We start from the raw sequence: 65,997 nt of genomic DNA, 5'->3' as shown, positions 1-65,997 counted from the left end.
TGGCCGGAAAACTTAGATTGGATATTCGAGGAGGTGGGTTAGGATTCGAGGGCCATGGATGTGGGGGTTGGAAAGACGAGGTGAAGGAGAGTATGGTGTGAAATTTTGGGGGCCATCGGAGCATCGCCGCCGGCGGCAGCGATTTCCGGCCGGCGGCGCTAGGGCGGAGGACGGCGGAGATGGGAGGAGGACGGTGGGGTAACGCCGGCGTTACAGGGAGTACGAGGAAGATGGGTTATATTTTGGGTTTTGTATGATTTTTCGGACAGTTTTATTTAAATTCAAGAATCAATCGTGGCCATTGGATTAGAGGGGATGGATGGCCTGGATTAAACGACGTCAAAACGACGTCGTTTTGCATATGGGGCAATTGGACCGGGCAGGGCGTTTGGGCCAGTGGTTTGGTCCGGTTTTGAATGACTTTTGGGCCTGGTTGATTTAATACTTGGGCTCCGAATTTATTGACAATGGCCCAATTCAGGGCAGCCCTCTTATTATATTTTGTTTGTTTTCTTGTATTTATTTATTTTGCTTTTTGTATTTTATTTTGTATTTTTGTATTTATTTATTTTCTGATTTTATAAAATGCTAAAATAAAACTAAAAACAAATTGACTCTAACAATTATATTTCCTAATTAAATCCTAAAGAGAAATGCAAACTAATACCAAAAAATGCAAAATGGACCCTTTTTGTTATTTTCTTAACATTTTGTTCTAAAACAAATTAATACTAAAATATGAAATAAAATCCTAAATGCAAAAATGCATATTTTTGTATTTTCATATGAATTAAAATGCACAAATAAAAATGCAACAATTACCAAAAAAATGCCACAAAATTCACAAAAAATTATAAAATACTAAAGAAATTGTTTTGTTTGAAATTTTGGGAATTATTGCTTAGGGCAAAAATCACGTGCTCACAAGAGCAAATTCGCCCAGTTATATTTTTAAGTTTTCAGAATCAAAACATACGGCTTTAACTCAAAATTCACACGAGCTCTCTTCTTCCCCAAGCTCTAGGAGTCCATTGAAGCCCCCATTCTTCAAGACCACTTGGGTTAGTAAATCCCCACTTATTTCCTTCATTTTTCTTCATTAATTAGTGAATTCCTAAGCTTAAATCCCATGGATTGGGGAGAAAATTGGGGGAAATGGGTAGAATTAGGTTTTTTCAATTTTCATTAATTTAGACCTTGTTTTGGGGTCGGATTTGGAAACAAATTGTATATTCAGGCTCGTGGGGGAATGGGTGACATGAAATTGGTTCGAACCTCGTGTTTTGACCAAGCGGGCCCGGGGTCGATTTTGGAATTTTTGAAGAAAGGTTGGGAATCTATATTTAGGCATTGGGTTTGATTTGTTTAGCTATTATTGATATTATAAAGTCGTTATTTCATAGATTTGATTGAGTTGGAGCCGAATTCGAGAGGGAAGGCGGTCGTTGTGGATTGATTTAGCTGTGGAAGTTGAGTAAGTGTTTGGTCTAACTTCGGCTTGAGGGAATAAGAGTAGAGTCTTATTAGCTACTTGCTAATTGTCGAGTACGATGTATAGGCATGGTGACGAGTATCTATACATTGGTGTCTAGCATGACCATGGGTCCTATATTGTGATTTCCATGACTTCGTTGTATTATTCATGCCTTGGTGATTATTTCTATTTGTTGTGCAATGATGTGGAAAGAATCGTGAATTATGGATATTGAGGAGCGTTGGCTCCAGTTGTATAGCGAATTGCGAAAGTATAAGTGATAATTGAACCTCTAGAGCATCGGCTCGAGTTGTGATGAAGTAAAAGTGAGGAGAGAAAAGATCATTACGTTGTCCCTTGGCGGGCCATTTTCGAATTGTGGTTCCCTTGTACTGTGTTCTTAGTTGACATTACGGACGCTTAGGTTAATGCTTCCCGGTGTTGAGTGATGACTATAGTTATTGCTGAGGTAGTTAAATGTTGTCATAGGTTGGTTATAGCTGAGGTAGTTAAGTGTTGTAATAGGTTGGTTATAGCTGAGGTAGTTAGGTGTAGCAACAAGTTTGATTATAGTTGTGGTAGTTAGATGTTTTAACAGGATTGATCATAGTTGTGGTACATAGGTGTCGTAACTGGATTGATTATAGTTGTGGCAGTTAGATGTTGCAACAGGATCGGTTATAGCTGCGGTAGTTAGATGTTGGGACCAGTGCGGTTATTGATGTTTCTCCCTTGCCGGGATATTTGATTTGACATTTTGTTCCCTTGCCGGGAAGTTATTATGTTGTTGTTCCCTTGCCGGGAAGTTATACATTGTTGTTCCCCAGCCGGGATTATTTTGTTATATTGTGATTGATGAAATGGGAGCGTGTGGTACGGCTACCACGTAGTATTATAAAATGGGATCGTGTGGTACGCCTACCACGTGATATTTGAGGATCGGGTTGCACGCCGCAACAATGATATTTGAGGATCGGGTTGCACGCCGCAACAATGATATATATATGGATCGGGTCGCACGCCGCAACAATGACATATATGGATCGGGTTGCACGCCGCAACAATGATATATATATGGATCGGGTTGCACGCCGCAACAATGACATATATGGATCGGGTTGCACGCCGCAACAATGATATACGTGGGTCGGGTTGCACGCCGCAACAGTGTTGTTATATATTAGGATCGGTTTGCGCGCCGCAATAGTTGTTGATTCAAGTGTGTTTATTTTGGATATTCGTTTCTTGGTTCGCTGTAAATTCTTGGGCTGCTTCTATCTTTATATTGAGGTTTCCTATTTGTAACTGTTGCCTCCCCACAGCATGTCCCTCCCTTCCTTATTGACTGTTTATTTCCTGTATTTCTTTCCGTTGTATATATATATAGTTGAACTGCACAGGTTTATCTGGTAGTCTGGTCCTAGCCTCGTCACTACTTCGCCGAGGTTAGGCTAGGCACTTACCAGCACATGGGGTCGGTTGTGCTGATACTACACTCTGTGCTCTTTTGCACAGATCCAGGTATTGGACAACATCAGTAGTTGGAGGGCTTCCTTCAGTCCACCCGGAGACCCAAGGTAGACCTGCAGGCGTTCGCGGGCCCTGGCGTCTCCCTCTATCTTCATTCACTGTTTCATTATCTTTTGTTCAGAGACAGTTTATTGTATTTTTCTTCAGACCTTGTATGTAGTAAATCTTAGATAGTCTGTGACACTGTGACACCAGTTCTTGGGTAGAGGCTTATGCTGTACTTCTGCATTTTTATTCAGTTTCTTTAATTTAAGACTTCCGCTTAATTATTAAATTCCATCGTTTGCATTCGATTGATGTTATTTGTTAAAAGAGGTAATGCGTTAGTGAAAAAGGTAATTAAGGTTTGGCTTGTCTAGCTCCCACTAGTAGCCGCCATCACGACTCCCGAGGGTGGGAATTCCGGGTCGTGACACGTTGCCGATCATCTCGTGATCTTTCGAGTCGAGGTCAGAGTCAATTCGTCGCCAATAAACTCAGCCCGTTCATCGTCCTGTTCGACCAGGCATCTGGCCTTTCCCCTGGTCAGCATGGGAAACTTCGTGGGCTGGGTCGAAAGATGAAGCCTCCCCACGCCCGGGACGAGCGGGACCATCATTAGCACCATTCACGACTCCTCATCCTCTTTAAGTCGAAGGAAGCAACAACATCAAATCCCTCTAAGCTAGGCACATTTGAGGCTGTCCCTATACCTCCCTTGGCCAATGTTGCCACGGTAACTTGCAACGCGACCTCGGGAGAGACTTCCGACAAGTCAACCGCCACCGATATATCGTCTCCCCCATCTACGACTTTCCTCTTCCTAGGCCTCAGGTCCACATTGCACGGAGAAACTTCCTCATCTTCAATATAATGAGGAGCCAAAGGAAGAACGGTCATAACGGTTGAAATAGGGGAAGGAGTAGAGGAAGCAACACCCCTCCTTCTCCTAAAATAGGACATCAATGCCAGGTTCTTTTTAGCAACCTCCTTGACGTGGCCTAGAAAGAAACATAAAGATGAGCACAATAAAATGGGTGAGTACAAATATAACGCCATCCAAAGAACAAGGTTACCTTTCGGAGGGGGAGTCGGTTTGTATCTCTGCCAAAAGCTCTACCAATCATGAATCCCCACAGTGCAAGGAAGGACTTGCCTAACCCAGTCGGTGAGGTGCGTCACTAACTAGAGGCTCCGAGCAGTAGCTACAAAAACAAGAAGAGTTAATTCATAAAGTTAAAACACACAGTCGCATGACAAAACGCAGACAAGGAAAATCACTTGCGGGCATGGTTCCAAGCCTTAGGAAAGTATGCGACGTGGGCCACAACAAACTCTATTTTGACGTAAAAGAAGTCGAGCCAAAATTGTTGACTAACCTTGTCATCCATCTTGACGACGAGGGATTTGCTTCCACGGTGGTGAATATTCAACATTGTACCGCGATAAAAGGTTAGCATAAACAAGTGCACAATATGTCGAAGAGTGATCTCAACATCGGCCGATTCGGCGAATTTTGACAACATCTTGGCCACCTTGTAGACCAAGGGCGCAAGTTGGGCCGGGCAGACCCGGTAGTAGCGGCAGAATTCCTCCACCAAAGGCGGAAGAGGAAGAGAGTAGCTGATGGTGAAGGGGTAGGCATAAAGGGCGCACTACCCTGGACGATGGGTATACACTTCGTCCTTGCCCGTGGCTACGATCTTTGCTTGGTCAGGGATGCCAAACTTAGCCTTGAACTCCATTAAATGCTTGTCCGTTAGAGAGGACCGGATAACCTCAGCCATCGCCTCCAGCTGTCGTTGCAAGTACTGTTTCGCGTCGGGGTTACGAGGAATAATCTCTTCCACTAAGGGAAGAGCCTCCACTTCAATGGTGGAGATGGCGCATCCTCCACGAACAGAGGCCACGACAGCCAGTGAAGTATCTTGAATCTCCTCATTTACATCAGAAGGCAAGTTAGACATGGTTACAAGATTCGGGAAATTTAAAGAAGGGAAAGGTTTGAAAAAATGGAAGAAGGATTTAGAAGCAATGAGCATAGAAAGGAAGTTTAGGAAGATGATGAAAGAAATTTCGGGAATAAAATTGAAAGAAAGATTCAGAATCAGTGATCACCCCTCTTTTATAATGAAGGAACCTTGGGATTCGAGGAGACTCGTCATGATTACCGCTGCAGGCAAAATAGCAGAACCAACCTGTGAGCTGCACGTGCCCTGACGCAATGCATCGGGAACCGATGTCATCATGATGATTGACGTCACGTCTCGTCCACATCAGGTTCTCTCCAAAGGTCACTCGGGAAAATCATGACAATATGAGTTTAAAATACGTGACCCATGAAACACTACGTCATCCATCTCTGACGACAACCACGGCCTATATTATCCACTTATCAAGTCTCTCCCAGAGGACGACCTCGACAAGCGGAGGGACTAACTGTATGGGCAAAAAGCTTCATTTCATGCGTTTGACCTGGTCAACAGTGATAAAGCCTTTGAAGAGTGTGACGCGTCAATGTTGCGACATATCGACCTGACCCCAAAAGGGCGAGGTCATGTGAAGAAGACGAATTATCGTCGAGGTGGTTTAATGGAAGACGAGGACGAGGACGAGGACGAGCATTTGTCTTCGGCGCACAGTAACTGCTAGTTTAATCAAAAGTATTTGGTTAAAGTATTACCTTGTTACATATAAAGTTTGAAGTTATAATAGATTTGATTAATTTAAATATTTAAATAAATCAACTCCAAAACTTTATTCGTAGTAACTACTGAAATACTGCTAAGTTATTATTAAAAACATCTGAATCTTAACCCAAAGACTGTGTCTATAAAGCCTCTACTGATAAACTAACGCACTGCTCAGGACATGGCCAGTTCTCTAAGTAAACAAAGAGATAGCTAAATAAAGATGACTCTAAGGAATACTCTACGAACCAAAATGGAGCTCACCAATAGTACTGGAAGTGAGGGAAGTCCTAACCCGTAGCCTGCTCGCCGGCAAAATCGGTTCCTACGTTGTACCGCAGACCATCCATTGTACTCAGTGAGTCTCAACGACAGGGGACGAAACTTTAATAACATATACATTACGAGCAAAGATTCTAAATGCATGTAAAACATAAATCTTATAAGAACAATTCTAAAATAATTGCATAATAGCAGTTTATGAACATTCTAAAAGAAATTCTTTTCTTTTTCTTTCTTAAAAAAAATACTTCACTTTATTCTTTGGGAGTTCCAACTATCCTGACCTATTTCTGTCTTAGTCACTGTGTGATCGGCACGGGTTCGATCCCAACCTGATCGAATAGGCCAATCCACGAGGTGTCACTCGCTTCATGGTCCTCAGCGCTCATGTATGATACCTTAGCATGGCCAAGTAAATTCTCAGTAACGAGACCCTCGGCTCGTGTGCTCACTACTTTGGTACAAGTAGTTTCAGGAAGTCAACGCCTTGGTTAGGACCCTCGGCCGGGACGATGACCCCTTCTTAGAATAAAGGATACTCCCAAAAATCTTTTCTTTCTAAAACTTCTTCTTGTGACTTTTCAAGTCTAAATCTTTTCTTTTTGGAACATCATGTACATGCTCATGCCGGTATCCTTAAATGTAAAGCATGACATAAAAATAAAATAAACATCTAAAAGTATTTCTAAAGATTCTTGCTTCTTCATAAATTTTCAACATAAAAATAGCATATAAGAATAACACAAAAATCTGAAAATTTATGCACATATATAAATCATCTAAACTTTTGCTAGAACAGTTCTAAGTTAATAGGTACTCACTCGCTCCAATTAAGTAAATATAAACTCTTTTAAGCAATTCATCAAACACATTGTATGCGTGCTTTGGTGAGTTAAACCACTTTAGTAAAGGGTTATATCAACTCACCTCAAAACTTCTCGAGCCAATACGTAGGCCCCAGTCCAATTTACACCAGTCAAACAATCGATTCTACAACAACCAGTGTATTTTAATCAATTTTAAAGTTTCACACCTAAACATGAAATTTATTGTTGATATAGAGAAAGAAGGGAATTAACTATTCAATTCTTACCTATTACTACTGTAGGGTAATTGACCATAGGGAATTTTATATACCTGAGTTCAAGAATTAGTGATTTGTAAGGAACCCTCGATTTTTTGTTGCCTGCGTGAGTTTCATGGCTCTCTGTTTCATGAGTTTGTTCTGTTTTTGTCTAAGGCTTTTGCCTTCTAATCCTTTTCATGAATAATAGAACCTTGTTCTGTTTTCTTAAGGCTTGAAGCCTTTTGTTCCATCAGCCTTTTTATGGGCTTTAGGCCCCTTTTTCCTCTCTTTTTTATTTTTTTTAACTTAACTAATAATTAATGATACCCACTTTTAATAATTAATGATATTAAATTATAAATATTTCCCTAATTGTATATCCAATTATTTAAGTGTGTGTGTGTGTGCGTGTGTGTGTGTGTGTGTGTGTGTGTGTGTGTGTATATATATATATATATATATATATATATATATATATATATATATATATATATATATATATATATATAGGCAAGAAATAATAATAATAATAATAATAATAATAATTTAATTTTATAATTAGCGTGTCTAGAAACTTTTATAAATTTGAGGAGTGTTATATTTGTGACCCATGTACTTTTATAGATATGAAGGGATGTAGTTCTAGAAAGGGATCGAATATTTTTTTGTAAAAAACATCATTGACATTCTCTGTGAAGATTCTCTCTTTATTGAATATATATATACAAGGCCTACTTTACACTTCTTTTTCTTTTGTCTTTCTCTCCCGTTCCAAGAAGAATCGGAATATTCAACTGCTTATTATCATCCATTATTGTCAGAAAACTTATTGGAAAATCTCACCCTTGTCAGGTAAACTTGTCTCATTTATTACTTAAACGCCATTTATTATCATTTATTGTTATCTTTTACGTTTTCAAGCCTTTATTGCTCCATTATTGTTCTAGGATATTCTTACCTAATAGCACACATTTAATATCCGCCAGAAAAGCACTAGATCTGCTATTGAATATTAATATTGACTTTGATTTACCCCTTTTTCTATATCTAATAGTATAAATATCTAGATCTAATTTCTGGGTTATACAAAATGTTCATCAGTATACAGAATCAAATAATTTAGGATTTACAATTCTTTGACGTAAGATAATTATGTATAAAATTAGAATGGTAGTGTACCCCAAAACAAAAATTGGTATAATAATGTATCTCCTCCTAGAAATATAAAAGCTAACATGAGCAGTTATTGAAGAATGTGTACATTCAAAGAATGGAAGTTTTATTTGATGAGGAGAAACATTTACAGATTGTATAGCCCCCACCTTAAAATAAAAATCAACATATATATATATATACTTCAAAACTCAAGTATAACTTGATGTAAAGGAATGCCTATACATGAATTAATCAGTTTGAACTTTGAATCTCCCTTTGCCATTTACCTATCTTCATTCTTCTGCAGTAGATCAATAAATCCCTGCAGTAATGCAACTTCTCAGAAAAATAATTTTGTTTAGCTGATGCTTACGGAGTCAGTTGGAATCGATTTGGAAACGTCCAGATGGTTCAGTCGACAAGTCCCCAGAAGGAATTCTGGGAGTTCTTCTGGTGTATTACCCTGGAAAAAAATCATATTTTTGCATAAACTGGCCTTTTCATGCATGCAGTATCGGCATTAACTTCAGAAATGCTCTTTTAGAAGTATGAATAGCAGTGTTGTACAATAATTTAAGTAGAAAGACAGTGGTTTTTACCTGTATCAGAAATGCCATTTCAATAACAAGATTGTTTAAGTAACCAAGAACAAGACTGACCACACCCCTTGCAACTGTTGATGATCCAACATCAATGCCAAGCTGAAAATTCAACACAAATTTTCAATACTTGATATGAGAGCATAAAACGCAATAGAGTTTTGCAGTACTCTACCTCTAAATAATTTTTCCCCCGGAAATAATGCACTTCCAATGCTTGACCGACCAAGCAAGCTTTCTTACCAACGCTCTGCTTCACTATCCAGGATCCCTATGTACGATAAGGAAAAATTTAATATGATTGTATGTTCAAGTAACGAAAGTTGAAGTGGATTAATGAAGTTCAGAATGTTAAAATGTTGCTTCACACCAAAAGAACCAACCTTGGAGATGTATGGTATGAGCTTAAACCTTGAATTCCTAAAAGAATCATCTCCATTGACAAAACGCTCGAGTAAGGGTGTTTCTTCCAAAGGAGATCTCAACATGTAATATAGAGCAAGATTATAAGTGGTTGCTCCTGGAACCTGACCCATTTAACAAATACCAATCAGTAAAATTAACTGAATTCTAAGTCTATGATGATTATATATACATATATAAGCAGCATGCAGTAATCACCTGGATGTTGATGATAAAAAAGAACTCCGGCCTACCCTGAGCAGCATATCTCTAAACATTGTCAACAAAAAGTTTGAGATATGCAGTCTCTATAAGTGGAACTCGAAACATGCATATATTGACTGGTTTTATTTTTTCAAGAACAACAAAGTACCTGAACTATGCTTCCTGGGCGACCGGCAAGGTCATCTTCACGCCTGTCAGATCTTAACCAATCGGCTGCAACCATTTGCATTAAGGTACTCTTTGCCTTAACCTAATAGAGAAGGATAAACTTATCAGAATTCAATAACAAGGAAAGAATGTGAACCACAACACTCAATCAGGTATTCAGGCAATGCTTCAATCCTAAGTATTACAATTATTACAATCACCATCAGATGATAAGTAAGGTGAAACTGGAGAAGCATTTAATCTTTCAACTCTTTCCGGTTCTATCAGAGCTTCTCTAATTTTGTTGTTGAGAGTAGGGATCATAGCATGCAGAAGCATATAGTAGTGGATACTTTCACTAGGTCGTTCTTAATAAAAGAGACAACCTTTTCCTGGTCTGCCAGGTAGCTTTCAGCGCGAATCAAAAATGATGATGGATCCGCAGCAGCCCAACTGCAAGGCATATTAAAACTTTGATCTTTTGGAAGAGTTGCTCCATAGCACAATGACACACTCTCTTCCCGAGCCATTTCTTGCAAGTCCATATAACCTTTTTTCTGAACTGCAACATTTGAAAATGTAAATAAGACATATTAACTACGTCAGAGTAACAATTATAATGTATTGGTTATTTCCAGCTCATAACTGTCTTTTAGTCAAACAACACTAACCTGCAAGATCATGTAATTTTTTCACAATATTTGCAGTGGTCAATTTTGTGTGGTACGAGTCCTGCATATTACAACATGAAAGAACCTTGTTATGAAAAAACTTGATACTTTACATATATTGGTAGGCTTAAACAAGGGAAGACGCAAATTAATTGGACAATTAACCATTTAAAATATAATTCAATAAAATCCAGTAGAAGGTCCTTTCCAAATTTTGGGAAGTTCTTCGTGAAGAAGGATATAATGATGACAAATGACTTGATACTCAACCACTTCTACAAACTAATAAAAAAGCTATTTAAAAATTTAGAGACCAGAGGGTACCATACAACCCACTTCTGGACTTGCATTGGAGGTCCAAGCATGGTCTGAGTGTTCGTCATCTGACGGTTCAGGAACATCATAAAACTCATCAGCCGCATCATCCAATCCCGTGAGATTTGAGGATGCTGGATTTTTTCCATCATTTGTCACTTTGTCATCCTCGATCATTTTATAATCAACTTCTGTTTTGATCTCTTCCTTTTCACTAACGGGCAGATCAATATCCCTTGTTAGCGCAGTTGGTGACAATTCCGAGAAGTAGTTCCCTTCCTTTGCTCTGAACATCTCTCTTAGTGCTGCAAAGCAAAAGAGCACAGACCAGTCATTTCAGGTGAAAACATGCACCAAGGAGAAGTAGAATGATAAAATGAAATAAAATGTCCATTTCTTATCTGTGCATAGAAGAATACCAGCAATTCTCTCGAGGACGCGGATGGTTATGGATACTGAGGCCCCTTTCTTCAAATAAGGTTTCCAGAACTTCCAATCAATAGCAAGCATGTGCTTTACAATAGATGGTTTACCATGTTTGGTTGGAGTTATAACATGTCCACCACCTGACAATTCCCAAAAAGGAAAACAGAAAAAAAGAATGTTTAAGAATAGAGGTGTAAGGGAAATCGTGCCTGCCTTCATTGAAATATATAGTCTTAACAGAAAAGGCAATCAAGATCAGATTAAAGGACAAAAAATTGAAATGAAAGTATTACAAGGACATTATTACTAGGAATGTATGGAAGGGGATTTCAGAATGCAGGTTAAGGCTGCATATAATAGACCCTTGTGGTTCGGCCCTTCCCCGGTCCCCGCGCATAGCGGGAGCTTATTGCACCGGGCTTTCCTTTTTACAAGAATGTGACGCTCAAGATTTGAACTTGTGGCCTAAAGCAATTTTGAACCCCCTTTTCCATTACACTAGAAAAAGGGATTCAACAGTTTATATATAACAAAAAAATTCATATTTGCGCCATTTTTGTAGTAAATTTTTCCGAAGGAGGAGATTCATGAACCACTTAGCTCTGCCCCTGGTTGTGGGCATGTGAAAGTAGGACGGAAATAGCAAACTACTAAATGACTTAGTATTCACTCATTCTTCTTTTATGTAGAGAGTGCGCTTTAGCTTCAGTAGGAAATTCATGTCTTTCTTTCATCCTTTTTATCTAGGGTCTTATCCGAATGACTTATATTTCATATACCTTTTTTTACTTTGTCAGTAAGATCACAATGTTTGGAAAACTTTTAAACCGTTCTTTTCTCTCTATTGATTGTTCCAGATAAGGAAATATGCCAGACAATCACAGCTATTATCTCGTCCACGCTTGTAAACTGTGGACAAATACTCAGAATGCTCTGCTACAATGCTTATTTAACTGACAAATGATTTGGAAAAAAAAACTGACAAATGCGAAAATGAACTAGTGTGAATGCTGCTGACACCCTGTACTCAAGGAATGTTAACCTTTCCATAAAATAAGAACATTCAACTAGAGAAGCAAATTAAATGGAGCTAAATTAATATTTCAAGTGCAGATTAAAAGTTCAAAGTTAAAGCATACATTACTTTTAATGCAGGCACGGACATATCCATTTTGTGGCGGACACTTGCTGTGGATGACAGAATGATAGAGAATAACTGCATATACACAGAGTAAAACTCAGCATATGGAAATAAAATTGACATGTTTATATTCATTTCTTTGATTACCATATGTGCCATCATCCTCTCTTCTCCAGTAACGCCGTAGGAGCAAATCTCTTCTTTTTGATCCCCTGCAAAATGAGAGTTAATACAAGCTTACATTGTGAGGTCAAATTGGTAAGAGTTATGAGCCTCACCACGGCAGCCAATGGTTGTATAGTTGAATGTGTACTATATCTGTATGACCATCGAGGTGCTCAACCACACAGCCTCTGTAGAAAGAGAAGTCCCATCTGCAAAAAAAGTATTCAAAGTCTTCCTTTTCAAATTGCAAATACATGAACAAATATCCTAAAGGATACATAACATCATTCAACTCCATTAAGGTAGTCTATATTAGTCATCATAAAAGAAACCAGATAGAAGCTCAAGATTGTTAGTGGTACATGTATATGCCGAATAATTGGAAGAAGAGTTAGAAATCTTACTCTGATCTTGAGGGACCAAGACACATGAGTGTGCGGAAAATGGCTTCAGATGTTCCTTCAATCACACCCACCGCCATTACTGCTGGAGAACCATCCCGATGCTGAGATGCAAAACCATTTGTTATACCAAGGAAAATATCTATTTGAAATCAGGAAACTCAGACACAACAGATATAATTAGCACACACCTTCCCATTCGGACCTTTGTCCTTCCCTTCTTTAAATAGCCGCAAGCCTGTTGGGAAAAATAACATAGACATCTAGAATTTCTGTCTGAAGCAATATGAAGACTCTGCTTCTTCTTTTGGATATAGTATAAAAGAATAATCCCTACCATTTTGACAGCCAAATATCTTCCATGGAGAAGGAGCAAGAACATCAGATGTCATTGCACCCACATGCATAGAAGATGCAGCAGTCGAATCGATGGAGCTCTTATGGGCCATCCTCTTTGAAACGCTCAACCTGTAAAAAACGTAGGATACAATTCATTTCTATAAGTTACTGAGAGCATAACAAAACCCTGCTCCACCTCGATAAAGCCACCCAGACCTAAAGTAGAACAAACAATTTTGGTTGCTGTAAAGAATTTGAGCATCCAATTCAAACCAATGTTTAGTGGGTGGAATAGCTTATTTTCTTCATCAAGAACCTCTAGTTGTTCTATTCAATCACTGAAGGGCGTTGTATTTCATTAACATATGGATTAGATTTAACAGAAACACTGATATACCCTGTTAAAACTTTGAGCATCCACTGCCAACCCAAAAGCAACTGAAAATGGGTGGCATGGACTAGGCAACATAAGTTCCTTGCCTTAACCTGGGGCACGATATTTTATAAAACTATGAGTATCCCATATCGTCGTTTTTGTATATACCAACTGTACTTATGGATTTTCTTTTGGAATAATGCATGTCTGTATGCAAATGTTATTAGTCTTTTACTGAACTCTAATTAGAGAAAGAAGGAAATACGAGGGACAGTAAGCATAAGGAGCATTGGTTTGGAGAATGAGTTGTTGTCTCATTATATGATCTTTTACCGAACTATGAGAATTTGATTTTCTAATTGTTAGAATGTCTCACATTGGTTGAGAGAATGAGTTGTTGTCTCATTATATGGTTTTGGATAATCTTCACCTCATTCATGAGATAACTTTCGTGGTTGAGTTAGGCACAAGATCTATTTTCTTAACATGGTATCAGAGCTAGACCAATTCCTGTTATTGTGTTTCCTAGTGTTGGACTCACATGTTGTGTTATCTATGCTTCATATATACAGTCTGAGCATGCGTATGGTGTTAGAGTGTTCCACGTTAATTGAAAGAATGATTTTTTGTCACCTTATATGGTGTTGCATAATCCTTATCTAACTTTTGAGGTTGAGTTAGGCCCCATATTCTTTCTTAAGAATAGTTGTCTGAACTAGCTCGGTGTTTCCTCTATTTCTAGTATGCTAGCTGTCTATACAAGAATAAGATTTTCTGGTCAGTTATATGGTAAGTTAAGTTAAAATGAGAGAGATGCCACTCTCCCAGTCACGAAGATCTGAATCTGGTTACAAAAAGAGGAACAGCATATGAACATCAAATGAAGCTTTAGAAGTAGAAATTTGAGCATTTAAAAAATCAATTGTTAACCTGAATGGTTGCCATTTTCTTCTTGAAGGAGCATGTAAGCTTCTTTCCGGGTTGAGTGCAGCATCCTTTAAACAATGTATCCATCTGGCAGCCTCTTCTGGACTGGATGCTCCGAACTACATAAAAAAAGTGAAAAGAGAGGCTTGTATTCGAGTGTTTTATCCTGAAAGAATAAATTCACTCTGTAAAAGGAGCATACCTTGAGCTGATCATTGTGATCAGAGGTGTTATACAAGGTGAAAATGAAGAAAACCTGCAACGAGAAACTGATCATTTAATAAGAAGAAAAAAAACAAAAGAAGGTGGACCCTTGATTTATCTTTCAAAATATGATACGTTTTAAAATTTTAGCACATACTTTTCTATGAAAGCTCTCTCTTCCATTGTCCGTGACACGGATGCAAGAGTCAATTATTGCACTTCTTATTGGTTCCTGACATACAAACCAGATCAATTAGTTATTGGAAATTTTGATATCATAGGAAATGTCATATATATATATGTAGTTAGCTTCTCACACAAATGCAATCTAAAAGGCCAAACAAATGTAAGTCCTGGCAAGAAGCCACAAAAGAAGAACATGTAGATAGGAGGAATCAGTTTCTGCAACATGGAAAGTAAGTGTAATATTCTCTTTACTGAGTTTGCGCATTCGAAATGTAGGCATTGTTGAACTAGTCTCCTATTATTATGCAGTTTAAACAAAGAAACTGCAGTCCGGCAAGAACTTGAGGTGCTTAAAATTTCTGTATGATATTATCCTTATATCAAACTTTTATCTCAAAAACGTTAGTGTTTAGTGGTGTACTACTACCTTTAAGACAATACACTTGAAGCATGATTTGTAAAAGGTAGAGTATATTCTTCCACTTCTTTTATTGAATCTTAGCGCAGGCTACTACACATCAAAAGCAACAAAACTATGGAAATTCCCGTGGAAGAATTCTAAACTTTGTGTTACTATAGAAGAATCACAAAGCCCATCTAGAAAACTAATCCACCAAAGAAAAGAACTACAACATAATCCTACTTCAACTAACCAGCTCTTTTCCTTTTTAAAACAGTTAAAACTGTCAATGTCATCCACAATTAAATAGCTCCCAACGTGAAAAACTTGTATTGAACATTGGAAGCCAGAGTTCAAGAATAACAGAAAAGAACAAGTGAAAAAACAAAATTTAAGGAGCCAAAATCAATAACCCCCCACACACACATACACACACAGCAAAAGCATATTGACATAAGAAAAACTCAAATTAACAGAAAAATGATCAAAAGAGGGATCCATATATAATTCAAATAACACCATTCAAATGCTCCTTACTAAGAAACATGTTGAAAGTGAAAGGGAACAACAACAACAACAACCACCCAGTGGAATCCCACAAATGGGGTCTGGGGAGGGTAGTGTATGCGCAGACCTTAGGGAGGCTGTTTCCGATAGACTCTCGGCTAAAAGAGTTATTATATTGCATGAATTAAAAGAGTTATTGCATGAAAGGGAAAAAGGAAATGAATTAAAAGAGTTATTGCATGAAATAAAGAAAGTAGAACGTACCTCTTTTGGTGAAGTGGGAATGGATTTGAAGCTCTTGAGACAGTTGTCTTGAAGAATGAAGTATCTTTTACGTGAATATTGCAGTCCAAACCTGTTTAACCTCATCAGGTAAAGCCACCCCTCCATTTTCCCTTCTCTTTCTTCCAATCCCATTTCACCTCAATAACAACCTCCGTTCAACAACTCACAAATATTTTCAAATATTTTTCATTCATATGAAATTCAATGAATCATACATATATATGTACGATTACATCATTGAAATATATTCGTGTGAGGACTATATGCATACATGCAAATTTAAAAAAAAAAAAAAAAAATTTAAATGGGAAGGGTGAGAAGGGGATGAAATTAATGATTCCCTGATCCCAAAAAAAGGAATCAGAGAACCAATCTTTTTTTTTTTTTGTTTAATTATTCTTTTGCATAATGCCGGAGTTCTTTTGTGTGACTCTCCCGGCAAACTGCCAATTGGTTTTAATTCCCTTTTCTTTTTCTTTCTGAGTTTCTCTTCTCTGTTTCTCCTCTCCTCCCCGCTTTGAAAATAAACTGTTTTTGATGTTTATAGGGGAAGAGGAAGTTGATAGTTCTGTCTATTTACTCTTTTATCCTCTCTACTTCTTTCAAATATATTTTATCTTTCCTTTTTTTTTTTTCCTTTGCGAAAAGAAATTTACATTTTGAGATTTTGAAATAACTAACCACTTGAACTCCGAAATTTACTCCCTCTCCTTGAAATTAGGAATTTACAACAATGAGATATGATACCCCACCAATCATTTTCAACGTGATTTTGTTAACCACAAAATCGTATGTAAAATTTTCTATATGTTTCTTTCAGCTATTTTACAGGAATTTTCTCAAAATATTAATAATTTATATTATACCTCAACGAAAAATTTGTTGTACTTCATAAATCATGATCATGTATGTAATAACCATTTTGTGACTACAAGTACAATACTTCTTTAGAGGCTACGGGTTTGATCGAACTTAGTGTATTTGTCTCATACCTCGTATATCTATTAAGAATCTAATAAATATAAATATTATATTTTGAATCGAGTAACTCAAATGATCATTCAGTGGCACCTCGATCCATAAACTTCAAAACTTGGATCCCGCCTATGAATATATAGAGCTTATGTAGTTGTCATTCTACATTTCAGAAAGACGAAATTATAGAAATATATATTCTAATGGAGGCAAACTATTTTTTAACATTTCTATCTTGCTATACTTGTTATCGGTACCCCTTTCATATTCTCTGTTGCTATCTTCGATTTAGTTTTCTAATTATTTGTCTTGTTATTACTTGATATCTGGGCTTCCTTTACCTTCTTTAGCCGAGGATCTATCGAAAAAAGTCTCCCTGCCATTCCAGGGTAAGGTTGCGCACATCCTACCCTCCCCAGACACCACTTGTGGGATTATACTGGGTGGTTGTTGCTTTGTTGTTTTGCTATTCGTACTGGCTATTTATTAGGAGGCGGGCTAGGGGGCGAAAAAGGGTTCATCGTAGAATCTCCTTCGACAAAAATTGCACTGCTAAGTCAATATTATTTTCTCCGTATATATAATAGACGTTGAATTTTCTTGATTTCTCCATGTGTTTATTTTCTTATATTTTGAATCCTCTTAGTGAAAATTTTGGCTCTGTCACTAATGTCGAGTTATTAGATGAATAGTTTTAAAAGATAAATAATAAAACTAATAACTAATGTCGAGTTATTAGATGAATAGTATCAAAAGATAAATAATAAAACTAATAAAGCTGTTGTAAATGATACTAGTTAATTAGAAGCTTAAGGATATTTTGGTAAACGCATAACATCATTTTCCTGAAGGGGTTGTATTCCATTACCTACTGGTTATTGATCACTATTAATTTATGTCTTGCTAAGATAGATATTGATTAAAGTAGTTGGATTATTATAATTATAACTTGAAATGATTACTTGCTTAAGATGTCTTATTAATGATAATGCGAATAAATGTAGTTAATACTGGAAAAGGAATAACCAGGGGCGGCAGTGGCTTTAGGCCCTAAACAATAAAGGCCCCAAAATTGATCATCTATAAAATATAAACTATTATATATTTATTATAAGTGAAAAACAAATTTTTGTGATTATATGTTGCCAGTTTTTATTAACCACTATTTTCAAAGTTTATACTAAGTAATGTTTTAAAAGATCATTAATGTAATTACGATTGGAATTAGCAGGCAGTTAAATTTGTTGCTACTTCCTATTTAATTTTGTCTAATGTATTTGAACTTTAATTATTCTTGTTTATAACTTCGGTGTTGCAAGATATTTTTTTCAATTCTTTGTGTGTCTTCTTAAATATGTTCAAGCTCAAGCTAACTAGATTACTAAATAATTAGATTAGAAAAGTGTATTGTCTTATAGCTTATTTCCTCCTAAAAGTTTGGGCAAACATTTCAACTTCTTAAAAAGGTACTTTTTAGAAAAAAAATATTTTTGCCGTTGAAAAAGCTTGGTCAAACAGACTATTAACTTTGAATATCTTTTAAAGCATAATAATCTATTTTTGGAACTGACAGCTTGTTTGGATGGTTGTTACCCATCGTTTTATAATGTATTATATTGTATTGTATTGTAACGTATCGTTTTATGAATATAATGTTTGGATAGATTGTAATTATTTTTTATTGTTAAATACAATTTTGCTGTTTCGTTTGACTGTGTCGTACTGTACTGTATCTGATAAGTTTACTAAAATAATCTCAATTATTTAAATATTAAATTTATCAAGAATTATGCATAAAAACAATGCAAAAACTATTGAAAGATAAGTATCATCAAGTTCTACGGGGATGCTTGTTAGTATGTTAATGGGGTGTTAAATATCCAAAATTTTCTTCTTTTCTGGGTTTGATTAGTGATTAGAATGGCGTTTTATCCTTGTAATACCAATTAAAAATAAAAATAACAGCCGGGGATAAAAATACAAAGAAACGGCTGCTTCTATTTTACATGAAGAAATGGGTGCTGAATAACTCACTTATTAGCAATTAACAAATTATTGGTGTTAAGATCACATTAGGAGAAAAAACGAAACAAAAGAAGCTAAGGCAAACCTATACCTTTTATGTTGGAGTTGGAAGCGGCAGAATATTTGGGAAAAAAAGGAAGAAGACAAAGTAGGTTATAGGTTGGAAATTTGGAGTTAAAATAAAATAAAAAGATAAATGGTAAATAGGATTATGGGAGTAATAAGTTAGGGCATAATTGGAAAGAAAAATAGGAAACAATCCCACCACACCAAATCGGTTGTTTCAAAAATTGAACTTTTCAATGTTTCGGAACAATGGATTTAACAATACAATACCACCAATTTTAATGAAACAATCATATTGTTTTTTGACAAAAATACAATGTGATACAATAGGTAACAACCATCCAAACAAGCTATAAAAAGTGATAGAAAAACGATATAAGTAGAAATGATATATGTGAAGTCTTAATTATGCTTTTTAAATATGTTTATTGCTTATAGAATAATTTAAATACGTTTTCTAATAGTTGCCTTAATTAAAAATATTTATACTAAAATCAAGTAAGATTTAACTTAAGATCAACAATATCTCATGAGAATTACAGACGTCTAATCATATTGTCAAGTGAAAAAACATTGATTCTCCAATAATTAACTTCCTTGCATATTAGGAAGCTTTAAGAATAAACATCAAATAAAATATATAAAAAATTTACTAAAACAGTTTAGGGCCTCTTTTTTGTTTCGGCTTTAGGCCATATATTCGATTGAGCCGCCAGTGGGAATAACTTTGTAATATTTTGAGAATCTTTCTTAAGAGGTTTAACAATATTATTAAAGACTGCCTATGTTTTATATTTTGAGTCACATTATTTCCTTTTTAATCTATCCTAAAAAAAATGATATATTTCTTACTAGAAAATAATTTAACTTTAAATTTATTTTAACCTTAGAAACAAGCTTTACACATAAATGTCACGACATGTTTAAAATCATAAATTATTAAAAAAATCTTTTTTTCTAAATTTCTTGTCTAATTAAACACTGCTATAGAAATAAAATGCAAAAAGTAAGTTTTGTTAAGAAGAGTTTTTAATTGCCAAATGGGATAAAGGGGAGGACCAGGATGATTGTCTAGTTTGGTTAAATTAAGTCTTTTTGTGCTGCGGAGGCAATTAGTCCAAGTGGATGATTCCCATTCTTAATTCTTCGTTTTTTCCAATGATTTCTTAACACCAAACTTGTGCTTATCTGGCTCTCTACAACCCCATCCCCACCTAACCACAAGGAGCCAATTCCATAAGCAAGGTTTTTGCAAGTTGTTAAGTAAGTCGCAAGAAATTGTTTTTGAGGTACGCATGAAAACCACTTCATCATAAATGGTGGCACTAAGAAATTCAGTAAAAAAAAAAAAAATCGAATAAAAAAGTTTTCACAAGGATAATTAGCAATGGTGGTTTGAGTTTTACAAATTATTCACAAGTTATTCATATTATATCGGTGGTTAGACCGGCTATGATGTATGGGGCTGAGTGTTGGCCTGTTAGAACTCACATATTTAGAAAATGAAAGTAGCAGAAATGAGGATGTTGAGGTGGATGTCGGGCACACTAGGATGGATAAGATTAGGAATGATGTTATTTGGGAGAAGGTGCACGTGGCTCCCACTGAGGACAAGATGCGGGAAGCGAGGCTAAGATGGTTTGGGCATGTTCAGAGGAGAAGCCCAGATGCTCCGGTAAGGAGGTGTGCGCGGCTGGTTGTGGAGAGCACAAGAAGAGGTAGAGGCGGCCTAAGAAGTGATGGGGAGAGGTGATCAGGCAGGATATGGCGAGGCTTCAGATTTCCGAGGACATGACACTTGATAGGAAGATGTTAAACTCGTGTATTAGGGTTGTAGGTTAGGAGGTAGTTGAGTCTTGCCTTACTTCGTGCCATTATGGCTAGGGGTGTCAATGGTTCGGTTCGGCCGGTTATTTTATAAATTTTATGCCATACCAAGTTTTCGGTTATTCTATTATTGTCACGACCCCGGTTCGCCCTCCGTGAACCATCGTGACGGCACCTAGTCTCTACGACTAGGTAAGCTTAACAATGCGGAAGAAATAATTTAAAAAAAAAATGAAATAGTAAAATAGAACAGTGTTTAAGATGCCGCCTGGCACATAACAGTACAAAATCTCAACCTAACACTCCCAAAATTCGGAACCCCATGAATCACAAGCTAAGAGATACATAAGAAGCTCTAACTCCGAAAATGTCTAACAAAAGGAAAACTACTGAAGGGCTATACTTATTACAGAAAGATAGAAAAAGACTCCTTGGTCTGCGGACGCAGCAGATATACCTCGAAGTCTCTACAGCAGCGCCTCACCTCAAGGATGGTAAGACTGAGTGGAAGTACCTGGATCTGCATAACAAAAATGTGCAGAAGAGTAGCATGAGCACACCACATCGGTGCCCAGTAAGTCTCAAGACTAACCTCGATGGGGTAGCAACGAGGAACAGTCAAGACACCTAACGGTCCAATAAACTGTACAATTATAGGAACAACAGAACATGATGTATATATAAAGACTACACGAAATGGTTAACAATACTACAATCACAATAAGGGAAGAAAAACAGCAAGTAACAACGGAAATACCAAAATAATGACGTAGAAGAGCGAATGAAAACACAAACCCAAATCCTAAAGTCACAATACAGTAAATGTAAGCAATAACTCGGGCCTTACGACAGTGTTCACATCAGGTCTTATCCAACAATTTCCATGAAGTACCAAATCTCGGACAATTTACAGCTCACGAGCCCCAGTACCTGAAATCTAACACTTGGCATCCTGTGCCCCCATCAACCTCATTGTCATGCTAACAACTCACTTGCTAACTAGAGCCACACTCACATATATAACAAGTAAATGAGGGTGTACATCTATACTCAGCAAAATCAGGAGGACTTCACATCCAATAAGAGGGTTCAACTACGTGTATGCTTGTGCAAGTGCTTTAACATAGTTCCTAACAGCTAATAAGCGTAAGGAAAAGAACGGACAACACGTAAGATGTTTCCTCACAATTTCCACGAGATAAAGCTCATACAGGTAAGCGTACTACAACNNCTCTATCCTCCTAGCAATGCTCACCACCTGCTGATAAGAAATATCCATCTCCAACTCACGAGCCATGCTAGACCTGATGCTGGGAATAAGCCCCTCAATAAACCGGCGAACCCTCTCGCGAACAGTAGAAACCAAGGCTGGGGCATGTCTAGCCAAGCTGGTGTAACGGACAACATACTCCGAGACAGTCATAGTACCCTGGCACAAATGCTCAAACTCTACGCGCCATGCACCCCTGAGGCTCTGAGGAACAAATTTCTCTCAGGAACATATCTGAAAACTGAGTCCAAGTCAGTGAAGCTGCCTCATCCGAACTGTCTAACTCATAGGTATGCCACCACTCATAGGCGGCTCCTCGAAGCTGGAAGGCAGTGAAAGAAACCCCACTCGATCCGGATATACCCATAGTGTGAAGGATACGGTGACACTGCTCTAGAAATCCTAAGGCATCATCTGATGCTAACCCACTGAACACAGGCGGATCATATTTCTTGAACCTCTCAAGTGTCCGCAGCTCATCCTCCGAAGCTGCTACCCTGTCCTCAGGCTGACCTGGGACTACAGGTTGTACAGGAATAATCTCTAGGACCTGATCAACTTGCACTCGCTGCTCAAGAGTGCGGGCGGCGGGAGTCTGTGCTCCTCCCCCGGCCTGAGATGTGGCTGCAGCAAGGGGAAGCAACCCTGCCTGAGCCAAAGTGGTGTACATGCTCAAGAACTGCACAAGAGTCTCCTGAAGAGCTGGAGTAGTAGTAGCAGTAGGCGTATCAAGTGCCTGGACTCCGGCTGGAACTGTTGGTGGTACCTCGGTGGCAGCTCGTGCAGGTGCTCTGGCTGCACCACGTACGCGTCCTCGGCTTCTACCCCGGCCCCGACCTCTGACGGCTACAGTAGGGGGCACGGGTGCTTGATCATCTCAGGTAGCACGTGTTCTCACCATCTGGGAGAGAATAGAATACAGAAGTTTAGAATTTTAAAATTAAAATCTCGCACGACCAGGAAATCAAATGAAGTGAAATTTTCCTAATAGTTACATAGCCTCTCGCAGATAAGTACAGACGTCTCCGTATCGATCCGTGAGAGTCTAATAGATTGGCTTGTGATTCATGACTCCTATGAACCTAGAGCTCTGATACCAACTTGTCATGACCCTGGTTCGCCCTCCGTGAACCATCGTGACGGCACCTAGTCTCTACGACTAGGTAAGCCTAACAATGCGGAATATAAACAACAATTGCGGAAGAAATAATTTTTTTTAAAAAAACGAAATAGTAAAATAGAACAGTGTTTAAGATGCCGCCTGGCACAAAACAGTACAAAATCTCAACCTAACATTCCCAAAATCCGGAACCCCATGAATCACAAGCTAAGAGATACATAAGAAGCTCTAACTCCGGAAATGTCTAACAAAAGGAAAACTACTGAAGGGCTATACTTATTACAGAAAGATAGAAAGGGACTCCTTGATCTGCGGACGTGGCAGATATACCTCGAAGTCTCTACAGCAGCGCCTCACCTCAAGGATGGTAAGACTGAGTGGAAGTACTTGGATCTGCACAACAAAAATGTGCAGAAGAGTAGCATGAGCACACCACAGCGGTGCGCAGTAAGTATCAAGACTAACCTCGGTGGGGAAGTGACGAGGAACAGTTAAGACACCTACCGGTCTAATAAACTATACAATTATAGGAACAATGGAACATGATGTATATATAAAGACTACACGAAATGGTTAACAATACTACAATCACAATAAGGGAATAAAAACAGCAAGTAACAGCGGAAATACCAAAATAATGACGTAGAAGAGCGAATGAAAACACAAACCCAAATCCAAAATTCACAATACAGTAAATGTAAGCAATAACTCGGGCCCTACGACAGTGTTCACATCAGGTCTTATCCAACAATTTCCATGAAGTACCAAATCTCGGACAATTTACAGCTCACGAGCCCCAGTACCTAAAATCTAACACTTGGCATCTTGTGCCCCCATCAACCTCATGGTCATGCTGACAACTCACTTGCTAACTAGAGCCACTCTCACATATATAACAAGTAAACGAGGGTGTACATCTATACTCAGCAAAATCAGGAGGACTTCACATCCAATAAGAGGGTTCAACTACGTGTATGCTTGTGCAAGTGCTTTAACATAGTTCCTACCAGCTAATAAGTGTAAGGAAAAGAACGGACAACACGTAAGATGTTTCCTCACAATTTCCATGAGATAAAGCTCATACAGGTAAGCATACTACAACACAATATTAAACAACAAGAATGCCCCCAGGCCATCACAAATCATCACAATCAATCCCTGACATAGCCCACCTTGTCTCGCCACGTGTGCAAATAATAACATAATAAATGCCCGCCTTGTTTCGCCACACGTGCATCATAATGGTCCCACCTTATCTCGCCACATGCGCAACCCACATATAAGCATATATATATACATATCCCGCCTTATCACTCCGCATGTGCAATATATCAATAGAAGCAATAGCACGACAGAAACCTCGTGCAACCCCATAATAACAGCCGCACGGTAGAAACCTCGTGCATCACAATATCAACAACCGCACGACAGAAATCTCGTGCATCACAATATCAACAACCGCACGGCAGAAACCTCGTGCGCCACCACAACAAGTACAACAACAACAATGATAACATACACAAGAACACGACGAGTAATTCAACTCAAGAACTTTCGATCACAAGGAGACGGTAAAACTAGCTCACAAGAAATATCCAAATAGAGACTAAGCGTGATAAGAACAGCTCAACAAGAGAGAAAATAATATGAAGCAACGATCCCACAATATGTAATTTATCAACAAGAAAGCTAACACGAATCAAATAATTCCTAATAAGGAAATGTCAACTAAATATAGATTATCTAAACTTCTTTTAAGGTTGGGCAATTTACGAAGATTATGCAATGATTTCAATTAAGGATGAGCAGCAGGAAGATAATCATCACCTCAATCAACACCAAACAATTACAGGGGAGATAATAATGATTTCCAATAAAGACGAGCAGTTATGAAAGATAGCATGACAATTGAAGAGGTAAAATATTCAGTTAAGCAAAATAAGAGTCAAATAGGCATCAAGAATGAATTATGAGCAGTTAATTCCAATTAGAGCATGTAGAGGTGAAACTAGTAACTGGAAAACTCAAGCATATCAAGTGCACATTCATACACAGTCAATATAAGGACCTAAGAACCCTAAAAGACAAATTTTTCCACAAATAAGTCCGAGTACGCACTCATCACCTCGCGTACACGAAGTACAATCAACATAGCAGACTCAAATCCTAAGGGGAAGTCCCCCACACAAGGTTAGGCAAGATACTTACCTCAAAGACGACAAACCGATATTCTAAGATGCACTTCTCAGGTGAAAAGACCTTCGGACGGCTCAAATCTAACCAAATTAACTTCAAAGCACAAATAAAACACATAAGAGGCTATTCCGGATCATAAAGTCTCAATCTTGATCAAATTCTAAAAATTGGCCCAAAAATTGACCCCCGGGCCCGCACCTCAGAACCCGACAAATTTTACAAAAACTAATTATCCATTCTGATACGAGTTCAACAATACAAAATTTATCAAATTCCAATACCATTTGGTCCCTCAAATCATGGTTTTTCATTTTGAAATTTTTCTTCAAAAAACAACTCTTTCCCCAACCCAAAACACAATTTATATGATAAAAATAAATGCAAATTCATGGAATATATTTAATTCTAGTTGAAGAACACTTACCCAATCGAATTTCGTAAAAAACCCACCAAAAATCGCCAAGAACCGAGCTCTAGAAGTCAAAATGTGATAAAAATGGTGAAACCCTCGATTTTGGAATATATTCTGTCTGCCCAGGTTTTTGTGCATCGCGAACGCGAAGAGAGGGCCGCGTTCACGAAGAAAAAAAATTAAGGCTGCCCAGGTTGCTCATCGCGAACGCGATGATGAGCTCGCGAACGCGGAGAAGAAGAGCAGGGACCTACGCGAACGCGTAGGGTATGTGAACGCGAAGAAGGAGAAATGCAGGGCTTCGCGAACACGAAAGGAGGGACGCGAACGCGAAGAAGGATTTCGAGATGGTCAGCAACAAGGCATCGCGAACGCGAGAGGCTGTTCGTGATCGCGTAGAAGGATACCAGAAGCAGCAAAACAGCAGTTCCAAAAATGGGGAAAAATACCCGTAGCCCACCCGGAACACACCCGAGGCCCCCGGGACCCCGTCTAATCACACAAACAAGTCATATAACCTAACACGGACTCGCTCGAGGTTTCAAATCACATAAAACAACACTGAAACAACGAATCAAACCAAAAATCATACTTATAAATATCCAAATCTTCAAATATCAAATCTCATGCCGAAACCTATCAATTCAACTCGGAATAACGCCAAATTTTGCCGACAAGTCCAAAATGACATAACTGAGCTGCTCCAACTCTCAGAATCGCATTCCGACCCTGACATCAAAATTTCACTATTGATCCGGAAACTTCAAAATTTCAACCTTCAGCATTTCAAGCCTGAATGAGCTACGGACCTCCAAAATACAATCCGATCACACGCCTACGTCTGAAATTACCATACAAAGCTGTTGAGATCACCCAAAACCCATTCCGGGGCCGTTTACTCAAAAGTCCAATTCCGATCAAATTCTCACAGTTCAAACTTCCAAAACTAGATTCCTTCTTCCAATTTGACTCTGAATCGTCCATTAACTGATTCCAACCATGCACGCAAGTCGATACTCATATTATAAAGCTGTTCGAGACCGTACGCCGCCGAACGGAGCTTAGATTCTCAAAACGACCGGCCGGGTCATTACAATTATGTATAACCAAAATTAGGCTTTTCGAAACCTTCCCAATCATGTCGGTTTCTCTTCGGTATCCGTATGGTTCGGTAAATTTTTTAAATGTAATGTAAAAGTTACTAGTTGAAGTAAAATACAATAACATATGCACTTTTATAGGACTTAGCAAAACTCTCTAGATATTTTTACAGTTTAAAAGGTGCTGAATTAAGAAAATGTGAAAGGTGGCTAGAATATAAATCCATCAAATATTCTACAGCAGCGTAAATGAAACTAAGCAAATACAAAGAAAAATAAATCACACGAGTGAAAAGATATTAACCAAGTTGGGATTCAAGAATAAAGTCTATAGAAGATTAAACATTTCAAAAAGATAAATCTAATTCATGCAAAAGAAAATATATTCAATACGTTGTAGATTGCTCTTCTAATCGCTACAATACCTTGTGTCTTGCTAGTGAATATGCTGGAAATAATTTAGTTTCAATAGTAGCATAATAGGTTTGGAAATTAGGATTTTGAGTTTAATTACTTGTTAACTTGTATCTGTTTCATATTTCCAAGGCCTAAGAAAAATTTTAATGCTTTATTATTTTTAAACTTAATATATAAATATATTATTCGCATTGTAAATTTATTCGGTACGGTTTGGTATTTTTTGGTTTATTTTCATAAAATAAAAAATCTATGGTTTTATTAAAAGAAACCTAAAAATCGGTTCGGTACGGTACGATCGGTCGGTTAATTAGTCGATTTTTAAATATCCATAGACACCCCTAATTATGGCAGAGGCGGATTTATGTGGAAGGGGGTGGGGTACATGCATCCATGCTCCCCTCCTTAGGTTTTGTATATACAGTACAACATTTTCAGTTATATACATAAATATATTGGTGACCACCCATGCTCAATTGACTACTTTGGTGTATTGGTGTTTGAGTGCCCCTTTTGTCTCGAGATCCAAAGTTCGAACCCCCATCCCCACACACTTCTTTTTAATTAAATTTTTCTGTTTTTTCTTTTCCAAAGTTCCTTTTGACTTTTAATTAAATTTTTATATTAACAGATCCCTAAAACACTAAGACCCCAACCCCACGTCCCTTTTTACTATCTTTTTCTTTCCTTTTTTTCTTAGTCAAACTTTTAAATTCCTTAAATAAATTAGATACAATTTCTTCTCGTTGGTCTCTGCTTTTAGTTTCTCAGGTATGCAACTACCCTGTCTCTCTTCTTTCTCTTTATTTTAATTTACTTGCAGAACTTTCTTCACCTCTTGCAATTTTCCGAATTCTCTTTTTCCTTTCTATTCAATGTTTGAATCTCTTGCCAAGATTTTATCTTGTTGTTGATGATTATTATTGTTTATTTCTAAGATTGGGCTGTTGAATGCTATTTCTTGGGAGAGCTATGACTTTAAAGTCTTGAATATTGGCAGTATTGATTTGCCCACATATTGTGTTTGAGAAAATGCTTGATCGAACTTAGTTAAGTAGGGGCCATGTGAACTTAATTTCTAACTAATTATTATTATTTTGGGCCAAGATAACATAAGATTGAACTCTGCTAAGAACTAGAGTTTGAACTTCTGCTATTAATTCTCTAAAAAAAAAGTAATTACTAATAATCAAAAAAAGAATCATAGTATGAAGCCAATGAATGAGAAGACTGATCTAATGTAGTAACCAACTGATTTGTGTCCCTTAAATCCAATTACTCTATGATTTGAATCATACTATTCTATTTGAATTAAGATAGATTGAATAAAAGTGTAAATGTTTAACTTTGTATGGATGATAATCCTTAACATTGAAATGGATAGATTTCTCACCAAGTCAAAAAATGGTGAGCCATGTTCTAGTACTACTCGGCCATCCGTGAGTTCACAAATAGCTCCGGAAGTTCAAAGGATGACAAATCCTTCACTACTTTCAAATAGTGCGCCCATGATTTTAAAATCCTGGATACGCCTCTGCATTATGGGACTAGTCTGGTAGGGTTTTTGTCTAAGATAGCTAGTGACAATGTTGTGTCTTACTATTTCGCCTTTCAGTGCATGACCTATTTAATAGCTATCGCTTTTGCTTTGCTTTGCATCTTTTTTCTGGATTTCATATTGTTCCTATTTTACCTATGATTTCTATGGTGATACTAATATTGTCTCCTTTTGTCTTTTTATTTTCTTGAGCCGAGGGTCTTTCGGAAATAGTCTCTCTATTCCTTCGGGGTAGGGATAAGGTTTGCGTACACACTACCCTCTCCAAATTCTATTAGTGGAATTTTACTGTGTTGTTGTTGTTGTAGTTGTAAATTAGACATAAAAACGAAGGTGAGAAAAACGGTATTTTTTGTACTAACTTCAGTATTTCATTCTAGGGGTGTTCAAAATCGAACCAAAGCCGAAAACCGAACCGAAACCGAAGCTTAAAGGCTTATTGGTATCAGGTTAACGGTTTAACGGACGGTGAACGGATTGAAATTTTTTATTAACGGCTTATCCGTTTGAGGGCGGATTATTTAATTTTCTTAACGGATAATCCGTTAACCCGTTAAGAATATATATTTCAGAATTTGTATTCTAGGCGCTAACAAACATATGTATTCTGGACTCATCTGTAATGTAGTCTGCTTTGGGATGTAATGGACTTAGGGCTGCTGGGATATTGAAGTTTCCAACTAGGTGTCTGTCCATTGTGTTGCTTGGAGTACTGGAAAGGCATACTGGTTCAGGGTTACTGGAAAGGCACAGTTCCATGGGTTTGAAGCTGTTCCATTTGGATTTAAATCTTTCTCAGGGTTTCTATTGATGCAGGCCTTATTTAAGAACCTGCGACCATCCAGTTTAGTCATCCAAGACTTATTGAAACAAATGACTTTTTCACACTATTGATTAGCTATGGTTTACATACATGTTTGGTGAATTTCGGGTCTAAGATCATTCGGTTGAGACGTATGACTAATTTCAATATGAGTTGTGTTAACTGTAGCAGGGGAATGCAGAATACCTTAGTTTGTATGTTAGAATAGTAAGCCTTCAACCCTTGTCATGGACTTATCTATTGCATTCTATAGACTGGAATGTAGTCTGCTGAGCGTAGAAATTTTATTTTGAGTCACAGCGGTCAGCAAACAATTAATGCACGCAATATAGATTGAATTAGGCCGATAAACCGCCCGATAACCATCCGATAAGAGCTAAACCGATATCAATCCGCCCAATATCTTATCGGGTGGCTAGCGGATTAATACATTTAAAAGCCGATAACCGATAAGCCAAACCGTTAAGAGTAAATACCGCCAATCCGCCCGATAAGCAGCCCTGTTTCATTCAATTAAAGTTTATATTCCGTAAACCATGAATTGGAACGATGACCTTACATCAGCAAATATACCATTAGGTAAAAGAAAGAAAGTAAGAAATAAAGATGGATGTGCAGCTAGCTCCCCGCCAGCTTGGAGCAATGGTAAAGTTGTCTTTGTGTGATAGACTGCCTACATTATATCCCTTAGGATGCGGCCCTTCCCCGGACTCTGCATGAATATGGGATACTTTGTGACACCAAGTTGCCCTAGTGGCCTAGTTTAGCTAGCTTCCCCTTTATTTTTGTGACTAATTATTCATGATGAAAAAGAAACATGCCTATGCATGCGACCTCTATCAATTCTCAAGTCTCAGCCCCTTCATTCTTTGTTCTTGTGATCTCTGACTTTCATCATGCAATTAACAGCCCATCGCTTGCCAAGGTAGGCAGTCCTTTTTTTTTTCTTTCTATCTTTTTCTCTGTTTATTAGGTTATTTAATTATAACTTGGAAATGAAATATGCAAAAAAGAAAAATTCAATATTAAACAATGAGCATTTCCAAGACTCATTTTGGTTCCTATGTACGTAGAGAAGTTTTTTATTTTTTGTACGCTTAAAGATGGTGTTTTGATTCGCAGGACTGTTTAATTTGCTTCTACATTTGATTGAAGTTTCATTTAAAAAGAAAAAGAGAGTTGGTGTTTTGTGATTGGAGAAGAATTTTCCTGGAATACAATAATGAGCTAACAATATTTGTCTCTTCGACTCAAAAACCACCCCAAGCTTAGGCCATAAGGCAGTGACAAAACAATGAATTTACCCCTTTGAGCACCCAAGAGGGAAATCAAATTTGAACTAATTAAAGTACTTATAGTGTGTTTGGTTGAAGGTACTTTTTAACATTAATCGTTATAAGAACAGAGTGGAAAATATACTTATTATTGTGATATAAAATGGTGAGATCAGAAATTTGAAATGTTCCAATAAAGACTAATAAGACAATCATATATGCAGTCAAAGTAATTAATTAATTAATAAAATAAATTCCTACGAAGCTCCGAATTTTGGATGGTTTTATTGATATGGTCATTGCTAATCATGTATCATAAGATTTCTTCTTCTTCTTCTTCTTCTTTATTATTGTTTCTCTCTCTTTTCTTCTCTTTTTCTTTCTTAAATGTTTTTTCCCTCTGTTTGATTAGGTAAATTATTTGCAGTTGAAACGTAGTTAAATATTTTAATGTAGCACGTTTTGAATAAGTGTATGCACTTTGCACTGCTCCAGAAAGCACCCCAACCCCATGCCCACCCCACCCCTCAAATTGATATAATATGAGGATTAACAATTTGTAGGTTATACCAAAAGTATAGTTCAAAATACAAACTCACTGCAATTTTACATGTTTTTCAATAATGCAAAAATTTATAATATCTTTTATTAGGAATTAGCAATATCCCAATCTATACTTAAGATGGCCTTACACCTTGGCTTGCAGCTAGTACAGTAGTACACTATAACTACTCAGGAGAACTCATGCTATATATCTTCTAATATAAGCTGTTAGTGTTGCACACCCAGTACGTAAAAAATTATATGCACAATAATTAGAATTAGGGATAGTTCATTCACTACCTTTAATATTATAGATACAAGATTCTATTCTCACGACGCTCTTCTTTTCCTCTTTCCTTTACCCTTGTTTCCCCACCCCTTTGGAGAAAGAAAAATATGGTCAATAACAAGTTTCTTTTCAAGAGAGAAAAAAGATAACTAGTCCAAGTTGTCACAAGTCAGCTTTTAGTATTATTAGAGTTTAATTAATATTATGTAATCGAGTCCCTTGTTGAAGTCTTTAAATTATCAGTTTAACCCCTTATATCTAGTTGTCTTATTTCAATCAAGTCCCAGTAGTTTGCTATCAGAATTGAGACAGGTGTCTCACTAAGGCATAGTGCCGTTAGAATCCTAAGATAGATTTTTATATAATGACAGCTACCTTGTGCTGAATTCTTATCCAAATATGAATTAACATTTTCCCCTTTCTCTCTTATCTTCACTCTTCTCCCTTCTCCTCCTTTCTTATTTTGTGTTCAATCGCCATTGAAGTAACATAGCTTGACTCTCGTTACAAATGGTATCAGAGCAACATGGGCCTACTGCTCCCGCTGCTATGTCACCGGCAGCGGAGATTAACGAATTGAAAAATGAGATGACAGCTTTACGCACACAACTCTCTCTGTTTGTCGATGTCGGAAAAAGACGAGACCTTAGAATCAAACCAGAGTCACTACCAAGCACAACTCGATGAGGTGAAGGAATCGAATAAGAAACTGGATTTTATTATTTCAAGCATGGGTTTATCCAGACAAGCTGATTCGACACCTGCTACACCTTCTACGATGAATGTTACCACTACTCAATAGTTGACTCCAACGGCTTCTCTCTCTGGTCAGCAAGCCACGACCAATGCTCATTCAGCTCCGGCTATCTACAAATTTGGAGGAGAATCAGGTACTAAGACTCCATTTATGTTAATTCAAGCTCTTTTCACTCCTTCAACTTACCCTGTCAGATGTGGATTCACTTTTCCTCCAACACCAGTTTTTAGTAACCCTCCCATTTTTCAAATTCTTACTTCTTCCCCTAATTCACCACTGTTAACAACACCTGTTAACCCCGTTGATTCGATCCCTAACCAGAAAACCTTAAAGCCTAAGCTCAATTTCTCTGATTTTGATGGTACAAACCCTAGAGGTTGGCTAAGAAAGTGTGAAAAAATCTTTGAGCTTTATAATATTTCTGAATAGGAGAAGCTGAGCTATGCATCTATGCATGTGCGAGATAAGGTGGATATGTGGTTTGACAGTTATTTGGTCAATCACAGAGGTCGAATTACTTGGCAAAAATTTTGTGCTAAAGTATGTAGGCGATTTGGAAATCTTAGACCGCATGATATAGTGGACGAGTTTAATAAAATAGTGCAAAAGAGGAGTGTGGATAAATAACAAGAGAGATTCGAGGAACTCACTAGTTATATAACTATTATCAATCCCTTATTGAATGAAACTCAATTTGTTTCCGGCTTCATTGGTGGTTTAAAGCTAGAGCTGAAACCATTAGTGAAGCTAGCCAACCCTACAACTATTATGGATGCTTATGAGATTGCCAGACTTAATGAAGAGTCATTTGCAACATTGACCTCTCTTATACCTTCCAGGCCTGCCTTGACACCTTCCTATAATAGACCCTTGGCCATTACTTACCCAAGAGCTTCACGAAATCATAAACCAGCTACTCTACCAGCACCTAACCAACCCTTGAGAATTACTTATCCTAACCAGAAACCTTCCATTAGAGCTCCCCTCAAACCAAACACCTTTGAGGCTCTCAGGGAACATGGTCTCTGCTACAAGTGCAAAGAAAGATACTATCCTGGCCATTAGTGTAAACCTAAGACTCTCCATGCCTTGGAGGGTACAGAGGGTGAAGGAGAAGTAGAGACTGAAGAGTTTGTTGATGTACCTAAAACATTGGAAGAACCAACTGAGGAGCAAGCTGAAATTTCCATCAACGTTATGAGGGGATTAGTAGCTCCTAGAAAGACCCCTTCCATAATTAAACTAATGGGGTATGCCAAAAAAATGACACCCTGTCGATCAATTCTTGCCTTGTGTCAGTTAGCGGGTAAATACAGCATTTCAATGTCTATTCTACAACGCTTAGCTGGTGCAGGCTATCGTCTTCTCTCCCCTTTGATGTCTACTCAATCTAAACGTTGGGAACGACTGAAAGCGGCTGCTTCTAAACCCTAGGGTTCACATCGATTACACTTAGAATTCAGGTTGGGTAGGGGAAAGCCTCTCAATCCCTATTTGAAGGTGAAGACGTGACTATGTTGATAGATAGTGGATCTACTCATTCTTTTGTAGATCCCCAGGTTGCCATAAGATTAAAATTACTCATACAACTTACTGATGTGCCTATGAATGTAGTAGTTATCAATGGTCAACTATGTATTGTAAGAAGTGGTGCCCTGACTTTACATGGACCATGTAAGATGAGGTCTTTTCTTTAAATATTAGACTGCTAAAAATTGGAAGTTGTGACACGGTATTGGGGAATGGACAGGATAGATCAGGTAGCCCATGTTATACTTCATACTAAACCCCATAGCCTGTCATTTTTTAAGGAAGGAAGGTTAATTACCTTGTTAGGGATCAGTGAAAACACAGAAGTATCAGATGTGGAAATCCAGCAATTGTGGAAAGTGTTGAATTCTGGAACATGTGAAGTAGTTTCTGAACTTTGCACTGTGAATGCTGGACCTGTGTTGATACCCAATTTTTTCCAGTATATTTTTTATATGCAAAATACTTTCAAAATACTATATATATGCATATATAAGTATGCCCAAGTGTTTTAGTATCTTTTCCCAATTTTTAAAGATTTTTAAATCAAGTTATTGTCCATTTTAGCAGTACCAAAATCAAAATTGAGCATTTTCGGTGAATAATTTATTGTATTCCCACATTTACGCCAAAATATAGCTAAGGTAATTTTTATACATTTTTTATAATTTATTTAGTATTTTAAAAGTCAAATTGCATATAATTGCAATTTTAGCCTATTTTGAAAATTAATAATATTTTATAACTATGAAATTGGTTCCAATATTTTTAAATTAATATTTATATATTATTAGCTGATCCAGTACGTTTAATTTGCTTTCAAAATCATTTTTACTATTTTTATAAAATAAAAGGGAAAAACTGGCTATTTAAAAACTAGCCTCATTTGCATTTCAATTATAGCCAAATTGAACCCCTGATTGACCCAATCTCAGTCTCGAACCGGACCAGCCCAAACCCTAAAATAACACGACCCGCCCGGTCAATCTTTTAATCCAGGCCGTTGATCATTTTGATCAACGGCCACGATTAGCCCTTACCTTTTTAATTCCACCAAACCCCATAACCCTACTAATTTTCACTCAGAGACGCCGCACTGAAACCCCTTCGTCTCTCAAACTCTCTCGAATGTTCTTGAAACCCTAATCCTCTTCTACCACTTTCAACCGCCATCTCACCGGAATCCATGGCTTCTCAGGCCATGGATGGCCTATACTCACCCCCCTCCACCCTTAAACGCTTGGTGCTCGAAGTTTCGAGGTCTGACCTCGATGGTGTCCGTTCAGATCGTCTCCGATTCAAAGTTACATGGCCTCTCCGGCTTTACTCCGGCGTACCCAACGCGTTTCGAGCCTGGTTCTGACTCATCCGACTCAAGATCGGACTTTCTTCCAAGCCTTTCTCATTCTAGGGTTTCTTTGAAACCCTAAGCTATTCGAGGTTCTCTGGTTGTTTTCTTAGATCTATGCTATATCTATGTTCTACTGGAGTTTTAAAACGTTTTCCCCAATCTTTTCTTTCAAATTTTGTTTCTCTTCGATTTAGGATTTCTGAAAAAGTTTTAAAATGTTTTCTGACTCCTCTTCTTCTTTTCTTTGTGTGAATCTGTCTATGCTATTTTTTTTGTGTTCTCTTTTCTACCTCGCATGTCCTTCTCCTGTGTTCTTATGTTTGCCTTATTATGCATATTCTTCTATTGTGCTCCGTTCATTCTTCTACTGGTTTCTATATCATGCTTTCACACGTTTATCTTATGTGTTCGTTTACCCCTGTGTTCCTTTATTGTATTTTCTACTGAGCTCTTAGTTCTTTATTTGCCTTCTTCTGGACTTTGTTTGAGTTCTTTCTAAACATGTTTCATCTACTGTTTCCTTAAGTTTATACTACCTCTTTGTCTCCTGAACTTGTTTAAGTTCCAAGCTTTTCTTAAAACATATTCTTTATGCTTCAAATCAGCCTTTTCACTATGTTCGAACCTGTTATTTTACCTGTTTGTTTTCTCATGAGTCTCTGGAAGAGACCTCTGAGCCTATTTCAGTTATTTGTCTTCTCGTCTCTGCATCTGATTCGAGTTGAAAACCCTAGGATTTGGGGTTTTTGGCAAGTTTGATCTTGTGTGTGGACTAGGATTCTATTATGGAACCCTGGATTCTCTCAAACCAAGTCTGAGTCTATGTACTGAATTCGAGCCTCTTTGTTTGTGACTCTGAACTTTTCTATACTAGATTCTTTCTAATTAGCATGACAGTTCTTTCTTGTTTGACATGTCTGTTGCTTTATATATGAGGAATTTTTCTTTCAAAAGGGTTTTCCAACTTACGTTTGATTCATAATCCTTTTCTTTAGGCTTGATTAATTAGTACTGATTTTCCTTAAGTCAAGATTTTTTCCATCTTCCTGACTTGGTTCATTCACATGAAATCTTCAATTGCTGATTTTACCGGATGTTGATTGATTGTCTTTCCTTATTTTGCACAAACCGTGTGCTGTCAAACCTTTTCCTTAAATAAACCTCTATGTATTTACCCCTCTTGTACTACTTTGGAAAAGATTTTGATCAAATTCTTTCCTTATTTATTCTGCCCGTTTGAAATCAGAATCCCTTAATTAAAGGGAGACCTTACGTAATTGATTTTAAAACTATTTTCTTACATTTTTCTTACTTGCTTTCTGCACTATAAAGGGCATGACCTTTCATCACTTTAAGACACCTTGAGTTCAATACTCTAACACACATTACATTACTTTCGATTTCAATACTCTTACACTTCACTCAACACTCTACTCTATTCTGAGATATTCTAACTATTTACTTGCAGTTTGGCTTTACAAGACTCCTGCTTTTACTTTCTTGTTTCCCTGAAACTGGTATGTTCTAATTTAAGTTTCAGCCTCATCCCAATGTGTTTATTTCACAGCTTCTATCATCCTGTCTACTTTGCTGTCTATGCTTAGTGTTAAATATGTATGTTGTCCTCTTCGCATCTGTTTTCTGCTGTGAATCCCCATACCCCTATTCCCCTCTATGTGTTTGAGTTAAGGTTCAGGCATGGCAGCATCCAAATTGTTGTTCATGTCTGTGCTTGACCCTTTAAAGGATCCTAACTCCCAAACAATGTGGCTAACAAGCTGGTTGGGGTGTGCCAGCACTTCCATTGCTGGGTATGACCACCAGCCTGTCTTGGCTTTCCCCCTAAACCCCTTTCTGCACTTACACTCACTCTTAGATTCTGATTTCTGCCCCCCTCCTATGAGCCTTGCTTTGGGACCTTGAGTTCCCTCTGAACTTGGACATTTGAGGGTTGGCCCTTCCACACTGCACTATAATTCAATTCTGTTATGAATTTGGGTGTAAGCACTGCCCGAAGTTCATGAGGCTTTTGGGAACTTTGACACACCCAAAAATGAGAAGGGCTTTGGGAATTCGATGCTTGGAGTTGGTTTACTTCATGCCTTAGACAGAAGACTGATTCAGGCTCTCCTTGGTAGGAAATTTTTAGTTTTTCTGATGTAATTTTACTTCTTTTTCTATTTAATTCTAGTTTGTAATAATCTTGTAATAACTATTGGGGTTTTGGTGAAAAGGGGAGGGTACACCATGCATGAAAGGGGTAGATATTATATTCATAGGAGTTTAATACGTTTCAGCAATCATGTCCTGTTTTCAGTTCTGCATATTTCATGTAGAAATCATGTTTATAGGTTACATATTTCATATAGAAACCATGTTCATAAGTTCTGCATTTTCATATAGAAACCATGCTTATAAGTTTCTGCACTTTTGTATTATCTAGAAAACATGTTTATAGGTTCTGCATTTCATATAGAAATCCTGTTATAGGTTCTACATTCTCATATAGAAACCATGTCTATAGCTTCCTGCATTACATATAGAAACCATGTCTGTAGGTTTCCATATTTCTGCATACCACATAGATAACATGACTATAGGACTGCCTGAATTCTGCATATGTATCTATCACTAGGCAAACGTATTTATAGGTTTAAATAACAAACAGCATTCTAGACACCATGCCTATAGGACTCCTGCATTTCTATAAACGTTTTAAATTATTTAGCACCTAGAAAGCATGCCTATAGGAGCTATCAACTAAAATCTTAATCGCCTATTTTGCCTGTCTAAAAATCAGCAAATAGTATGGCTTAATATCTACAGAGCTTATGCTTTGTATAATCAACAAGTCTTCTTCTTTTAAAACTAGTACACTCCCGCATTGTTAGATATCATGCCTATAGGTTTCGCCTAGGCAAGCCATAAGGTAAATTAGTTAATGAGAATTAGACTTTGTTAAATTCCAACCAGCAGGCAAGTCTGATTCAGGTTTCTTATCTAAAACATGTAATAAATCAGCGTGCCTCCTGCTTCCTTTAAGTTTAATTAAGACTATAACTAGTACGTACAAGACATGCTAAACTATATGTTTCTCTTTGTTTCTTTAGGGGGCCTGTTTGAGCCTTTAATTGTTATGTGTTTCCCCATATATGCTCTACGTGTTTTGATTGTCGCCTTAGAATTTTATTCTTTTAAACCACAAAATCCAAATCTACCTTCCCTTTAGGACTAGTAGTCCCAAATGCCTCCGTGGCTGATAGGTTTGGGATGGGTAGTAGCATGCAATAGGAAAACGAGATCATTCCGCGTTTAATACCTTTAACGGATGGGAAAGGGTAGATATGGATATGATGACCATGCGATAACACCACGTGTATAAATGGTTACCGGGTGTTGTGTGGGGTGATCCATATTATTTATAAACTTAGGACCCCCTTCCCTTTTACTTGGTTATTTTCAGAACTTTTAAAACTGCTTTCTTCCCAAAACTTTCGCTTCTTTAACTTAATTGCTCGCAGAAATTATGTGCAAATACCTTCCCCTTTACTAGTTTATTTTCAGAATTTCAAAACTATTCTCTTCCCAAATTTCAACCTCTTTAACTTCTTTTATTTTAATTGCTTGCAACCATTACGCGAAAACTACCCTGTATTTGTGATTCTTGCTTGTTTACTTGTCATTTTGCACTTAAAGTCACAATTATAGCATGGCCGGGAACCACACTAGTGGATCTTGAGGGGTGCCTAACACCTTCCCCTCGAGATAATTTCAAGCCCCTACCCAATCTCTAGTTTTTTCTAAACTAAATTTCTTCTTAGTGTCCTAATGCACTAAATCATTAGGTGGCGACTCTTCAATTGCAAACCCAATTACCAAAAGCAAATGAGTTGTCCGCCCAAATGTCATAAACCCGATTTCGCGAGAAAAAGGGGGCATCGACAACCTGCAGTCAAAGGAGAAGAGTTGTTGAACCCTGATATTGAGAAGCTTTTATTGAACTATGCAGATGTTTTCAAGGAACCCGTTGAACTGCCACCTGCAAGGAACTGTAACCATGCAATCAATTTGATCCCTAGTGCTCACCTTTTAATTTGAGGAAGAATCCATAGAGTCTATCCTTAATGAAATGCTTAAGGCCAAAACTGTTATTCCAAGTCAGACTCCATTTGTTTCACCTGCCTCATTATTGAAAAAGAAAGATTCAACTTGGAGACTCTATGTAGATTATAGAAGGTTGAATACAATGACTGTTAAGAACAAATTCCCATGATTGAGGATTTGTTAGATGAGTTATGTGGGGCTACTGTGTTTTCAAAGATAGATCTCAAGGTTGGATACCATCAAGTGAGGATGAAGTATGTAGATGAACGTAAAACTGCTTTTAGAACCCACCATGGGCTTTGGCAATTCAGATACATGCCTTTTGGACTAACTAATGCACCTGCTACCTTTCAGTCCTTAATGAATGAAGTATTCAAGGCACAGTTAAGGAGGTATATACTTGTTTTCTTAGATGACTTCCTATTCTATAGTAAGACTATGGAAGATCACCAAAAACATCTATAAGTGGTGTTGCAGCTATTAAGGAAAAATAGCTTGTTTGCCAAAAGAAGCAAATATGAGTTTGCACAGCCTCAGGTGGAACACCTAGGACACATCATATCTGGAGCTAGAGCGAGTACCGATCCCAAGAAAGTGTCTACAATGCTCGAATGGCCTCAACTTTAACATTGAAGGAGTTAAAGGATTTTCTTGGTCTGATTGGGTAGTATAGGAAGTTCATTCAGGGTTATGCCCAATTGAGCAGACTATGGACTACCTTACTGTCACGACCCGGAATTCCCACCGTCGGGACCGTGATGGCGCCTAACATTTCACTTGCTAGGCAAGCCAACGTTAGAATAACTTATTCATTTTTAACAGTTTTGATTAAATAAAGAGAAGAACAAAAATAACTGCAGAAATCCAAAGTAAAATGCAGAAGCTAAAACAGCCAAACGTTTGCAAAAAACCCTGGACCCGGTGCCACAAGTGCACGAGCTACTAGAATATTACATACAAGGGTCTGAAATAAATATAAAGTTGTCTAAAGGAAAATACACAGCTAGATAAAAGGGAGGGGGACTCCTGGAGCTGCAGGCGCTGAGCAGTTGTACCTCAAGTCTCCGCAAAACTGATCAATCCAAGCACGCTAATAGTCGCCGCTGGGACCGACTCCAAAATCTGCACAAGAAGTGCAGAGTGTAGTATGAGTACAATCGACCCCACGTACTCTGCAAGCGTCGAGCCTAACCTCGACAAAGTAGTGACGAGGCTAAGGCAGGTCACCTACACTACCACATGTACGTAGTATATAATAAAGGAAGAAAAGGAAATACGGAACAAAATAAGATAGTCAACTGAAGATAATAGCTATAGTCTCAAGAAATAAGCCAGTGACGATCAGAATTACCAATCCTTAGAGTTTCAAGTGAAAATACCGAAAACCAACACTGCTCAAGGAAATACAAACACATAGGTTGTTGCGGCGTGCAACCCGATCCCACTGTACGACGCAACATCCTCCCTTATTTCACTGTAACAATATCAATAATAGTAGATAATATATATATATATATATATATATATATATATATATATATATATATATATATATATATATATATATATATATATTGCGGCGCGCAACCCAATCCTACCATATAACAATATCAGTATCATAATTCACTCTTATTTCACCGTAACAATCCACCCTTATTCCACCTGTTGCAGCGTGCAACCTGATCCCATCGTACTAGTAAAAATTCACCCTTATTCCACCATATCAATCCACCCTTATTTTACTTGTTGCGGCGTGCAACCCGATCCCACCATATCAGTACCAAATACTCATTGTGCACAGTCAAATCAATAATTCAAATCACGAGAACCTTTACGATCAATAAATACCAAACTGAACCAAAAAGGAAACCTTGTACAACTTGGGAATTCACATAGGTAATACTACACAGCAAGTGAAGTCTGGTAAATGACAATTAGAAGGTGCAAGTAAGTCATTTAAGGCAAGTAGCAGTGAATCATGAAAATATGAAAGGATCTAACATTAATAACAGAAGTAAACACTGATTAACAGGTAGCAAATAAGCATGGAAGGCATTTAGAGCATATAACATTTAAGACAGGGAAGGAGATAATTAAGGAAAAGCGGAAAATCAGGAAAAACAAGTAATTCAGTGGCATATAAGCACTCGTCACCTCGCATATACGCCGCAACACATGAAATTCACATAGCACATAGTCCGAGGGTTCCAAATTCCCTCAAGTCAAGGTTAGACTTAACGCTTACCTCACTCCGTAGTCAATTCAGATCTCTACCGGGGTCTTTCCCCTAGAATCCACCTTCAAACCACTCGTATCTAGCCATAATTGACTCAATAACATCAATTATTGCTAAAGAAATCAATTACAATACATAAATTTAGAATTTTCAAACTTTACCCCAAAAAGTCAAAAATCGACCCCGGGCTCGCTTGGTCAAAATCCAATTACCCATTCACCCCCAAGCCCTGTTATGTAATTTGTTTCAAAATTCGATATCAATTTGAGGTCTAAATTTCAGTTTTACAAAAATCCATAATTCTATGCAAACCCTCAATTTCTACCATGAAAATCCTAGATTTTAGGTGGAAATATTATGAAATGTAATGGGTAATTGAAAGGAAGCATATAGCATCACTTACCAACAAATTGGGGAAGAAAAACTCTAGGGAAAATCGCCTCTAGGGTTTTCTAGTTTTGAAATTTGGAAAGAATGGGCAAAATCTCGTTTTTGGGACTGTTTTAATCACTGGCGCCAGGTGTTCATCGCGTTCGCGTGAACCCTGGCGCGTTCGCGAAGAGCAGAGCCTGTTTGGCTTACGCGATCGCGGGAGACTCCACGCATTCGTGAAGGTATAGCCCGCCTAACCTTCGTATTCGCAAGACTGGACTCGAGTTCGCATAGTGTCACCCCAGATTCCCTACCCCCACCTCAATACACTACGCATTCGCGTGTGACTGGCCGCGTTCGTAAAGAGCAGGCTCCCCAGTGCTTCGTGTTCGCTACCGGTGTCTCGCGTTCGAGTAGAAGAAAAACCTACCCGGCCCAGTTCACTCTTCACGATCGCAAGAGTACCTTCGCCATCGCGGAGAAGGAAACCAGATGACAGCTGAACTGAGGAAAAACACTAGATTTTTTAAGTCTGAAACCATCCGTAGCCAATCAGAAATTCACCTGAGCCCTTGGGGCTCCAAACCAATTATGCACACAAGTCCAAAAACCTCATACGAACTCGCTCGCGTGATTAAAGCAACAAAATAACGCATAGAACTATGAATCGGACACCAAATCAAATGAAATTTTCAAGAAAACTTTAAAACTTCTATTTTAACAACCGAACGTCTAAATCATGTCAAACCAACTGCTTTTTCTCACCAAATTTGACAGACAAGTCATAAATATAGTAATGGACCTATACCGGGCTCCGGAACAAAAATACGGACCTGATATCAACAAAATCAAACATTGGTCAATTCTTAAAAATCATTATAATCTTCGACAAAAATCAATAACTTGAGCTAGGGACCTTCGAATTTGATTCCGGGTATACGCCCAGGTCCCAAATCATGATACGGACCCACCGGGACCGTCAAAACACAGATCTGGGTTAGCTTACTCAAAACGTTGACCGAAGTCAACTCAAATGAATTTTTAAGGCAAAATTCTTATTTTATGTGTTTTTAACATAAAAGCCTTTCGAAAAAATACCCGGACACATTCTCCACCTCTAAAACAATCATTCATCCTCGAACAGACATAAAAAAGTACCTGGGCTAGTGAAAAAGGTGTGGATATCTACTATGTATGTCGGACTCGGATTCCCAAGTAGCTGCCTCACCCGACTGGCTTCTCCACTACACTCGAACTGAAGGATAACTCTTTGACCTCAACTGTCGAACCTGCCGAGCTAGAATAGCCACTGGCTCCTCCTCATAAGTTAAATCCTTGTCCAACTGGACTGAGTTGAAATATAGCACATGGGACGGATCACAGTGGTACTTCCGGAGCATGGACACATGGAACACCGGATGGACTGCTGATAAACTAGGTGGAAATACAAGTCTGTAAGCCACCTCTCCCACTCTCTCAAGAATCACAAAAGGTCTCATATACCTAGGGCTCAACTTGCCCTTCTTTCCGAACCTCATCACACCCTTCATGGGTGAAACCCGGAGCAATACCCTTTCTCCAACCATGAATGCAACATCACGAACCCTACGGTCGGTACAACTCTTCTGCCTAGACTGAGTTGTGCAAAGTCGATCCTGAATGATCTTGACCTTATCCAAGGCATCTTGTACCAAATCTGTACCCAACAATCGAGCCTCCCCCGGCTCGAACCACCCAACTGGCGAACGACACTGCCTCCCGTATTATGCCTCATAAGGAGCCATCTGAATATTCGACTGGTAGTTGTTGTTGTAGGAAAACTCCAAAGTGGCAAGAACTGATCCCAAGAACCTCCGAAGTCTATAACACAAGCGCAGAGCATATCCTCCAATATCTGAATAGTGCGCTCGGACTGTTCGTCCGTCTGAGGATGAAATGTTGTGCTCAACTCAACCTGCGTGCCCAACTTATGTTGTACTGCCCTCCAGAAGTGTGAAGTGAACTGCTTACCTCGATCAGAAATGATAGACACGGGCACGCCGTGAAGACGAACGATCTCGCGGATGTAAATCTCAGCTAACTGCTCTGAAGAATAGGTAACTGCCATAGGAATGAAATGCGCTGACTTGGTCTGTCTGTCCATAATAACCCATACTGCATCGAACTTCCTCTGAGTCCGTGGGAGTCCAACAACAAAATCCATAGTGATACGCTCCCACTTCCACTCAGGAATCTCTATCTTCTGAAGCAAACCACCAGGTCTCTGATGCTCATAATTTACTTGCTGACAATTTGAAATCCTTCTTCATCCTCCTCCACCAATAATGTTGCCGTAGTCCTGATACATCTTGGAGGTACTCGGATGAATAGAATACCGAAAACTATGGGCCTCGTCAAGAATCAACTCACGAAGTCCATCTACATTGGGCACACAAATACAACCATGCATCCTCAAAACTCCACCATCTCCTACAGTAACCTGCTTAGCACCTCTGTGTTGCACTGTGTCTCTAAGGACAAGCAAATGAGGTTCATCATATTGCCGCTCTCTAATGCTCTCAAACAAGGAAGACCGAGCGACTGTACAAGCTAGAACACGACTGGGCTCTGAAACATTCAACCTCACGAACTGATTGGCCAAGGCTTAAACATCTGATGCAAGCGGTCTCTAACCGACTGGAATGTATGCAAGGCTGCCATACTCACTTTCTTTCTACTCAAGGCATCGGCCACCACATTGCCCTTCCTGAGATGATACAAGATGGTGATATCATAGTCTTTCAATAGCTCCAACCACCTCCTCTGCCTAAAATTGAGATCCTTTTGTTTGAACAAATACTGCAAGCGTCGATGAACTTTGAATACCTCACACGATATGCCGTAAAGATAGTGCCTCTAAATCTTCAACGCATGAACAATGGCTGCCAACTCTAAGTCATGAACAGGGTAATTCTTCTCATGAACCTCTAGCTGCTGCGACGCATATGCAATCACCTTGTCATCCGACATCAATACTGCACCAAGTCCAATACCAGATGCATCACAATATACCGTGTATGATCCAGAACCTGTGGGCAACACCAACACTGGCGCCCTAGTCAAAGCAGTCTTGAGCTTCTGAAAGCTCGCCTCACACTCATCTGACCATCTGAACAAAGCACCCTTCTAGGTCAACCTGGTCAACAGGGCTGCTATAGATGAAAACCCCTCCACGAACCGACGGTAATATCCCGCCAGACCCAGGATACTCTAGATCTCCGTAGCTGAAGTGAGTCTAGGCCAGTTCTGAATTGCCTCAATATTCTTAGGATCCACTTGAATGCCCTCTGCCGATACTACGTGCCCCGAGAAAGTGACTGATTCCAACCAAAACTCGCATTTTGAAAACTTAGCATATAATTGGTTGTCTCTTAGAGTCTGAAGTACGATCCATAGATATTGCTCATGCTCCTCTCGGCTAAGGGAGTAAATCAAGATATCATCAATAAACAAAATCACAAAGGAATCCAAATAGGGTTTGAACACCCGGTTCATCAAATCCATAAATGCTGCTGGGGCATTTGTCAGTCCAAATGACATCACTAGAAACTCATAATGCCCATATCGAGTCCGAAACATTGTCTTAGGGACATTGGATGCCCTAATCCTCAACCGATAGTAGCCAGACCTCGAATCAATCTTCGAAAATACTTTGGCACCCTGAAGCTGATTAAATAAGTCATCAATCATCGACAATGGATACTTGTTCTTGATGGTGACTTTGTTCAACTAACGATAATCTATGCACATCCTTATCGATCCATCCTTCTTCTTCACGAACAACGTAGGCACACCCCAAGGCGAGACACTAGGTCTAATGAAGCCCTTATCAAGTAAATCTTGCATTCCTTCAAGTCTTTCAACACTGGCGGGGCCATACAGTATGGCAAAATAGAAATGGGCTGAGTGTCCGGAGCCAAGTCAATACAGAAGTCAATATCCCTGTCGGGTGGTATCCCCGGCAGATCTGCAAGAAATACCTCTGAAAACTCATGAACAATTGGTACTGAATCTATGGAAGGAACCTCCGCACCAGAATCGCGGACATAAGCAAAATAAGCTAGACACCCTTCTCGACTATATGCCGAGCCTTCACATAAGAGATAACCCCGCTGGTAGAATGGCCAAGAGTTCCTCTCCACTCTAATCGAGCAAGGCTAAGGTCACCGTCTCGGCGTGACAATCCAATATAGTATGATAAGGTGACAGCCAATCCATACCCAAAATGACATCAAAATCAGCCATATCGAGAAGTAGAAGATCTACGCTAGTCTCAAGACCCCCAATAGTAATCACACACGAACGATAGACACGATCGACAACAATAGAATCTCCAACAGGTGTGGACACATACACAGAAGCACTCAAAGAATCACAAGGCACAACCAGGTATGAAGCAAAATAGGATGACACGTAGGAATAAGTAGAGCCCGGATCAAATAGAACTGAAGCATCTCTATGGCGAACTGGAACAATACATGTGATAACGGCGTCTGATGACTCAGCCTCAGGCCTGGATGGAAAAGCATAACATCGGGGCTGGGCCCCACCACTCTGAACTATATCTCTAGGACAGCCTTTAGCTAGCTAGCCTCAACCTCTAGCAGCCTGACCTCCACCTCTAGCGGCATGACCTCCACCTCTAACGGCCTGACCTCTACCTCTTGCTGCCTGAACCCTGCCTCTAGCTGGCTAAGCGGGCGGTATGCAACCAGTGCCGTAATCATGGCACGAGAACTCTGCCGTTGTGTGCGGCCCAATAATATGGGACAGGTCTTCCTGATATGACCAAAACCATCACACTCAAAACATCCATCCCGGTGTTGTGGCTGTTGAAACTGAGACTGACCCGAACGGGCCGGATAACCATAGTGATAACTTTGAATAGGAGGTGCACTAATAGGAGATGGCAGTACACTGTAGGCTGGCTGCCCAGAATAAGGCACATAAGGATCACGACTCTTGAAGCACTGTGGGATGCCTGAAGCATTGACTGAAATGGCCGGGAAGAATGGCCCTTACCAATAGTACCCCTGCCTTCAGATGAGGCACCACTAAAACCACCGAAATGACGAGGCTTCTTATCAGACCCCTGCCCTCTCTCCTGTGAAAGAACATCCTCGATCCGCCTAGCTACATTAGCAGCCGTCTGAAAAGAAATCTCACCCCCGGTCTCCTTGGCTATATGAAGCTTGATAGGGTGAGCGAGTCCCTCAATAAACCTCCTCACCCTCTCTCTCTCTCTCTCTCTCTCTTGGTAAGAATTAGAAGAATATCATGACGGGCGAGATCTGCAAAANTCTCTCTCTTGGTAGGAAGCAAAAGAATAACATGACGGGCTAGATCCACAAAACGGGTCTCATACTAAGTGACTGACATACTGCCCTGTTGGAGACACTCAAACTGCCTGCCGTAACTCTCTCTCAGTGTGATAGGAAGGAACTTCTCAAGAAAGAGCTGAGAGAACTTGTCCCAAGTAAGAGCACGCGACCCCACTGGTCTAGTAGATACATAATCCTTCCACCATCTCTTGGCGGAACCCGTCATCTGAAACACAGCAAAATCGACCCCATTGGTCTCAACTATACCCATGTTCTGCAGCACCTCATGGCAGCAGTCAAGATAATCATGTGGGTCCTCAGAAGGTGCTCCACTGAAGTGATTTGGGAAGAGCTTGGTAAACTTTTCCAGTCTCAATAAGCCCTCAGAAGACATGGCATGTCCATCATCGGCATGTGCCGCAACAACTGGTTGAACTACCCCAACTAGCAAGGTTGCTGGAGTTCGATACTGGGGAGCCATCTATTCTGGAGTGTGAGTGGCGGGAGTCTGTTCTCCTCCCCCAGCCTGAGAGACGGATGGTGCCATAGGAAATGTACCGGCCTAGGCCACACTCTCCATAAGGCTCACCAAATGGACCAAAGCATCCTGAAGCACTAGGATGGCGATGAACCCCTCCGGGAACTGAGCTGGTCCAATAGGTGCAGTCTGAGGTGGAGCCTCCTCATCAAAATCAACCTGAGGCTCCACTGTTGGTGCTACTGCTCGAGTTCTATGCTGAGGTCTACCTCAGCCTCTGACTCGGCCTCGGCCTCGACCTCTGCCCCTAGTAGGAGCTGTCACTGGGGGCTCCGGCTGCGTCTAGCTGAAGATGCGGTGCGTTTTCTGGCCATCTGTGAGAGATCAAGAATAGAAGAGTTCAATCATTAGTAGTATAATAAAATCGCACGACATAGAAGAATAGAAGTGAAATTGTTCCTAACTCCACAGCCTCAAGAAGTCCGTACCGATCCTCCAGACTCTACTAAGTTTGCTCGTGACTTGTGAGACCTATGCAACCTAGTGCTCTGATACCAACTAGTCACGATCCAGAATTTCAATCGTCGGTACCGTGATAGCACCTAACATTTGACTTGCTAGACAAGCTAACGTTAGAACAACTTATTCATTTTAACAGTTTAGATTAAATAAAGAGAAAAACTAAAATAACTATAGAAATTAAAAGTAAAACGCGGAAGCTATAATAGCCAAAGGTCTGCTAAAATCCCTAGACCCGGTGCCACAAGTGCATGAGCTACTAGAATAGTACATACAAGGGTGTGAAATAAATATAAAGCTATCTGAAGGAAAATACACAGCTAGATAAAAGGGAGGGGGATTCCAGGAGCTGCGGGCACTGAGCAGTTGTACCTCAAGTCTTCGCAAAGCTGATCAATCCAAACACGCTAATAGCCGTCGCCGGGATCGACTCCAAAATCTGCATAAGAAGTGCGGAGTGTAGTATGAGTACAACTGACCCTATGTATTCTGTAAGTGTTGAGCCTAACCTCGACGAACTAGTGACGGGGCTAAGGCAGGTCACCTATAATACCACTTGTACGCAATATATAATAAAGGCAGAAAAGGAAATACGGAACAAAATAAGAAAGTCAACTGAAGATAATAGCTACAGTCTCAAGAAATAAGCCGGTGACGGTCAGAATTACCAATCCTTAGAGTTTCAAGTGAAAATACTGAAAACCAACACAACTCAAGGAAATAGAAACACATAGGTTGTTGCGGCGCGCAACCCGATCCCACCGTACAACACAGCATCCTCTTTTATTTTGCCGTAACAACATCAACAACAGTAGATAATATATATATATATATATATATATATATATATATATATATATATGTATGTTGCGGCACGCAACCCGATCCCCCATATAACAATATCGGTATCATAATTCACCCTTATTTCACCGTAACAATCCACCCTTATTTCACCTGTTGCGGCGCGCAACCCAATTCTACCATATTAGTACAAATTCACCCTTATTCCACCATATCAATCCACCCTTATTTCACCTGTTACGGCGTGCAACCCGATCCCAGCATATCAGTATCAAATACTCAATGTGCACAGTCAAATCAATAATTCAAATCAAGATAACCGTTACGATCAACATGGGAATTCATATAGGTAATACTACACAGCAAGTCAAGTCCGGTAAATGACAATTAGAAGGCGTAAGTAAGTCAGTTAAGGCAAGTAGCAGTGAATCATGAAAATATGAAAGGATCTAACATTAATAATAGAAGTAAACACTGATTAACAGGTAGCAAATAAGCATGGAAGGCATTTAGAGCATATAATATTTAAGACAGGGAAGGAGATAATTAAGGAAAAGGGGAAATAATAAGTAATTCGGTGGTGTATAAGCACTCGTCACCTCACATATACGCCGCAACACATGAAATTCACATAGCACATAGTCCGACGGTTCCTAATTCTCTCAAGCCAAGATTAGACTCAACACTTACCTCACTCTGCAGTCAAATCAGAGCTCTACCGGGGCCTTTCCCCTAGAATCCGCCTCCAAACCACTCGTATCTAACCACAATTTACTCAATATCAAATATTGCTAAAGGAATTAATTACAATGTATAAATCTAGAATTTCCAAACTTTCCCCAAAAAGTTAAAAATCGACCCCGGGCCCGCTTGGTCGAAACCCGAATTTCAGACCAAAACCCGATTACGCATTCACCCCTGAGCCCGGTTATGTAAGTTGTTTCAAACCCCGACCTCAATTTGAGGTCTAAATTCCTATTTTACAAAAATCCATAATTCTACCCAAACCCTAAATTTATACCATAAAAATCCTAGATTTTAGGTGGAGATCTTATGAAATGTAATGGGTAATCGAAAGGAAGTAGATTAGATCACTTACCAACAAATTGGGGAACAAAATATCTTGGGAAAATCGCCTCTAGGGTTTTCTCGTTTTGAAATTTTAAAAAAAATGGGCAAAATCCCCTTTTTGGGACAATTTTAATCACTGGTTGTAATGACCCGGCCGGTCATTTTGAGAGTTAGAGCCCTGATCCCCTATTAACTGCTTCCCTGTATCTATTTCTGCTACTGTGACTTGTCGGGAGGTTGCATTTTGGTATTTGGAAGTGTTTGGGACACTTAGTCCCTAAACGGAGGCTTAAGTCTTAGAATTTGGACCGTGGTCAGAACTGTATGAAGACAACCCCGGAATGGAGTTCTGTCAATTCCTTTAGCTCCATTGGGTGATTTTGGTCTTAGGGGCGTGTCCGGATTGTGTTTTGGAGGTCCGTAGCTCATTTAGGCTTGAAATGGCGAAAGTTGAATTTTTGGAGTTTTGGGCCGGTGGTGGAATTTTTGATATCGGGGTAGGAATTTGACTCCGTAAGTTGGAATAGGTTCGTAATGTTGAATATGACTTGTGTGAAAATTTTGGTGTCAATCGAACGTGGTTTGGTTGATTTCGGCATCGGTTGTCAAATTTGGAAATTTCAAGTTCTTTAAGTTTGAATTGGAGGATAATTCGTGAGTTTGGCATTGTTTGATGTGATTTGAGGGCTCGACTAAGTCTATATGGTGTTTTAGGATTGGTTGGTATGTTTGGTTGAGGTCCCGGGGGCCTTGGGTGTGTTTCGAATGTTCAACGGATTGAGTTTGGGACTTAGGCAATTGCTGAAGCTCCTGCACCTGGGGTAATCGCACCCGCGCACTTTGGGCCGCAGGTGCGGTGTCGCAGAAGCGGCCATGGAGCCGCTGATGAGGTTTTGGCCCTATCCAGCTGAGGCCGCAGGTGCGACGTTAGACCGCAGAAGCGGATGCGCAGAAGCGGTGGAGGACTGCAGGAGTGGGCTCGTAGGTGCGGCCCAGTGCTTGCAGGTATGGTCCCAGCCCATTTAAGTTGCCTTCGCACTTGCGATGGATTTTCCGCAGGTGCGGAATCGCAGATGCGGTTGAAGGCTCGCAGAATCGGAATCTCTAGCAGAAAGAGGGGAAATTTCGAGGGTTTGAATTCATTCTTCATTTTTGGACTTGGGAGCTCAGAAATTGGCGATTCTTCGAGGGATTTTCAGAGAGAGCTTTGGGGTAATGATTTCTAACTCATTTTTGGTTGTATTTCATTAATCCATAGTTGTTTTCTTCATCAAATTAAGGAATTTGGGTGAGAAGTTGGGAAAATTGGGGAAAACTTCTTCAACCAAATTTTTGGGTTTTGATTGGGATTTAGACATCGGATTTGGATAAATTTGGTACGAGTGAACTCGTGAGTGAATGGGCGTTCATAATTTGTGACTTTTACTAGATTTTGAGACGTGGGCCCGGGGAGGCTTTTTAGGGCAATTTTTTTTATTTCTTGCTTTAGTCTTGAATTCATTAGCTAGATTAGTTCCTTGTAGTTATATTTATGTTATGAAATTTATTTGGCTAGATTTAGGTCATCTGAAGCCGGATATTCGTGGAAAGAGCATTGTGACGGATTGTTTTGAGCTTGGTTCGAGGTAAGTGGCTTGCCTAACCTTGTGTGGGTGAACTCTCCTTAGGATTTGGTACTGTTTGATATGTGAGCGCCGTGTACGTGAGGTGGCGAGTACGTACACGGGCTATTTGTTGTAAAACCCCATTTTTCACGAAGTCATAACCTGTTTTTCCTTATTTGAACTACACTAGCATATGTAATTATCCTATTTAGTTAGATTAGCATGCCTACGTGTTTTAACTGCCTATCTGAACTCTGTGCAGCATGCTTAGTGAGATTACTTGTTTTTCCTTGACTTGAACTTAGTCAAAACTGTAGGTTTTCTTGTTGTATCTGTTATTTCTGTTGGGTTGAGCTGCATATTTACTTTGGGACTAGACAACGGTATTCTGGGATATCCCCATGTACTACGTATTTACTTTGGGACTGCAGAACAGTATTCCGGGAGATCCCCAGCACTGCATATTTACTTTAGGACTACAGAATGGTATTTCGGGAGATCCCCCCGCACATTTACGTTTGGGACTGCGGGACGGTATCCTGGGAGATCCTCTGTTGTTATCCCTGTGTTCTGAGCTATTGTCTTTCATTGATTCTATTCCTGTTAGATTTTTGTATTTATCTTTACTGTGATATTTCATTCTGTCTTATTTCATTATATTTATACCAGTAGGGCCCTGACTTGATCTCGTCACTACTCGACCGAGGTTAGGCTTGGTACTTACTAGGTACCAATTGGTGTACTCATGCCCTTTCCTGCACATGTTTTTTGTGTGTAGATCGAGATTCATCTTACCAGTCTCATTACTAGTTGTAGTCGTTGCTGCTTATTGGAGACTTCAAGGTACATCTGCCTGTGCCCGCAGATGCTCGGAGTCCCCCTCTATTTCCCCTATGTTCATTTTTCCTTCTTTCTTTAGAAATGATGTTTAGAACAGTTAAGACTTCTTAGTAGCTTGTGACTTACGGCATTCTGGGTTTTGGGAAATTCTTTGGTATATTTCAGAGGTGATAATTGTATGCCGAGCGGCATTCAGTTACTTATTAAACATTTGTTACTGTTAGTAGTTAATGTTCACATTTTTATTTCATTTCCGCAAAATATTTGGCTTACCTAGTCGTAGAGGCTAGGTGTCGTCATGATAACTCACGGAGGGAGAAATTAGGTCGTAACAAGTTGGTATCAGAGCTCTAGGTTCATAGAAGTCATGAGTCACAAGCCGGTTTAGTAGAGTCTCGCATATCAGTATGGATACGTTTGTACTTATCTTCGGGAGGCTATGGAACTGTTAGGAAAATTCCACTTCATTTGATTCCTTGTTGTGCGAGATTATTGACTTCGAAATTCTAAACTTCTGTCTTCTATTCTCTCACAAATGGTGAGGACACGTCTAGCCGGAGATGACCAGGCACCCGCACCCCCTGCTAGAGCCGCCCGAGGCCGGGCCCCGGGGTAGAGGCCGAGGACGCACACGTGGCAAAGCCAGAGCACCCAAGTAAGCGCTACAGAGGAGCCACCAGTAGCTCCAGTCGGAGAACAGGCACCTGATACGCCTACTACTACTACACCAACTCTTCAGGAGACCCTTGCATAGTTCATGAGCATGTACAGCACTCTAGCTCAGGCAGGGTTGATTCCCCTTACTGCAGCCACATCTCATGTCGGAGGAAGAGCACAGACTCCTACCGCCTGTACCCCAGAGTAGCAGGTCTAGGTTGATCAGATTCTAGAGGTTATACCGGTACCACCTGTAGCCCCAGTTCAGCCCGAGGTAGGGCAGCAGCTTTAGAGGAGGAGCAGCGTAGGCTCGAAAGGTACAAAAAGTATGATCCTCCTACATTCTGTGGTCTAGCGTCAGAGGATGCTTAGGTATTTCTAGAGGAGTGCTACCGTATCCTCCATACTATGGGCATAGCAAAGTCGAGTGGGGTTTCTTTCACTGCCTTTCATCTTCGAGGAGCAGCCTATCAGTGGCGGCGTACTTATGAGTTGGACAGTCTGGCTGAGGCAGCTTCCCTTACATGGACTCAATTCTGGACATGTTTTAAGAGAGCATGTCCCTCAGAGCCTCAGGGACGCATGGCGCGCGGAGTTTGAGCAGTTGCTCTAGGGTGCTATGACTATTTCAGAGTAGGCAGTCCATTTTAGTGACATGGCTAGACATGCACCGGCTTGGTTTCTACACTTCGAGAGAGGGTCCCTCGGTTTACTGAGGGACTCATTCCCAACATCAGGACTAGCATGGCCCAGGAATTCAGTAAGTGGTGAGTATTTCTAGGAGAGTAGAGGGCATGCTTGCTCGAGATAGGGAGGAGAGAGAGGCCAAGAGGTCTCAAGAGACTTGCCATTATTCTGGTGGATGTGCCCCAGCTGCAGTTCGTCATGGTCGGGGATATGTGAGTCGCCCCATTCATTCATCTCTTCCAGCCGCCAGTGGTATTCCAGCTCCTCCTAGACCTCAGGAGCCTTATTATGCACCTCTAGTATCTAGTGTGCCACCTGCACGAGGTGCTATCAGCGGCCAGTCCAGCAGACCTGGCCCGAGCCAGCCACAGCCACCACGTCTTCCTAGAGCTTGCTTTGAGTGTGGTGACACTCGTCATATGGTGAGGGATTGCCCCAGACTTAGGAGGGGTGCACCTTCATAGGCTTCTCAGCCACAGCATGCTCCACAGGGTTCTCAGGCTATGATTACAGCACCAGCTGCCACTCCACCTGCTCAGCCAGCTCGGGGTGGGGGCCGGGGAGGTAGAGGTCACCCTAGAGGGGGAGGACAGGCCAGATACTATGCCCTTCCTGCTCGTGCAGAGGTTGTTGCTTCCGATTCTGTCATTATAGGTATTGTTTCGATCTGTCATAGAGATGCATCGGTTCTATTCGATCCATGCTCCACTTATTCTTATGTGTCATCTTATTTTGCCTCGCATTTGGACGTATCTCGAGATTCTTTGAGTTCCCATGTTTATGTGTCTACTCCTGTGGGAGATTCTCTTATTGTGGATCGCGCATATCGGTCGTGTTTGATTGTTATTAGTGGTTTTGAGACCAGAGCCAATTTATTATGTGCTCAGCATGGTAGATTATGATGTTATCTTTGGCATGGACTGGTTGTCACCCCATTATGCTATTCTTGATTGTCACGCCAAGACTGTGACACTGGCTATGCCAGGTTTACCGTGATTAGAGTGGAGGGGTACCTTAGATTACACTCCCAACAGAGTTATTTCATTTCTTAAAGCTCAATGAATGGTTGAGAAGGGGTGTGACGCGTATCTAGCCTACGTGAGAGATGTCACTATTGATATCCCTACAATTGAGTCAGTCCCAGTAGTGAGGGATTTCCTTGATGTGTTTCCAGCTGATCTTCCGGGCATGCTGCCCGACAGAGATATTGATTTTGGCATTGATTTGTTATCGGACACTCAGCCCATCTCTATTCCTCCTTACCGTATGGCCCCTCCTGAGTTGTAGGAGTTGAAGGAACAGTTGCAGGAATTGCTTGATAAGGGCTTCATTTGGCCCAGTGTGTCACCTTGGGGTGCTCCTATCTTGTTTGTGAAGAAAAAAGATGGTTCTATGTGTATGTGCATTGATTATTGCCAGTTGAACAAATTTATAGTGAAAAACCGGTATCCTTTACCTCGTATGGATGACCTATTCGATCAGTTATAGGGTGCCAGGGTGTTTTCTAAGATTGACTTGCGTTCAGGTTATCATGAGTTGAAGATTCGGGAGCCAAATATCCCGAAGACTGCTTTCAGGACTCGGTATGGTCATTAGGAGTTCCTTGTCATGTCATTTGGGCTCACCAATTCCCCAACAACATTTATGCATTTGATGCATAGTGTATTTCGGCCTTATCTTGACTCATTCGTCATTGTCTTTATTAATGACATTCTGGTGTACTCCCTCGGGAAGATCATGAGCATCACCTGAGGACTGTGCTTCAGACTTTGAGAGAGAAGATTATTATATGGAAAGTTCTCAAAGTGAGAGTTTTGGTTAGACTCAGTGGCATTTTTGGGTCACGTAGTATCGAGTGAAGGGATCAAGGTGGATCCAAATAAGGTGGAGGCAGTGCAGAGTTGGCCCACACCGTCCTCAACTACAGAGATCCGGAGCATTCTTGGTTTGGCAGGATATTATCGTCGATTTGTTGAGGGATTCTCGTCTATTGCATCACCTATGACCAGGTTGACCCAGAAGAGTGTTCCGTTCAGGTGGACGGAAGAGTGTGAGGAGAGCTTTCAGAATCTCAAGACTGCTTTGACTACAGCCCCAGTATTGATATTGCCTACAGGTTCGGGGTCTTATACAGTCTATTATGATGCGTCGCGAGTTGGCCTCAGCGCGGTGTTGATGCAGGACCGTAGGGTGATTGCCTACGCGTCCAGACAGCTGAAGGTGCATGAAAAGAACTATCATATCCTCGACCTTGAGCTAGCAGCTATTGTTCATGCCCTGAAGATTTGGAGGCACTACTTGTACGGTGTCCCTTGTGAGATCTACACTGATCACCGGAGTTTGCAGCATCTGTTCAAGTAAAAGGATCTTAATTTACGTTAGAGTAGGTGGTTAGAGCTGCTTAAGGACTATGATATCACTATTTTGTACCACTCGGGGAAGTCCAATGTGGTGGCCGATTCCTTGAGTCGCCAGGCAGAGAGTTTGGGGAGTTTGGCTTATCTATCAGCAGTAGAGAGTCCCATGGCATTGGATGTTCAGGCCTTAGCCAGCCAGTTTGTGAGATTGGATATTTTGGAGCCTATCCGAGTATTGGCTTGTGTGATATCCCGGTCTTCTCTTTATGATCATATCAGGGAGCGTCAGTATGATGACCCCTATCTGCTTGTCCTTAAGGACACGGTTCAGCTTGGTAATACTGAGGAGGTTAGTATTGGGCAGGCTATGTTTGCCTAATATGGATGGTTTGCGTGAGTTGATTCTTCAGGAGGCTCATAGCTCGAGGTACTCTATTCATCTGGGTGCCGCGAAGATGTATCAGGACTTGATACAGCATTATTGGTGGCGTAGAATGAAGAAAGACATAGTGGAGTATGTTGCTCGGTGTCTAAATTGCCAGCAGGTGAAGTATGAGCATCAGCGACCGGGTGGGTTGCTTCAAAAGTTGGAGATTTCGAAGTGGAAATGGGAGCGGATCACTATGGATTTCATTGTTGGACTCCCATGGACTCGGCGGAAGTTTGATGCAATTTGGGTGATTATAGATAGGCTGACCAAGTTAGCTCATTTCCTTCCTGTGATAACTACCTATTCTTTCGAGCAGTTGGCTCGAGTTTATATCCGTGAGATTGTCAGACTCCATGGCGTGCCGGTATCTATCATCTCTGACCGGGGCACGCAGTTTACATCACGGTTCTGGAGAGCCGTATAGCATGAGTTGGGTACTCGGGTGGAGTTGAGCATAGCATTTCACCCCCAGAAGGACGGACAATTCGAGCGTACTATACAGATTCTTGAGAATATGCTCCGTGCGTGTGTGATGGAGTTTGGAGGTTCTTGGGATCAGTTCTTGCCACTTGCAGAGTTTGCCTACAACAACAGTTATCAGTACAACATTCAAATGGCACCGTATGAGGCTTTGTATGGTAGGTGGTGTCGGTCCCCATTGGGTTAGTTCGAGCCATGTGAGGCTAGATTATTGGGTACAGACTTGGTTCAGGATGCTTTGGAGATGGTTAAGGTGATTCAGGATAGACTTCGCACAGCCTAGTCCAGACAGAAGATTTATGCGGACCGGAAGGTTCGCGATGTTTCATTTATGGTTGGAGAGCGGGTCTTGCTTTGGGTTTCGCCTATGAAGGGCTTATGAGATTCGGAAAGAGGGGCAAGTTGAGCCCGAGGTTTATTGGTCTCTTTGAGGTGTTGCAGCGTGTTGGGGAGGTTGTTTATGAGCTTGCCTTACCTCCCAACTTGGCAGGAGTTCATCCGGTATTTCATGTTTCGATGCTCCGGAGGTATCACGGTGATCCGTCTCACGTGTTGGATTTCAGCTCAGTCCAGTTGGACAAGGATCTATCTTATGTTGAGGAGCCAGTGGCTATATTGGACAGACAGGTTCGAAAGTTGAGGTCAAAGAACATTGCATCAGTGAAGGTTCAATGGCGGGGTCAGCCGGTCGAGGAGGCGACTAGGGAGACCGAGCTGGATATGCACAGTCGTTATCCTCATTTTTTCATCACTTCATGTATGTCTCTATTCTCGTTCGAGGACGAACGATTGTTTTAAGATGGGGAGGATGTAACGACCCGACCGGTCATTTTGGGAGTTAGAGCCCCGATCCCCTATTAACTGCTTCCCACGTATCTATTTCTGCTATTGTGACTTGCCAGAAGGTTCCATCTTGGTTTTTGGAAGTGTTTGGGATACTTAGTCCCAAAATAGAGGCTTAAGTCTTAAAATTTGGACCGTGGTAGGAATTGTGTGAAGATGACCCCAGAATGGAGTTCCCTCGATTCCGTTAGCTCTGTTGGGTGATTATGGGCTTAGGGGCGTGCCCGGATTGTGTTTTGGAGGTCCGTAGCTCATTTAGGCTTGGAATGGCGGAAGTTGAATTTTTGGAGTTTTGGGCCGGTATTGGAATATTTGATATCGAGGTCGGAATCCAATTCCGGAAGTTGGAGTAGGTCCGTAGTGTTGAATATGACTTGTGTAAAAAAATTGGGGTCAATTGAACGTGGTTTGGTTGGTTACGGCATCAGTTGTCGAATTTGGAAGTTTCAAGTTCTTTAAGTTTGAATTGGAGGATGATTCGTGATTTTGGCATTGTTTGATGTGATTTGAGGGCTCGACTAAGTCCATGTGGTGTTTTAGGATTGGTTGGTATGTTTGGTTGAGGTCCCGGGGGACTCGGGTGTGCTTCGGATGTTCAACGGATTAAGTTTGGGACTTAGGCAATTGTTGAAGCTGCTGCACCAGGTGTAATCGCACCTGCGGACTTTGGGATGCAGGTGCGGTGTCACAGAAGCGGCCATGGAGCCGCAGATGCGGTTTTGGCCCTGTCCAGCTAAGGCCGCAGGTGCGATGTTAGACCACAGAAGCGGATGTGCAGAAGCGGTGGAGGACCGCAGGTGCGGCCCAGTGCTCGCGAATGCGGTCCCAGCCCATTTAAGTTGCCTTCTCACCTGCGATGGATTTTCCGCAGGTGCGGGACCGCAGATGCATTTGAACGCTCGCAGAAGCGGAATCTCTGGCAGAAAAATGGGAAATTTCGAGGGTTTGAATTTATTCTTCATTTTTTGACTTGGGAGCTCGGAAATTGGCATTTCTTCGAGGGGTATTCAAATAGAGATTTGGGGTAGCGATTCCTAACTCGTTTTTGGTTGTATTTCATTAATCCATAGTTGTTTTCTTCATCAAATTATGGAATTTGGGTGACAAGTTGGGAAAATGGGGGAAAAGTTCTTCGACCAAATTTTTGGGTTTTGATTGGGATTTAGACATCGGATTTGGATAAATTTGGTACGAGTGAACTCGTGAGTGAATGGGTGTTCATAATTTGTAACTTTTACCCGATTCTAAGACGTTGGCTCGGGGAGGCTTTTTCGGACGATTTTCTAATTTCTTGATTTAGTCTTGAATTCATTAGCTAGATTAGTTCCTTGTAGTTATATTTATGTTATGAAATCGATTTGACTAGATTAGGGCCATCCGGAGCCGGATATTCGTGGAAAGAGCATTGTGACGGATTGATTTGAGCTTGGTTCGAGGTAAGTGGCTTGCCTAACCTTGTGTGGGGGAACTCCCCTTAGGATTTGGTAGTGTTTGATATGTGAGCGTCGTGTACGTAAGGTGACAAGTACGTACAGGGGCTATTTGTTGTAAAACCCCATTTTTCACTAAGTCATAGCATGTTTTTCCTTATTTGAACTACACTAGTATATATAATTATCCTGTTTAGTTAGATTAGCATGCCTACGTGTTTTAACTGCGTATCTGAACTCTGTGCAGCATGCTTAGTGAAATTACCTGTTTTTCCTTGACTTGAACTTAGTCGAAACTGTAGGTTTTCTTGTTGTATCTGTTATTTCTGTTGGGTTGAGCTGCATATTTACTTTGGGACTACGGAACGGTATTCCGAGAGACCCCCCTGTACTGCATATTTACTTTGGGACTACGGAACGGTTTTTCGGGAGATCCCCCAGCAGTGCATATTTACATTGGGACTACGGAACAGTATTTCGGTAGATCCCCCTACACATTTATGTTTGGGACTACGGGACGATATCCAGGGAGATCCCCTGTTGTTATCCCTGTGTTCTGAGCTGTTGTCTTTCATTGATTCTATTCCTGTTAGATTTCCATATTTATCTTTACTGTGATATTTCATTATGTCTTATTTCATTATATTTATACCAGTAGGGCCTTGACATGATCTCGTCACTACTCGACCGAGGTCAGGCTTGGCACTTACTGGGTACTGTTGCGGTGTACTCATGCCCTTTCCTACACATGTTTTTCGTGTGCAGATCCAGGTTCTTACGAGTCTCATTACTAGTTGCAGTCGTTGTTGCTTATTGGAGACTTCAAGGTACATTTGCCCGCGCTCGCAGATCCTCGGAGTCTCCCTCTATTTCCTCTATGTCCATTTTTACTTATTTCTGTAGATATGATGTTTAGAATAGTTAAGACTTCTTAGTAGCTATTGACTTACGGCATTCCGGGTTTTGGGAAATCGTTTGGTACATTTCAGAGGTGATAATTGTATAAGCCGAGTGGCATTTAGTTACTTATTAAATATTTGTTACTGTTAGTAGTTAATGTTCATGCTTTTATTTTATTTTCACAAAGTGTTAGGCTTACCTAGTCGTAGAGACTAGGTTCCGTCACGACAACTCACGGAGGGAGAAATTGGGTCGTGACACTGGTGTCAGTTGTTCATCGCGTTCGCGTGAACCTTGACGCGTTCGCGAAGAGCAGAGCCTATTTGGCTTACGCGATCGCAAAGTTATAGCCCACCTAACCTTTGCGTTCGTGATACTGGACTCGCGTTCGCATAGAGTCACCCCAGATTCCCAACCCCCACCTCAATACACTACGCGTTCGCGTGTGACCAGCCGCGTTCGCATAAAGCAAGCCCCCAAGTGCTCCGCATTTGCGACCGGTGTCTCGCGTTCGTGTAGAAGAAAAACCTAACCAGCCCAGTTCACTCTTCGCAATCGCGAGAGTACCTTCGCGATCGTGGAGAAGGAAACCAGATGACAGCTAAACTGAGGAAAAGCACCAGATTTTCTAAGTCTAAAACCATCGATAGCCTATCCGAAATTCACCCGAGCCCTCGGGGCTCCAAACCAATTACACACACAAGTCCAAAAATCTCATACGAACTCGCTCGCACGATCAAAACACCAAAATAACGCCTAGAACTATGAATCGGACACCAAATCAAATGAAATTTTCGAGAAAACTTTATAACTTCTATCTTAACAACCAAACGTCCGAATCACGTCAAACCAACTCCGTTTCTCACCAAAATTGACAGACATGTTGTAAATGTAGTAATGGAACTATACCGGGCTCCGGAACCAAAATACAGACCCGATATCAACAAAATCAAACATCGGTCAATTCTTAAAAATCATTAAAACCTTTAAACTTTTAATTTTCGACAAAAATCAATAACTCGAGCTAGGGACCTCCGAAATCGATTCCGGGCATACGCCCAGGTCCCAAATCACGATACGCAACTACCGGGACCTTCAAAACATGGATCCTGGTTGGTTTGCTCAAAATGTTGACCGAAGTCAACTCAAATGAATTTTTAAGGCAAAATTCTTATTTTAATTAGTTTTTAACATAAAAGCCTTTCGGTAAAATACCCGGACTACGTACGCAAATCAAGAAAGGCTTAAAGAAGCTATTGGAGGCTTCGAAAAATAGAATTAGGTTCTAAAACTATAGATGACCTATCGGGTCATCACCCTCACTGATGAAGGGTGGATTTCTATGGGGAAAGGAAGCTACTAAAGCATTCAACAACCTTAAGAAGGCCATGACTAGTGCTCCAGTTCTAGCATTACCAGATTTCAACAAAACCTTTGTCTTGGAGGTAGATGCTTGCAACATAGGTGTGGGAGCTGTTCTAGTGCAAGATAAAAGGCCTTTGGCCTTCATGAGCCAGACATTAAGCAAAAGACACCAGGGTTTGTCTACTTATGAAAAGAAGCTGATTGCTCTGTTGATGGCAGTTGAAAGATGGAGGCACTACCTGCACCCACATCACTTTATAATTAAAATTGACCATTTCGGTTTAAAAATTTTACATGATCAGAAAATTAGTACCTCATTGCAATACAAAGGCTTGAGCAAATTGATGGGGTCAAGTTATGAGATCAGGTACAAGAAAGGGGTGGAGAACATAGTAGTAGATGCATTATCCAGAAGGTGTGATCAACAACAGCCTAACAACTCTCCACAATGCCATGTGATAACAAGGTTACAACCCAAATAGATTGAAGAGGTATTAGCCAGTTATGAAGAAGATTAAGACATCATGCAGGCCTTCTCCAACATAAGTACCAATCCAGCTGCCAACATAGATATTACTATGTAACAAGGAATGTTGAGATACAAGGGTAAAGTGTGGGTTGGCAAACATGGCTAACTTAGGCAGCAGCTAATACAACAATACATGCCTCCGGTCTTGGTGGAAATTCTGGTATCATGGCAACTTATCTGATATTGAAAGCTATCTTCTATTGACCTTTGATGGTGGAAGATGTCAAGAAAGTAGTGCAAGGGTGTGAAATTTGTCAAAGGTGTAAAGATGAGCAAGCTACTTACCCAGGATTACTGTAGCCACTACATGTACCTGAAAAGGCATGGGACCATATTTCAATGGACTTTGTTGAAAGGATTCCAAATTCGGAAGGTCAAGACACTATATTGGTGGTTGTGGATAGGTATAGCAAGTATGCACATTTTTGCCCCTTATCACATCCTTTCACAGCATCTCAGGTAGCCAAATTATTCCTTGATACTATCTATATGTTACATGAACTACCTAAGAGTGTTGTAACTTATAGGGATAAGGTGTTCATTAGCAACTTTTGAAAGGAATTATTCAATTAGTTACAGGTACAACTATTGTATAGTTCTGCCTATCACCCTCAAATTGATGGGCAAACTGAAAGAGTGAATAGATGCTTAGAAAATTATCTGAGATGCATGACTGGGTGTAACGACCCGACCGGTTGTTTTGAGCATTTACACTTCGCTCGGTTGTTTGAGGACATGATTAGCTCCATATGATGTATTATGACTTATGTCAACCATCGGTTTGGGTTTTCAGGTTAATCAGGATTGCTTTGGAAGGATGATTCTCATGTTGAAGCTTTAAATTTGAAAGGTTGACCAAGTTTTTGACTTTTTAGTATTTGACCTCGGATTGAATTTATGATGGTTCCGTTAGCTCCGTTGGGTGATTTTGGACCTTAGGAGCGCACCGGATTGTGATTTGGAGGTTCATGGTAGAATTTGGCTTAAAATGGCGAAAGTTGGAATTTTGGAAAGTTTGACCGGGAGTGGACTTTTTTATATCGGGGTCGGATTCCGATTCGGGAAGTTGGAGTAGGTCTGTAATGTCATATGTGACTTGTGTGTAAAATGTTAGGTCAATCGGACGTGATTTTATAGGTTTCGTTGTTTTGATGTTGTTTTGAGTGATTCGAAGGTTCGACTAAGTTCGTATGGAGTTATATGACTTGTTGGCATGTTTGGTTCAGGTTCTGAGGGGCTCGGGTGAGTTTCGGACGAGGTTTGGATCATTTTCACTCTATGTTGCATAGCTGAAGATTTTCTGGTTCTGGTGTGACCGCACCTGCGGAGTGCTAGGCGCAAGTGCCAAGACGCAAAAGCGGCAGTGCCATCGCAGAAGAGAGAAAGGAATCTGGGCGTGAGGATCACAGGTAAGGGTGCTTGAATGCACCTGCGCAACCGCAGATGCGGTTCATGAGCGCAGAAGCGCGACTGCATGTGGACGTGCACCCTGTGAATTGGGACTCTGTTGTTCCTAGGGCACTGAATAGTGGCCCTATTCTTATTGATATCTATATTTTTGCCATGTGATTAAGTATTTGAGCTGTCAAATCATGCTAGATATCATGCTTAGGCTTTATGCTGTTATTGCTGGGACCTATAGTGGTCGTTTCTTGCTGTCATCTCATTGAATTCATTGATATTTCGTACCCAGTCACATTCATGCATTCATATCATATCTCAGTCTCAATTGTTACTTATTGATACATCATATAATTGTTGCGGGTCAATTTTCATGACATTGTTAGCCCGTGAGTGAGACTGGAGAGATTGATGACTGAGTGAGGCCGAGGGCCTGATTTTGAGATGTTGAGACTATGGCACGTGAGTTGTCTGTGCAGCACGTGAGTTGTTCGTGCGGATTCTGATATTGATGTTATAGCACGTGAGTTGTCCATGCGGATCATAGCGCTTGGGCTATAGGATCCCCTCCGGAGTCTGCACACCCCCAGTGAGCGCGGTTGATTATATTCAGGGGTGGATCTTCCCTTGGTATGGAGATGGATCTTCTCCATCAGGCTAGATTGGCCTGTTCCTCGGTATTGGGTGACTTATAGTCAGTGATGTATATATTCCAGGATGGATCTTCCCTAAGCCGTATGGGCCATATACAGTACCAAGTGGTTGATTATGATGAGTGAAAGGTGTGATACAGTGAGAATGAGTACTCTGAGAGTGTGAGTATATGATTCATCTATAAGGTACATGGCATTGGCATGCACATATGCCATACATGCATAGAGATGCATTTTTCCTCATGTTGTACGGTATCACGTCATTCATGACTTTTTACATACATTGATATGCGGTTATAAAGAGGTATTTGGCATTTTTTATTTGAAAAAAAAAAGAAATGAAACATGTCTACCTATTGTGGAAAGGAATTTTCAAGAAAAAGTTTTAGTTTTCAAAACTTTCTCATATTTTTAACGTTTTCGGTAGAGGATTTGGGTTTTCATTGGAATACTTGAAAAGTGGAACTGTTTTTGGAAAAACTATGAAAAGGCTGAGCACTCTATTTCTGAGCTATTTCTTTATTTATTAGTTGTACATTGTATGAGCTACTGTTGGTTATTTGTGTTGGACCAGACCTATGTTCCAGCTCGTCACTGCTTTCAAGCTAAGGTTACGTTTGTTACTTTTTGAGTACATGGGGTCGATTGTACTCATACTGCACTTCCTGCACACTGCGTGCAGATCCCAGATGTTGAGGTTGCTGCGATAGATGGTTGCTGAATTTGAAGGCGTACTTGTGTTCCCGCTGTAGCTGCCTCTTGTTCACGGTAGCCTTAGATTTATAAATTCTGTTTATGTAATTTTCGAACATAAGATGTATTTTTCTTCATATCTTCTTTGTAAACTCTATTCTTAGAAGCTCATGATTTGTACTACCAGTCCTTGGGAAATGTATAAGATTTAGATAATTCTGTTGTTTTATTATTTTATTAAGCTAAATGGAACTGGATAATTGTTTTACCTAGCGGGTTGGATTAGGTGCCATCACGACTGGTGGATTTTGGATCGTGACACTGGGCATAAGCCTAAGGAGTGGAACAAATGGCTACATTGGCTGAATTCTGGTACAACAGTAACTATCATTCATCCTTGAAAGTTACTCCCTTTAAGGTAATGTATGGGTATGATCCTCCACAGTTATCATTTGAATTGGTTTCTCAAAACCCTATAGCTTCCATTAATCAAGTTTTGAAGGAAAGACAATTGATGACCAAGATTTTGAACGGTAACTTGGAGAAAGCTCAGAACAAGATTAAATTATTAGACAAGAAAAGAACTGAAAGGGAGTTTGAGGCGGGAGATTGGGTATTCTTGAAGCTTCAACTATATAGGCAGACCTTAATTGCAATCGAAAAAAGTTTGAAATTAGCTTTCAAATTCTATGGACCTTATCAGCTTGTTAAAAAATTGATCCAGTGGCCTATAAACTGGAATTGCCTCCTACTGATAACATA

The 65,997-nt window shown here is 40.0% G+C and overlaps 2 protein-coding genes across 2 annotated transcripts in view; one reads left to right on the top strand and one right to left on the bottom strand.

Annotated features, from left to right (window-relative positions):
- On the bottom strand, positions 8,280-16,517 carry LOC109225866 (protein ENHANCED DISEASE RESISTANCE 2-like). The gene is made up of 20 exons (XM_019390670.1): positions 15,872-16,517; positions 14,672-14,746; positions 14,513-14,566; positions 14,314-14,429; positions 13,006-13,136; positions 12,860-12,906; positions 12,672-12,772; positions 12,381-12,476; positions 12,250-12,314; positions 12,106-12,177; positions 10,955-11,101; positions 10,545-10,840; positions 10,221-10,281; positions 9,936-10,111; positions 9,551-9,652; positions 9,397-9,447; positions 9,159-9,302; positions 8,951-9,046; positions 8,776-8,877; positions 8,280-8,639 (listed from the first exon to the last, which is right to left on the bottom strand). Exons 1-20 carry the CDS (start codon positions 16,022-16,024, stop codon positions 8,535-8,537), a joined length of 2,190 nt encoding a protein of 729 aa, XP_019246215.1. The 5' UTR covers positions 16,025-16,517; the 3' UTR covers positions 8,280-8,534.
- The window catches only part of LOC109226226, a 659-nt gene continuing 246 nt past the window's right edge, over positions 65,585-65,997 (top strand). Inside the window, exons 1-2 of the mRNA XM_019391019.1 lie at positions 65,585-65,900; positions 65,960-65,997. The exon at positions 65,960-65,997 is cut by the window's right edge and continues 246 nt beyond it. Of these exons, the coding sequence (XP_019246564.1) occupies positions 65,585-65,900; positions 65,960-65,997 (354 nt within the window). The remainder of the gene's footprint in view (positions 65,901-65,959) is intronic.

Source organism: Nicotiana attenuata, chromosome 5 (assembly GCF_001879085.1).
Source record: "Nicotiana attenuata strain UT chromosome 5, NIATTr2, whole genome shotgun sequence".
NCBI lineage: Eukaryota > Viridiplantae > Streptophyta > Magnoliopsida > Solanales > Solanaceae > Nicotiana > Nicotiana attenuata.
This window is presented reverse-complemented; position numbering and strand designations above follow the sequence as displayed.

Excerpts from the sequence above, each read along its gene's own strand:
- LOC109225866 (XM_019390670.1), bottom strand. The coding sequence starts at position 16,024 with ATGGGATTGGAAGAAAGAGAAGGGAAAATGGAGGGGTGGCTTTACCTG. Across the intron at positions 14,567-14,671 it reads GAGAGAGCTTTCATAGAAAA|GTTTTCTTCATTTTCACCTT; the intron begins GTATGTGCTAAA and ends TTCTCGTTGCAG. Across the intron at positions 10,841-10,954 it reads CGTCCTCGAGAGAATTGCTG|CACTAAGAGAGATGTTCAGA; the intron begins GTATTCTTCTAT and ends TTTGCTTTGCAG.